The sequence below is a fragment of the Haliotis rubra genome, unplaced genomic scaffold (genome assembly GCF_003918875.1).
Source record: "Haliotis rubra isolate DU_JTF1 unplaced genomic scaffold, ASM391887v1 Scf676, whole genome shotgun sequence".
Taxonomy (NCBI): Eukaryota; Metazoa; Mollusca; class Gastropoda; order Lepetellida; family Haliotidae; genus Haliotis; species Haliotis rubra.
Genome location: NW_025767386.1, coordinates 281,245 through 333,966, shown reverse-complemented (window position 1 = coordinate 333,966; position 52,722 = coordinate 281,245). Strand labels below are relative to the sequence as shown.

The window sequence follows — 52,722 nt, the reverse complement described above, 5'->3', positions numbered from 1 at the left end:
GGGAAATAACTCGTGCCTCGCATTCCTCTATCTCTCGCACGAAAGAGTCTCGATCTAAGCTTGGATCGGATCGTAAGATCGGGACCGGCTACGATCGGCCTAAGATCGGTTAGTGGAACGGGTGTAACTTTTAGCTAAGGCGATTGTAAAATTGGCATAACTTGCTAAGATTGAGTGAGTGAGTGAGTGAGTTTAGTTTTACGCCGCACTCAGCAATATTCCAGCTATATGGCTGCGGTCTGTAAATACTCGAGTCTGGACCAGACCATCCAGTGATCAACAGCATGAGCAACGATCTACGCAATTGGGAACCGATGACATGTGTCAACCAAGTCAGGGAAACTGATCTACCGATCCCGTGAGTCGCCTCTTACGACAAGATAGTCGCCTTTTTATGGCAAGCACATGGGTTGCTGAAGACCTATTCTACCCCGGATCTTCACGGGTCTGCTAAGATTGATCTTAGATAAGATCGGTTAGTGGAACGGCACCCTGGTCTCGCTAGTAACAACTTACAATATGCATGTATGGTTTGTTAGTGCTGATTCTAACCCGGGAGTGAGTGAGTGAGTTTAGGTTTACGCCGCACTCGGCAATATTCCAGCTATATGGCGCCGGTCTGTAAATAGTCGAGTCTGGCCAGACAATCCAGTGATCAACAGCATGATCTGCATGCTAGATCAACATCGATCTGCACAATTGGGAACCGATGACATGTGTCAACTTAGTCAGTGAGCCTGACTACCCGATCCCGTTAGTCGCCTCTTTCGACAAGCATGGGTTACTGAAGGCACATTCTAACCCGGATCATCACGGGTATTCTAACCTGGGTGTTCACGGGGTACATACATGTAGCATCATTGTGAATGAATGTAGTTAATCACCGCACTTCGCAATAACCTAGCTTATTCACGGAGGGTCTAACAATATCTGAATGGTTTGTGTTTTACCTGGACTTAGAATCAATACCTTACCGTACAAGAATACAAGTGGGAACATTTAATCTGAACGAATGATTTCAGCGTTACCGCGGCCGATTGAGTTGGACTTTAAAGCAAATGAGTAACTTGGGTTTTACCGCCACTGAGTGAGTTGCGCTTTAAAGCAATGGAGTGATTTGCTCTACTACGTAACTGGAGTGAGGCTGCCTTTAAAACAAAATGAACGAGTTGGGATTCATCACAACGGAGCCCAGTTTTACCAGAAGTGACTGAATCAGTTTTACCTCAGCAGCCTGAGTTGAATGTAACCATGTCATTGTAAGTGGGACCTAAGACATACAAGTTACTCCTCAGTGTGTGTAACTACTCTGACTGTGTGCACGTACAGTGACAGATACACCCAGCAGCAGGATGACGTGGTGAGTCAGCCACACGGAGAGACACATGATGCGCACAATGACTGCTCAATGTTTTAGAGCTGCATGGTAATCGTGACATCAGATCTTCCACAGACTGTTAATGCTTAGGTCTGGGAAATTGTGATGTCTAGCTGACACTGGCGTTTGTGATAATGGAGCTGCTGAGAAAGGTTTACACAGTAACGTGGAAGTAAAACTGTATGTGTAGGAATGACTATACATTTTAACACAGTGATTGTGTACAATCAACACATTTAGACAGCCAATATGTACAGTCAACACATTTAGACAGACAATATGTACAGTCAACACATTTAGACACCCAGTATGTACAGTCAACACATTCAGACACCCAGTATGTACAGTCAACACATTTAGACAGTCAGTATGTACAGTCAACTGACTGACTGAGTTTAGTTTTACGCTGCTTTTAGCAATATTCTAGCAATATCACGGCGGGGGACAGCAGAAATGGGCTTAACACATTGTGCCCATGTGGGGAATCGAACCCGGGCCTTCGGCGTGACGAGCCAACGCTTTAACCACTAGGCTACCCCACCGCCCCCTGTACAGTCAACACATTTAGACACCGAGTATGTACAGTCAACACATTTAGACAACCAGTATGTACAGTCAACATATTTAGACACCAAGTATGTACAGTCAACATATTCAGACACATGCCTCTTCCGAAATCACTGGAAACATGGACACACAAGACATTTTATGGGCGTCATAAACAGCATAAACAGAGAAATTATGTTATCGACATCCACCATCTACTGGAAACATATTATTCTAGGATACCCAGCGCGTACAACGGCAATGACACCACAATCTTTCCGTAGCTATCACACACATTTCACATCACTATCACTCAACACGTAACATCTCCATCAAAAACATCTCACACACACACACACACACACACACACACACACACACACACACACACACACACTCTCTCTCTCTCTCTCTCTCTCTCTCACACACACACACACCAGGGTACTGTGCCCCATCCACTGAGCCCCTCAACACTCATGCTCAAATAGTAATTGCCCCGCAATGTTACTCATCCCCTCAACCCGTGATTTGAAACAAGTCATCACATCAGCGCCACATGACATCTCTCTCCTGAACACGACGCGCCCGGGCACACTTAACGCAAGGAAATCCCTCCCTATACGCCACAACCAAGCACTCAAATACACCAGCACCCGTAAACGTCACACAGACCCATAAATGGAGCCCTTGGACATCACGCCCCTCTTAACATCACACACACCCGTATACATCACAAGCCATCCACGCCACACCCGCCCAAACACACCACGCCCTGCAACATCACACCCGCCACTTCAACATTCTCACCCCACAAAACATACGATCAGCTAGATTTGATTTTGTGAAACAGTAATGACTTGCGTTAACGTTTATATGCGAATATGTGAACCTGTCACGTGTCATATCATATGTACGAATGACTTGTATTTATTTATTGTAATATGGTGTTGTGACTGGGTCATCTCCCCACTCCATTATGTGGGAGTTAGATGTCCGCAAGGCTGCAATCTCTTTGACGTCAGCGACAACCTTCACCTCATACACCAGGTAAGCATGTGGCAACACCTTCCACTTCAATTGCGCAATATCGTTGCTGGAGTACAATACAAATGATTGCTGTAGTACAATACAAGTGATTACTTTAGTTCATAAACTGAGCCCTATGACGATATGAGGTTTCACAATCCATCTTGGCTTAAGACACTGACCTGCGTGTTTTGTATGCGCGGTAGATGATACATTGGCATGCATGTCATGTGAGTGAGTGAGTGAATGAATATACAGTTTTACGACGACCTTAGCAATATTCCAGCAATATCACAGCGAGGGACACCAGAAATGGGCTTCTCTCTTTGTACCCGTGTGGGGAATCGAACCTGGGTCTTCGATGTGACGAGAGAACGCTATAACCACTAGGCTAACCCATGGCTATGGACGCACATATGATCCATTGCTCTATATGTACATAGTCCTTGTTTTGTATGCAAAAGGTCCCTTAGTTTTTATGCTATATGCGTGATATGACCCATTTTCTTGTTTAGTGAGCACGACATTTCATCGATTGTATCCGCTTGATATGATCCATTTATTTGATTGTTTTGTTAGCAAGTGATTAGATGCAGTGGCATATGTATATCGTATGCATTTAATTGGATCTGCGGGCTTGTGTCTTTGGTTTCATTTAATTGGTTTGTATCACTGTATGCTCGGCGGGATCGGGTGATCAGGCTCGCTGACTTGGTTGTCACATGTCATAGTATTTCAATTGCGTGGATCGATGCTCATGATGTTGATCACTGGGTTGTCTGGTCCAGACTCGAATATTTACATACCGCCGCCATAAACTGTAATATTGCCGAGTGCGGAGTAAAACTGAACTCACTCTTTGGTATGCGTGTTGTATAGGCGCGTGATTTGAAGAGTGTTTTGTAAGCACGTGAGTTGACCCTTTGACATGCGTTTTACATATAAAGGTCAGTTGATCCATGATGGACCGACCTGTCTGTTGTGTGTGCACCTGCATGATGTGACATGATCCATTACATTATGTGTTTTCAATGCGCTATACAATGCATTTAACAAAGTGTGATTTGTGCGAAAATGACAAGATCATTTAACAAGTGTGATTTTTTTGGACGTGATATGATCCATTAACAAGTGGGATTTGTGTGAAGATGATATGATCTATCAACTTGTTTGTATTGTCTACATGTAATGTTAGCCACTGACCTCGGTGTGTAGTTTCCACGAGACGAGACACGATGACCTGTCTGTTTTGCTTCTCTATACCAGGATGTAAACATGATATCATGCCCTATTGCACCTTGTACATTAACCTTTCGTCACTATGGTTACACGTGTTTAATTGCTGATGCTACCGGAGGGGCAGGAGATGCATGATTTCCATTTTCCGGAATATCTTGTGTCATTACTGTTTTTTTATTTTCCCTTTTCACCGAACGAATCGTCAAGACTGGGAATAAATCTGCACAATAAAAAACGAAACGAACCGAAACGAACGGAAATGAAACGAAACGAAACGAAGCGAAATGAAACTGACCTGACCTGACCTGACCTGACCTGACCTGACCTGAACAGAACTCAGTGAGTGAGTATGGTTTTATTGCAATATTTCAGCAATATCACGGCGGGGTGCCCATAAATGGGTTTCATACATGTGTAGAATTGAACCCATGTAATCGATGTACCCATGTCAGGAATGAAACCCCTGTCTTCATCATGACGAGCGGACGCTTTACCCATTAGGCTACCCCACCGCCCCTAGAACAGAACCGAACTTAACAAGCATAAATATTAACCGGCGGCCAGTGATGGCGGTGGGCAGACCTGTATCCAGCCAAATGCTGCTAAAAACGCTACTCAGCTATTTGTAAAGTCTTTGCGCTTGTCAACTCTTAAGACTTCTATTCCATTCTCCGCACAGGTACAATGCGTGAAACCCATTTCTGATGTCCACCGCCGTGATATTGCTGGGATTTTGCTAAAAGCAACTAAAACAATACTCACTCACTCACTCAAGTCAAGCTGGGTCACACCGACCGGAATTTGATTTCGCTCTGTGCTCTGAAGGTAGAGATAATACCCGAGGTGTTGTGATACGGTATATATTATCAATACGCCCGCGAATATAAGCGTGTTATCAAGCATGTGACAGGGGATGGGCAATGGTGTATGTGTGGGTTGATATTCAGTTGATTTTAAACCGACGTGTAAATTGTGGAGAAGTATTACAACTAGTCGGCCTGGGAGTATGTGTGGTGAGTTGTTTTTACCTGTAACGTTTTCTATAGAAGGGTCTCGGTTACGCCTACCACCACGTAAGTACGCTGATATAGATCTTATGCACTCACGATTGTTATCCGTTATTAACCGATCAACGGTGCACCGCCTCCCGTGAAAATTAGCGAGAGCATATGGCTAAGCGCACTTGAGCAGAGATATCTTTGGATACGAAGCGCTATATAAATGTCCAATTTATTATTATTACATATTTGCTAAGTCTGGATGACACCCCAATTACCATGGACATCCTCGTTTTCTGAGTGCTGGCCATTGTGTCTTACTTTGGTAGTGGGGGTTCGAATCAGGGATGTGACGCAACCAAGAAATATGTTCTAGAATCTGTACTATCACGTAAAAATGTAATCCCAAATATAACATATGTTGGATCGTCCTTATCATTGGTATTGTTTCTGTAATCTTCGTAATTATCGGAATTTCCACCAATACCACCACCACATGTGTCGTTAAGTCAAAACGCGACGGTTGAAGCAGCCCTGAGGGTAAACTTGGCTCGCAAAATGAAAACGTGGGTTCGAGTCGAGGCTATGCTTTGAACACTCCCCAGATAAGACTGGACATGTATGATTCTGTGACCACTCGTTACATCAAACATGTACATGCCGGATCCGCTGATGACTCTCCTGATAAGAAACTGGTATGTGTAACCCTGTCCTCTGCATATCAAACACGGCCATGTCTAATGATAACATATCCCCTGGCAATATCACGCATATGTTTGACGCACCGCAACTATAAAGGCCAAACACGATATCACACTCCGGCGCAGTGATGACTTAGCATAACATCACTGCCACAGGCTAATTTGCATATCACGTGACCGGACTTTTCTCTTGTTTGTAAACAAACGCGCATATTCATAATAAGCGGAGACTGGCCTCTTCACAACGTTTTACATTGTTACATATATATTCTTCCACAACTGCGACAGTAATGTTTATGACAGTACATATTTAGATATCAAACTGGCTGCATCGTTTTCTCTCTGTTGGCTTCGATGACTGCACGTGGAGCCGTACAACTATGTAAACAAAGGATCGCTACGCAAATCGAAATAGTGTTACATGTTTTAGGATTATTTTCTCAGTGAAACTAAACCATTCTAACAAAGATGATAAATTAGATGCGCAGACTCGTCAAAAATAAAATAGTTAAGGAATATGTAGATAATATTGACTGGACGGTGCAAGATGTGACGAAACGTCACATCTTTCTGGCCTGTGGCAGATGTACTATGCTGGCTTTCCGCATGGAACTCTGGGTAGGAGAGTGACACGATATGTCTGATGCAGTGTCAACTACGAGGGCTGTTCAACAAGTTATGGCAACACTGTATCTCTGTATATCAAATATAACCTCTGCACATTTAGCATCTATGGGAAGCCTCAGATGAGATCTAATCAACTTACGTTTGTGACGTCATATCCAATATGAAAAGTGGTTATGACGTCACAATGTGATGATGTCATAACTCTGATTAAAAAAGATGAAGTTCAGTAAGAACCTTCGCTTCTATGTTTTCATGAGATCACAGTTTTCTAATGATGCGACCAAAATCCATGTAGATTTGGTTAATGTGTGTATGGACTAAGCTCCATCATATAGGACAGTTGCTTGGTGGTTGAGTGAATTCAATCATGGGAAGACCTTACTTTATGATGAACACCGCTCAGGACGTCCAATATCAGTTATGAACGAGGAGGTAATGACAAGTGTCCTGAAATACATTGGTGAAGATCCACATGCAATTGTGCGTGAAATTTAGTTCATCATTGGACATATCACTTGGCAGCACCCACTCAATCTTTCATGACCACTTGAAGTTAAGGAAGATTTGTGCTCGTTGGGTACCTCATGTGATGACCCCTGAACAGAAACAACGAAGGCTTCAAATGGACCATTGGACCAAATGGACATCGTCACTGGTGACGAGACTTGGATTTACTTTTATGGTATCCCCAACAAGTGTTCTAACATGATGTGGATGGGTAAGGAAAATCAGCGTCCAGTGGTGGTCAAGCCAGGATTTCAGAGCAGGGAGAGACTTTTTTCTATTTTTTTCAACTATGAAGGGCCAGGAATTGTTGATATTGTTGACGAGTACTGTTACTGGCACCTACTACTGCAACACTGTCCTCCCCTGGCTTCATATGGTTCATGCAGTGTGTGATGTGTGAGGTGGGCGATGTGAAATAGGGTTTAACGCCTAATATGACGATGTGCATGCGTGTGTATGTGTATGTGCGGCTGCTTGTACTAGCCCAGACTGAAGCTGGTGTTATAGTGCTAGCCCACTGAGATACCATGCCACAGTGAAGCATGAGTATCCCACTCAGACACATTATACTGACTCCGAGCCGACCAGTCCTTGTTGTACCCATTAATGCCGAGCGCCAGTCAGGGTCCAACAAGTACCATATTTTAACGTCTTTTGGTATGACGCGGTCGGGGATCGAACCCGCGACCTTCCGCTCCCCGGGCGGAGGCTCTAACCACTACACCACGGAGGCGGTCTGTGTGATGTAGGAAAGCATGATATATGTCACATTCAATGGCGACTCTCCAGATCAAACATCGACATGAACGAGTCAGTGTCGGTTTTTAATGTCGAGCAAGGATATGTCCGATTCAGTGTCGGTTCTCAACATAAAGCATAGATATGTCCGATTCAGTGTCGGTTCTCAATGTCGAGCATGGATATGTCCGATTCAGTGTCGGTTCTCAACATAAAGCATTGATATGTCAGATTCATCGTTGGCCCTCAATGCCGAGCATGGATATGTCCGATTCAGTGTCGGTTCTCAATGCCGAGCATGGATATGTCAGATTCAGTGTCGGTTCTCAATGTCGAGCATGGATATGTCCGATTCAGTGTCGGTTCTCAATGTCGAGCATGGATATGTCCGATTCAGTTTCGGTTCTCAATATCGAACATGGATATGTCCGATTCAGTGTCGGTTCTCAATATCGAGCATTGATATGTCCGATTCAGTTTCGGTTCTCAATATCGAACATGGATATGTCCGATTCAGTGTCGGTTCTCAATATCGAGCATTGATATGTCCGATTCATCGTTGGCTCTCAATATCGAGTATGGATATGTCCGATTCATCGTTGGCTCTCCAGGTAAAACACAGATTTGTTTCATTCACTGGCTACTCTCCCGTTTTAACAATTGATTTATGCACGCTTCAGTTTCCACTTTCCAGATAAGAAAATGGGCATATGTGGCCAGTCTTCAGATAAATGAAGGGTATATTGGCGACTTGTTTTGTTGTCTCGTGAGGTATAATCTAAGAAACTTTACACAAGCTTGTTTAACTTTCATATCACATGAACTGTCAACATCGTTCGTTAAACACGGTTAAGTCAGACGAATTGATCGTTTTAGGAAAACATTTGGGTGTTAGCATGCAGGGGAGATTTGACACATTAAAGACACGGTAATTTCTTTAACGCTACTTTTCCAAAAAAAAGGGAAGCGCATCGTACATTCTGTATTTCTCTCTTGTTTGAGTGGCATTTTAGAAGTTGAGACGTACAATATATAACAAGTTTTATGGATAACAACTTCTTTATTTTCGTGAGTGCGACGTTTCGATACAGATTCTTGTACCGTTGTAGATTATACCTCACGAGAAACTCTTGCGACAACGGTACAAGAATCTGTATCGAAACGTCGTTGTTATCCATAAAACTTGTTATATATTGTGTATTTCTCTCGCCTTACCCCACCCTGAAGCCACCAGTAACTACGGCTACCTGCCCCACACGACTGCTACAGCAACTTCACCGGTGACTGTATTGACGAGGCTGACACATTTTTCAATACCCAAACTGTATTTACCCGACGTTGAGTGGTTAAGGTGGTTGCTCCTCACTCCGAAAGCCCGGGTTCGCTTCTGGGTTCCCCGCTGCGGCGTCTTTTGAATATTGATGAACGCGGCGTAAAATTGTATTCACACAATTACTACAGGATGGACGGAGCATCTTCCTGTTTCACATAGTTACTACACATTTCACATAGTTACTTCCTGTTTCACATAGTTACTACACATGTCACATAGTTACTACACATGTCACATAGTTACTTCATGTTTCACATAGTTACTTCACATTTCACATAGTTACTTCATGTTTCACATAGTTACTACACATTTCACATAGTTACTTCATGTTTCACATTGTTACTACACATTTCACATAGTTACTTCATGTTTCACATAGTTACTTCACATTTCACTTAGTTACTTCATGTTTCACATGGTTACTTCACATTTCACATAGTTACTTCATGTTTCACATAGTTACTTCATGTTTCACATAGTTACTTCACATTTCTCGTTTTGGAGGTGAGGTGAAATGGCGTTTAACGTCGTACTTAAGAATATTTCGCTCATATGACGACGTCCATGCGTGTGTATGTGTATGTGCGGCTGCCTGTACTAGCCCAGACTTAAGCTGGTTTTATAATTCTAGCCCACTGAGATCCGAGCCGACCAGGCCTTGTTGTACCCATTAATGCCGAGCGCCAGGCTGGGACCAACAAGTACCATAATTTAACGTCTTTTGGTATTACGCGGCCGGGGATCGAACCCGCGACCTTCCGCTCTCCGGACGGATTCTCGTCTTGGACATTTGCCAAGAATTAAACCAGGTAACGTTGGCTTCTCTTATAAGTTATATTTCATAATGTGAGCAACGGACACAGGTATCTTTCGTTATATGTAATATATGTCATTAACTGTTAATTGTGAGATAAGATGAAATGTGCGGCAATTTCGCACATAAAATAATTTTGCTCCCAGTGCAACGTGCATACTCGTGGGTGTGTGTTTTTAATTCTATTCCTGATTAATGTCGGTTATTTCGTTGTCGTTTTTAATGCGCCAGGCTAATAATACACCATGCCCGAACTTAACACGGATATATCACTCGGACAAGGCTTCCTAGCAACTGGTGAACGAGGACGTCTTTTATCGCATTATAGTATAGCACCAGGTAAGGTAACAATAATTACCTTCTCTTAATGTCAGCGATATGACGTGGCATGGGATCAAACCACCGATCCTCCACTGTGGGCGGACCCTCTGTCCGTTAGACGATGGTGACGAAATAGTGAAGTGATAGGGAAAACTGATAGCTCGCATGATAAACGATAGCAGGTGGACTGGTCTCTAGCTCGGGAAGGCTTATCTAGCTTGGGAACGTCTCTATCACGTTTCACGGAGACCGCACTGTTGCGACACTGTGCAAGATGTTTACTGGAGAGCGCTTTCAAAGCGAGTATATTGAAAGAAATGTTGCAGATGTAGTAATTAAAGAGCTATGACCTACTAACTAATTTTGTAAAATGTGTAACCTCATTCACCTCCCCAAACTCTCACCTGTTCTGAAAATATCTAAAACATACACCTTATACATTTACTTACTCACCTCACTCATGCACGCACGCTCGCTCGCTCGCTCGCACGCATGCACTCACTACTGATAATATCACTACAACTACAACTACCATTACAACTACCACAATTACAACTACTACTACAACTACTACTACTACTGCTACTACTACAACTACTTCTACTACTACAACTACTACTACAACTACTACCACTACAACTACTACTACTATTACTACTACAACTACTACTACAACAACCACTACTACTACTACAACTACTACTACTACTACTACAACTACTACTACTACTACCACTACTACTACTACTACAACAACTACTACTACTACTACTACTACTACAACTACTGCTACTATTACTACTAACAGCACCAGCAACATAAAAATGACGACGATGCAAACTAACTAGAACATAAATAGCAAGGACACAGGACCCCGTCACCTGCCTCGGGTTACAACAAGCAAGCAATACGCGATGTAGCTTCCCTTACAGCGATGATATAAGATAACACATAAACACACCTTATCTGCTAAATAGTCGAGTATGTCTACTATCAAACAATAGAGGTAGGTAGGTACATTGTCTGTCACGCAACCGCTACAACCACACCAGCACTAGACTGTATAAGACCCTGTTTCAAATGAAATTCTCTCTTGGTCTTGCCCACAATCAAACCTCTAGGGCATTTAAATATAGGTTACACATAATCACATTACGTCATGTGTTGTCAGGTTGCATATTTCAGTATGGGTGGAATGTTTAACGTATCCATGCACGAGGTTTCTCAAAATACTCCACCACGTGACTAAGCGTGTTACTTGTTTCAGTTGCGTTTATCAGTCACCCGGAAGGCGACATATTGAGTCAAACAGTAGATGATCGTTTCTGTCTCGCGTTCTGATCACACGGTTGTAGCATACAGGTGAGGCTCTGTTTGAGACAGGTAAGACTTGATTACATGACGGCCAAGGGCGACATTCTCATACTCAGTCGTTGTCATAGTGATCGGACTGTTTGGTCCTGCACGGAGCATCGCCATCACATGTAATTGACTTACATGACTGAAATGACGTATTGAGATATTTCGTTAACGAGTGGGTATAGTTTTAAGCCGCGATATACCTGCATCATCACGCTATGGCCTCTACACATTGTATCCCTAGATGGATTCGCACTCGGGCATTTCGGCGTGTTGCGCCAAGCCTTTAAATGCTACCTCATCATCCCGTGCTGCACAATGAGGTGAGGTGAGGTGAAATTGGATTTAACTTCGTGCTTGAGAATATTTCGCTCATATGACGATGTGCCTACGTGTGTGTGTGTATGTGTGGCTGCTTGTACTAGCCCAGACTTAAGCTGGTTTTATAGTGCTAGCCTACAGAGATACCATGCCGCAGTGAAGCATGGATACCCTACTCAGACACATTATACTGACTCCAAGCCGACCAGTCCTTATTGTACCCATTAATGTCGAGCGCCAGGCAGGGACCAACAAGTACCATATTTTAACGTGTTTTGGTATGACGCGGTCAGGGATCGAACCCGCGACTTTCCGCTCTCCGGGCGGACGCTCTAACCACTACACCACGGAGGCGGTTTGCTGTACAATGAACAAGTCTTTAAAGGCAAATACGTAAGGTATGGAGGCTAAACAAAGGGACGTGAGAAGTTATTCAGTGAGTGAGTTTAGTTTTACGCCGCACCCAACAGTATTCCAGCTATGTGGCAGCTGTCTGTAGATAATCGAGTCTGGACCAAACAATCCAGTGATCAACAGCATGACATTGATCTATGCAAATGGGATACGATGATATTGTCAACCAAGTAAGCGATCCTGACCACCCGACCTCGTTAGTTAGATCTTAAAACAAGCTGAATTCCCTCAATGGTAGTCACCTGAGTGAGTGAGTGAGTTTATATTTAACGTCACATTGGCAATATCTCAGTCATATCGTGATATGTGTAATCCCCACTATAATACATGATACGTTTGATCGCTTTCGATAAGGCCTCTTTTCTACATCGTTGAAATAATGCCGATTCGATGGTAAATTGTAGCCCACTCACTCTAAAAGGCCTCGTGTATTCATCCTTAATTTTATATTTCAGAGTTTAAAAAAGTTAGAAGTAATATCTTCCGAAGCGTATGTGTATTATGCTGTAGCTTGCGTAGATGTCTGCCTATTTACACAAGATAATGAAATTTTTAAAACCTAATGCACATTTGTAAACAGGTGATACAAAAAATACTAAACTCGCCACCTTTTTAAAACAATTTTATGCAATCCATGGTGAGTTCTGGTTTTACACTGGAGCTCGCGTGGTGCTCCGAATAAGTAACCCACTTGTGAGCGTCGTGATAGCTCGACCATACACTGAGATCTGAAAAACGTGGACGGTGGACATCATAAGTGGACTTAACAGACATTACCAATGTTGGAAGTCAAACCTAGTTGGGCAAACTAGGTATGCACACCGACCTGAAAGACAGCATGTTTGGACGATGCTATGTTCTTTTGGAATCTGTAACAGTATTAGTTGACAAATGCTTAGCAGATAATATTGATATTGAGCTGAAGTTAGCCTCAAATAATTTTTGTTGATCTTTGATTCGAACCTCTTAGTTAGGTTACACTTGTAGCATTTAACAACCAAATATAGAAAAAAACAATGTTAATCGTGGAATATAGGTTACACTTGTAGCATTTAACAACCAAATATAGAAAAAAACAATGTTAATCGTGGAATATAGGTTACACTTGTAGTATTTAACAACCAAATATAGAAAACAAACAATGTTAATCGTGGAATATAGGTTACACTTGTAGCATTTAACAACCAAATATAGAAAAAAACAATGTTAATCGTGGAATATAGGTTACATTTGTAGCATTTAACAACCAAATATAGATAAACAACCAATTTTAATCGTGGAATATAGGTTACACTTGTAGCATTTAACAACCAAATATAGAAACAAAACAATGTTAATCGTGGAATATAGGTTACACTTGTAGCATTTAACAACCAAATATAGAAAAACAATGTTAATCGTGGAATATAGGTTACACTTGTAGCATTTAACAACCAAATATAGAAACAAACAATGTTAATCGTGGAATATAGGTTACACTTGTAGCATTTAACAACCAAATATAGAATAAAAACAATGTTAATCGTGGAATATAGGTTACATTTGTAGCATTTAACAACCAAATATAGATAAACAACCAATTTTAATCGTGGAATATAAGTTACACTTGTAGCATTTAACAACCAAATGTAGAAAAAAACCAATGTTAATCGTGGAATATAGGTTACATTTGTAGCATTTAACAACCAAATATAGATAAACAACCAATTTTAATCGTGGAACATAGGTTACACTTGTAGCATTTAACAACCAAATATAGAAAAAAAACAATGTTAATCGTTGAATATAGGTTACATTTGTAGCATTTAACAACCAAATATAGAAACAAACAATGTTAATCGTGGAATATAGGTTACACTTGTAGCATTTAACAACCAAATATAGAAAAAAAACCAATGTTAATCGTGGAATATAGGTTACATTTGTAGCATTTAACAACCAAATATAGATAAACAACCAATTTTAATCGTGGAATATAAGTTACACTTGTAGCATTTAACAACCAAATGTAGAAAAAAACCAATGTTAATCGTGGAATATAGGTTACATTTGTAGCATTTAACAACCAAATATAGATAAACAACCAATTTTAATCGTGGAACATAGGTTACACTTGTAGCATTTAACAACCAAATATAGAAAAAAACAATGTTAATCGTTGAATATAGGTTACATTTGTAGCATTTAACAACCAAATATAGAAACAAACAATGTTAATCGTGGAATATAGGTTACACTTGTAGCATTTAACAACCAAATATAGAAAAAAACAATGTTAATCGTGGAATATAGGTTACATTTGTAGCATATAACAACCAAATATAGATAAACAACCAATTTTAATCGTGGAATATAAGTTACACTTGTAGCATTTAACAACCAAATGTAGAAAAAAACCAATGTTAATCGTGGAATATAGGTTACATTTGTAGCATTTAACAACCAAATATAGATAAACAACCAATTTTAATCGTGGAACATAGGTTACACTTGTAGCATTTAACAACCAAATATAGAAAAAAACAATGTTAATCGTGGAATATAGGTTACATTTGTAGCATTTAACAACCAAATATAGAAAAAAACAATGTTAATCGCGGAATATAGGTTACACTTGTAGCATTTAACAACCAAATATAGAAACAAACAATGTTAATCGTGGAATATAGGTTACACTTGTAGCATTTAACAACCAAATATAGAAAAAAACAATGTTAATCGTGGAATATAGGTTACATTTGTAGCATTTAACAACCAAATATAGATAAACACCCAATTTAATCGTGGAATATAAGTTACACTTGTAGCATTTAACAACCAAATGTAGAAAAAAACCAATGTTAATCGTGGAATATAGGTTACATTTGTAGCATTTAACAACCAAATATAGATAAACAACCAATTTTAATCGTGGAACATAGGTTACACTTGTAGCATTTAACAACCAAATATAGAAAAAAACAATGTTAATCGTGGAATATAGGTTACATTTGTAGCATTTAACAACCAAATATAGAAACAAACAATGTTAATCGTGGAATATAGGTTACACTTGTAGCATTTAACAACCAAATATAGATAAACAACCAATTTTAATCGTGGAATATAAGTTACACTTGTAGCATTTAACAACCAAATGTAGAAAAAAAACAATGTTAATCGTGGAATATAGGTTACATTTGTAGCATTTAACAACCAAATATAGATAAACAACCAATTTTAATCGTGGAACATAGGTTACACTTGTAGCATTTAACAACCAAATATAGAAAAAAACAATGTTAATCGTGGAATATAGGTTACATTTGTAGCATTTAACAACCAAATATAGAAACAAACAATGTTAATCGTGGAATATAGGTTACATTTGTAGCATTTAACAACCAAATATAGATAAACAACCAATTTCAATCGTGGAATATAAGTTACACTTGTAGCATTTAACAACCAAATGTAGAAAAAAACCAATGTTAATCGTGGAATATAGGTTACATTTGTAGCATTTAACAACCAAATATAGAAACAAACAATGTTAATCGTGGAATATAGGTTACATTTGTAGCATTTAACAACCAAATATAGAAACAAACAATGTTAATCGTGGAATATAGGTTACAGTTGTAGCATTTAACAACCAAATATAGATAAACAACCAATTTTAATCGTGGAATATAAGTTACACTTGTAGCATTTAACAACCAAATGTAGAAAAAAACCAATGTTAATCGTGGAATATAGGTTACATTTGTAGCATTTAACAACCAAATATAGATAAACAACCAATTTTAATCGTGGAACATAGGTTACACTTGTAGCATTTAACAACCAAATATAGAAAAAAAACAATGTTAATCGTGGAATATAGGTTACACTTGTAGCATTTAACAACTAAATATAGAAAAAACCAATGTTAATCGCGGAATATAGGTTACACTTGTAGCATTTAACAACCAAATATAGAAAAAGACAATGTTAATCGTTGAATATAGGTTACAGTATGTGCAGATAAACAATACTGTATTCCTTTCTTCAGGATGAAAACTTCACCACCAAAACAAGAAAGCAGAACTAAATCCGAAGGTCAGCAGAATGGACAAGAAAGGCTTTGATGAAGACCGTTACAGACACGAGTCTACCATGGGTACAATGCAAGATGAGGATGGCGCCACACAGCGGATGCAAGATGATCCTGGAGATGATGACAAGGACGACGTCTTCTCCCGACCACAAGGAGATACATCCTCTAGTTACCCGAGTCAGCATGGAGGCTCCGTCGGTTCTGTTGCTTCAGAGACGTCAGTACCGGACGCTGCAAATGACGTTAACATTGACTTGACCGTGAACAAGAAATGGAAAGTGGACGAGAAGCTTGATGCAAAGATGCTTGCGTCTAGCAGACCAACAATACTGGTGCCCATCGCTAAGTGGATATGTACAATTCTCCTGGGACTAGGTGTGCTGGGGTGTGTCGGAGCTAGCAAGTGGTCAGTCATCGGTCTAGCAGCTAATATGAACACAACTAGTACCGCCCAAAAAACAATTAAAAGAAACAGCCATATTTTTGTGATGATATCTCTTATAATGCTGGTGCCATACTGTATCAACTTTCTCAGAGCTGCGTTCCTGGCATCGTGTCGGAAGGACATGCTGTGGCCAAACAGAACGGCTGTGATAACAGTGAGTATTAGAACACGTCATCATTAATAAAGAGTGATTCAGTCAGAAATGTTCCACTTCAATCAGCGCCTGCTAAAAGTGAGCCACAACAAGAGCGCGGGGGGACACAAGAAATGGGCTGTTCCATGTGAGGAATCGAACAAGGGTCTTCTTTGTGACGTGTGAATGCTTCAACTAATCGGTTACCGTGAATAAATGTCATAATTCTACACTTGTCGGAAGAGGCGACTAACGGGATCGGGTGGCCAGGCTCGGTAAGTTGGTTGACACATGCCATCGGTTCCCAATTGCGCAGATCGATGCTCATGCTGTTGATCACTGGATTGTCTGGTACAGACTCGATTATTTACAGACCGCCGCCATATAGCTGGAATATTGCTAAGTGCGGCGTAAAACTAAACTCACTCACTATGACAGTTGGCATATACAAATAGTAAATGCCTTTGACGTTGCAATATTAAATCGACATAAACGGACACTTGCTGATATATAGCAGGTACAAACAATTTCTTTCTACAACTGAACACCAACAGGTTTGGAGTATCGGAACGTGCTGTGTATCTGTATTTATTTCTTCTTTCAGGGAGTTATAGTTGCTGTGCTGGAATCATTTGGAGTGTGTTTGTTTGCTTTGAAGATTTTGATCAACTTTGACGGGTTTGTGGTGATACTCCTCATGAACACAGTGTTTGTCGTGCCATTCATAGTCACCACAGTGTTTAACATCAAGCAGAGAACAGACCGTAAAGGGGGTAAGCTGCTGATGTTGACCTCCGCGGTGGCATCTGTGCTTCAGGTTGCTGGTGTTGCGTTAGTTGTTTACCTTGTTTTACAACAAAAGACTGGTGAAGTATGGCATGTGCCAGTTGCCCTCGTCTGTGTCACTGTAGCCTGGGTTCCTCAACTACAAGAACTGACCGTTAAACACAGACAGGAAAGTGAAGTAGACGACACCGTCATCGACTTTGGAAGCCACTGGGCTACTGCTAGTACTGCTTACGATACGTGTGAAAGAAATTCCCAGTCCAGCAGTACTCCGACAACCCCGAGCCCAATTGAGGATCCGAATGTTGAAGGAACCCGTGACCCGAAGCCGAATGTCTCTAATGTCCTTAGTACAAAGTGGAAGATGGCTGTCATATCCAACTTCGTGAAAGTCGTGGGTGTGGTGCTTTTCAGCTACTTGTTGTTCTATGTTGATTGTAGCTTTAATAGCAAGGTGACATGCAGAAACCTGACCAATGCCTTCCCTCAGTCATGGAACCTTGAAGAAGATTCTGACAGTTTCCACTATTTCTTGGTAAACTTGCTCACAACATTTGGGAGGGTATGCTCTTTCAATCTTTGCATGCCAAATTGCTAGCCAAAAAATGGGCTTTTGCTCTCCCCATGTGTTTTACTGGGCCTATCCTCCTAGTTTTGATGTTGGAGAAAGACTGGTGTATTGTTGTGTTTGCCTACTCCCCGGGGATGTGTGTGGCCGCGAATGGGCATCTGTGGGCTGTTGTTTCGTCCATAGTGTGTTTTGTCCTAGCTCATCTCCTGGGTGCAACATTGCCGATTTTCAGAAGTAAGTCCAGTGCCCTACAGAGCGAATCGTCGGTAAGTATTGTGTTAAAGAAGATAATAATGATAATATGGTGTTGAACAAACCTATGAATAAGAACTTGTTTTATTACCCACGAGGGTGAACATAGCGGGGTTCATATTTCATACGATGACCTAGGGCAAAATATCACTTTGTCATGGTGACGTGACGTCATGGACAAATCTGTGACGTCGTGTTTCATCCATGACGTTGCATTCTACATGCGGCGACAACCGGTAGCCAGCCTATGTTTGAAAGTAGATTTGGGTTTATTTTCCTCAATTTGACGACTTCGGTAATAAATAGAGCATTATATTCGTGCCAATATCATACTATGTTTACATAGTATGACATGGGCACTCATATTTCGTGAGTGCGACGTTTCGCTACAGACCCTTCTACCATAATAAACAGTTTCTGTATCGACAATTCGCACTCAGCAAACAAGGGAAGTTGTTATCCATACGGTTTGTTCAATATTGTACGTCCCAACTTCTAAAATGCCACTCAAAGAAGAAGGATATCAGTATGTTAATTATTTTGAGTAGACATGTTCTGTTTAGTTTGTTTGTGTTTAAACGCGGCACCAAGACATATTCGAACTATGTGACGGCGGTCTGTACATAATTGAGACTGGACCACCCAGTGATCAACATCATGAGCAGCGTTCCACTCATTTGGGATACGATGACATGTGTCAGCCCAGTCAGCCAGCTTGACCAACCGATCACGTTAAAACTAAACCGGATACATAAGATACACCCGATCATAAGTGTTAACCATATCAGTGCACATTGTGAAATGATGTTGTTTTAAGACGTTGGCGAACAGGTCATTTTTATTTTACCCATTCTTTCCTCTTAAAGGGCAACGATGTGGTTGTTGTCTCATGCAAGTTGCAAGCATCAGTTCTCGTCTCAAAGTACACCCGCTCTACACTTTCTGTTCAAAATAGTCAAAATAATCCATTTTACATTTGCGTTTATGCCTTAAACTGAGATAATAGTTTGACAGAAAGTGAAACATGTACAATGTCATAAACATTGGAACGATATTGTTACATATGTTATATATATTTGGGATTGCACTTTCTAAATTAAGTACAAATTCTAGCCCCATCCGGGATTCGAATCCATACTCGTAGAGTCAGGCGCCTAATCGCCAGCACACAAAGTCAGCAATCGAACCCACTCTGCCATCGCGGCTGAAATGATATTGTTTTCAGATCGAGCACACATATTTCTATTTATCGAATTAACATTTTCAGATATTCTGGCTGCCATCCTACAATGGAGTTCTGCTGGAGCAGTGGTTGATCCTCAACAAGCAGACAGGATCACGTGACCCACTAGGACCTGCGTGTCGTCCAACCGACTCGAGGAGTCGAGTGTACATATGTACCACCATGTACAGAGAGGTAGATGCGTTGTGAATTTATCGTTGATGTTTGTAGATAAATGTTTGTTTTGTTTGTTGTATTATGCCGCACTCAGCTACATTCCAGCTACAAGACAGCAGTCTGTAAACAATCGAGTCTGGACCAGACAATCCAGTGATCAACAACATGACTGGTTGGTTGGGTGTTCCGATGTTTATCGCCGAACTAATTTGACTTCATGCGGTCTGTAAACAATCTAGTCTGGACCAGACAATTCAGTGATCAACAACATGACTGGTTGGTTGGGTGTTTTGTTGTTTATCGCCGAACTAAGCAATATTCCACCTATTTGACTTCATGCAGTCTGTAAATGGTCGAGCCTGAACCTACGCAAATCGATCTACTCAGTTGGGATACGATGATATGTGTTAACCAAGTCAGCGAGCCTGGCCACTCGATCCCTATAATCGCCTCTTATGACAAGCATGGGTTGCTATGTGAGTCAATGGGTTACATATTGTATTAGTAGAAGATACCGGTGTTAAGCGAGCTTGAAGTAAAAGAGGCGTTAGATGTTAACCTTTTCGGTGAAATCCTTCAGAAGACAAGTTCAGAACGATTCAGGAGTTTGAACCACAAACATTAGGGACGCATCCCTTCACAGGCATTAGTCACACTGGTACACGGTACTGTTTCCTTTTACGGTCGGTGAAATTATTTCAACTCAATTGTTCTTTAATGATTGTATTTAATCATTGAGGCCACCGTATCAAAATTGATGGATGCTCAAGTTGTTGATCACTAAATCTTCTGTTCCAGATTCGATCATTTACAGACCGCTGCCACTTGAGTGATTATTTTACCGTAATGTTAATGACGGCATAGGAAAAACAGACTCTAAACAGAATAAAGACAACATATGTCCCAACAATCGTTTTGTTTGTATGTTGTTTAACTCACTCACACATATCTACAACTGTTCTCGTTGTCGGTTTCCATTCTGTAGTTGCAATTTTCCCCTACCTTTCCAGAATGAAGTGGAGATGCGCCAACTTCTACAGTCCATCAATAAAATAAACTTGGCGCGAACTGATAACGAGAAGTTCTTCGAGTCTCACGTGATCTTCGACGGCGGAATTCGGAACAAAAATATCTCTGAGTTTGCCTTACAACTCCTGACATTGCTCAAGGAAACACTAGGTTCGTGTACTGTACAATTTGTTGTGTGTATATCACGGGCGTTATTACTCCATTAGCATACATTTATTACGATCTAACTTCACTAATTTCACAGTATTTAGTGCTAATGTAAGTATTGCGCTTGTTGTATTAATGAACTTGGGACAATTACTTTGTTTAGAGAATTCTGGTTTCACGACTACGGTCCATTTGATTTCATCTGAGACCGATGAACTGATCACTAACACAAAATCAAATAAATTTGCAGCCAGAACCAATTTTGTTCGCTGTCTGTAAATAATCACGTCAAAACCAGACAATCCAGTGATTGATAGCACGAGCATCGACCTGCACAGTTTGGATACGGTCACCTGCAGTACCGAGGTTGATAACCCGACCCCTTAATCGCCTTTTCCGACAAGCATGAATTGCTGAAGATCAATCTTGCTACGATGTTACTGTAATACTTAGTATACAGTGTATTCTTGTTTTATTCCCCATTAATGCATTTACAGTGAGTGAGTGAGTGAGTAGGGTCTTTTGTTTTCTTTGTAATCGCACACCTCCATACCTTCAGGTATCCTGACGGACAACTGCACGAAGGTGGAGACGCCATATGGGATGAAGTTGAGCTGGAACCTGCCACAATCGTCTTCAAATGTCAGACCAATGACGTTTAACATACATCTAAAGGATGGGCTGAAGGTCAGCGAATTGATATCACATGAATCTGAGCCGTGGACTAGTGAAAACTCAGACCTTTGTTTAATACAACGTTCTTGGTGTAAAATGTGACACGACCATTTTGGTGCCATGATATAGCTAAAGTAGGGCCAATTCACTCACATGTGTTGTGACAAACGTTCTCTGATAACAATATGTGGATGGACAATTTCAACATTAAAGCCAGAGCGACGTTTCGGTGTAGGTTCCAGCACCGTTATCAAACAAGTTATGAACGGAATAAGGATTGAGGCACACACACATAAGTGTGAGGAGGTGTTCATACCATAAGGGGACTAGTACCTACACAGAAACACCTCTCTCTCTATTTTTATATATTTTAGCTCCCCAAACCTCGAAATGTAAATCACCTTGAAAGCTCTAGGGGTCTCAAACCTCAAAATTGTAGTACCTTGAAAATTTCCCGGTATACGGTAATATTCCTTCTTATAATGGCACAGGTGGAATTGTATAAAGATGGTGTAATGACTGAAGAGGCATAAGTAAGGATTCGCATTAGTGAACATTTGTACGTAAAATATGTTATATTTAGGATTACTCGTCATTCATATATTTATTTCCGGTACTGAAAGGCCACAGGCCTGTAGTACAATACATTTATAAATCAATATTTACACACACGGATAATATACATGAAGAAGGGAAAATAATCAACTTTAGGTTACATTGTGTTCTGAGATATGTTCTGTCCTAAACAACATGGCATAGTAAACAAACATGGACAAGTTTTGAAGTATAGTATGGGTTTTGTTATTCAACAATGCTGAGAATTTATAAAGGTTTGGATGGGCACAATAATATTTCTTAATATACAACTTTCTAATGGAATTATAAGCAGGGCAAATTAAAAGAAAATGATATTCATATTCTATTTGGTTAAGATCACATACTTTGCAAGTTCTATTTTCTATTTTGACATTTTTAAATCTTCCACTTTCGATAGATAAATCATGGTGAAGAACATCTCAGTCTGCTTAACGCTATCCTATACTTTTTTACGTTTAGACATGAAAGATAAGTTTCGGAGTTTAAAGTACATTTAAACATCTTATAATACAGACATTTACTGGAAAGTGATATCTTTTCAAACCATTCTTGCAAATAGATATCTTTTAATCTTTGTGTTAGTTCTAGAATAAACTTACCCTCAGAATCAACATACTGATCGTTCCATACAAAACCAAACCCTTTAGAGAATAGAAAATGTCTAACAGCAGAAACCCAATTTGTGTGTCCATTTTTATCGAATAGCATCATCATATTGTAACATTTCTTTGGTAGCCCGTAAGAAGGCATCTTCAGTAATTTTAACCAGTATTTTATAACTCTGATATTTGTAAATAAGTGCATCGGGTATTTACCACATTCTCCATACACCATTGTATTCATCGTATTGGATTTAACACCAAGAAATCTTTTACATGCTTTCAATTTAACTCTTTCAATATCACTGTAATAATTCAAACCCCATATTTCGGCTCCATACAATAAAATTGGCTTAATTATGGCATCAAATATTTTAAAGTATGAACTTATATTTATGTCACCAAGTACATTTAATTGTTTAAAGATACCTATCATGACCTTTTGTGCTTGCAAACAATTAACATGTGTTGTCCAAGATAAACAATTACTAAAGAACATTCCCAAATATTTGTAGGAACTTGTGCATTCTAATTCTTTACCTTTATACAACCATTTCTCGTCTTTTGATAAACGTCCCCCTTTTTTAAAAACTATTACTTTAGTTTTATTTCTATTTACAGCTAATTTGTACTGGTCACAATAATTCTCAAGTTCTTGTATAAGTCTTTGTAAACCTGCAACAGTGCCTGAGAATAGCACCATATCGTCTGCAAAAAGCAGAAGAAAAATATGTACTAGGTCAAGGTGTAACTGTATTCCATACTCACAATTGTTTTCATTTTTGGTTGCTAATTCATTTATGAAAAATGAGAATAAAAATGGGCTAAGTGTGCAGCCTAGTCTTACCCCGATTTGTAGTTCAAACGAATCTGAGAATTCATTGTTATTCTTAACGAAAGCTTTAACATTTTCATATATATTATGAATCTTTTTTTTCATTTAAGGACTTAGACCATGGGTATTAAAAATAGACCATAGCTTTTGTCTATCAACTGAATCAAATGCGTTTTCGAAACCAACGAAACGTGTATAGAGTTTACCACCTTTGATGTTGAGGTATCTCTGTATAATACTTTGTAATATAAACATATTGTCAGTAGTCGTATATCCATGTCTAAAACCTGCCTGAGATTCATTTATTTTATTCAATGTCTCTCCCCAAGTTACTAATCTTCTGTTAATGATAGAAGTGAAAACCTTACTAAAAATACTCAAAGGAGTAATGCCTCTTTAGTTATTTGGGTTATCGATACTTCCTTGTTTATGGAGCGGGACAATAATGCCGATTGTCCAACAAATTGGAAAACTACCATTTTCTAATATTATATTGGATGATAATTCTAAATATGGTGCTAAAATATCTACCGAATTCTTAATTAACTCGGGTATTACGTCATCAATACCTGGTGATTTATCGGGTTTTAAGCATTTAATACTGTCCAGAATCTCGTCCCTACTAATAGGAGAGTCCAGCATATCCTCTGTTAGCGCAAAATTAGGGTCAGGAGACGTTGATGGATTTGCGTCGTCAACAAAGTTATCAGTATTATTATCCGTTTCTAAGTTGAGAAGATTTCTAAAATGTTGATGCCACTCATTCTTACTAATATTGTTTTTTTGCTACGATAGAAGTGTTCAAAGTTTTCAGTTTAAGCCAAAACATTTCTGACTCCCATATGCTATTTTCTATGTCTAACCGCTTTTCTTTAAAGTAATCAAGTCGCTTTTGTTTACATACTACATTATATTCATTTCTTATCTGACAATATTCTTCAAATGACCTCTTATCTTTCGATTTTCTAAACTTATTTAATAGCTTACAACGTTTAGTTTTAAGTTTCTCACATGCACTATCATACCATTTGTTTGATAGTTTCTTTGATGTACCAAATTTTCTTTTCATATTTTCCGCAGCTAAACAGAGAGCATTAGTGACATATTTAATGCTGTCATAAATGTTTGTGAATGTATTATCAACTGATTTATCAAGTAATGATTGAACATGATCCGAAAACAGATTCTCTCTAAATTGTTCAGCTTTATCGTTTTCCCAGAAGAACCTATAAGCATTATTTGGATGTGTGTCACACCCGTCAGAATATCTAACATGATCTGTCTTTACTGATAGTGTTATTGGTAAATGATCTGACTCGATACGAGAGTGTATGCTAAAAGCAACAATAAAGTCAAATAATATCGATGATGAGATAATGTAATCTATTAGGCTTGTTCCATTATTGCCTATATACGTAAAATCCCCAGTTTCTACTCTTTCTTAGTAAAGTACAGATTCGGCTGGTTCGAATCCCGCATGAGACTCAACCCCCTAAAAGTATTGGATTTCCTACTTTACTAAAAAAGCGTTATCCCAAATATAACATATGTTACATTTGGCCACTTTCTAAAATGGCATTGTGTAATCATAGCATTTGTACGGTTAAACTTCGTCAGCGCGGTCAGTATTTAGAGGAATTGTTTAGTATTATTACTTCTAACATATGTAATATTTGGGATTACACTTTATCATTAAAGTACAAATTCTAGTACTTTTTGAGTTGAGCCCCATCTGCGATTCGAACTCACACCCTCAGAGTCAGGCACCTAATCGCCAGCACACAAAGTCAGCCGCCTAACCCGCTCAGCTACCGGGTTAGGAGGTCTGTAAATAATCGAGTCTGGACGAGACAATCCACTTATCAACAATTGGGAACCGATGACAAGCGTTAAATAAGTCAGCGAGCCTGACCACCCGACCCCGTTAGTCGCCTTTTACGACAAGCATGGGATACTTAAGATCAATATTCTAACCCGGGCCTTCACGGGTACATCGGGTGTAGAGGGGGTCAGGGCATGATCATGGTGCAGTCATCGATATTTGCCAATATTTGTTCTCTACACCAGATGGAATCAGTCTCAGTACAAGACGTCTTGGTCTTCTGCATTGACATTTATATCTATGTTGAACGCAATGCATCTACACCTTTTTTAGAATATTTGAAATTGTTTTAAATTTTCAGCACTTACTGTTGCACTTTCAGGTTCGAAACAAGAAGCGATGGAGTCAAATCATGTACATGTCCTACGTCATCGACTTCCTGATGACCTGTAAGTGACCACCGTTATTTAAGAAGGGCTCAGCAGAAACACATATGACAAATGTAAATGCAACATGTGAAAGTTTCGGCCTTGAATTCATTTGGAACCGACGCTTTCAAATGAAATGTTCCCGTGCTTCAAATACTCAATAACACCCGGACATTGGCCAACACATGATGTTTATCGACATTGTAAGCACAAAAGTAAACCAAAAGGTCGACACACGTTTTTGTGTTTGCACTCATTGACATCGAGTACGGGTACAGCAGTGAAATGTCAGCCGATCGTTTCGGCTGTCTCCCATGGTAGCATCTGGAACAGCTAATTTGTGACGTCATTCGGACTTTACGTCACAATATGATTTGATGACGTCACCACTGCTGACAACGTAACAATACAATGGTGTATGCGATGTTTGTACGTATTAATACGCAGCGAATGGTCTTGCAATTTCCGGGAATCGAATACCATGCAATCATATTTTTCATCCAATCAGATTAAAGAACACAGTGAAGTTTGGTTTACAATGTTCTATGAATAACGTTTGTATTTACTCAGATAAGGTTTTGGGACCGATATCGTATTTCTGGTACCGACGTTAAGGTATCCGTTATGGTATTTGATACTCATACCTTTTGTTAATCGTGGAATCTCGGCTTTTAGCACAAATTTCTTATAGATATGGAAAGGTAAGGGTTATGTCCCTTATACTTAATACAAGTAACTTCTAAGTGGACATCACTGTACGTAGGAATACAATAGTAGAATGAATCCCATGATCGATGGAAACTATTGAGAAACCATTTCAGCTAGAAGTTTGGTTTATGTCACCAGCGAATGATGAAGACTGCTACATTCTTACAACTGACGCTGACGTCAAGTTCACGCCGGAATCGGTGGAGGCGCTTCTGGATCTCATGACACGTGATCGCTCCGTTGGTGCAGTATGCGCACGCACCCACCCTATGGGAAGTGGACCTCTTGTATGGTATCAAGTGTTCGAGTACGCAATAGGACACTGGTTCCAGAAGGTTTGTACCTGTTTAATTCTTACGTTTATAATAGTGGAATACAAGCTGACATCCAATCAGGAATATGAAGTGAAATCGAAATCAGATTACTTTTAAAACACATGACTGTCGTTCTGTGTGAAGAGCAATAACATCCAAAATATATGCTTCAAAGCAAAAGATTGCATGCAAAATAACTTCATTAAACATAACACATGACCTTCGTTTTATGGTGGCTTGCTTTGATGAGAAGGTCACAGTCATACTGACCTCAAAATACTTGCCTGGAACAGAACGTTACAGACATAATAAGTTCATACCTCAAATTCATTGATAATCGTTATATGTTTGCTTGAACTGACCATTCTGTTGAAACACACTGAACTTCCAGTGGTTTCTTAGATCTATTGTAGTTATCCATTTTGGTCCCTCTATATTTCTAGGCAGCAGAACATGTTCTGGGGTCGGTGCTGTGTGCTCCGGGATGTTTCAGTGTGTACCGCTGTGTCGCCCTCAAGGAGATCCTCACAGTATACTCCACCAATGTGGAACATGCGTTTGATTTCCTTATTAAAGACATGGGAGAGGATCGCTGGCTGTGTACACTCATGGTGAGCATGTGTTGTACATATACCTAGGCCTTGTACGAAACATCTTACTGACTTAAAGTTTAAATCCTTGGTGAGGAAAATTGAGTCCTATATCACCCAGGTTGATAACCGTGCAATCATCGTCATTGACAAGTCGCTTGTTAAGACAAACCAGTCGTTATGGGTAAAGTTGAATTTGAATACAATCGTCAGTTTGGGGATGCTAAAAGAGATACCCGTGGAGATCCGGGTTATACTGGGCCGCGTTTCACAAAGCTCTGGTAAGCCTAATATCTCGTAACTTCCCTCGTAGCATTCCGACCTCCTATACTGTAACACTAACTTACGATGATCGTAGCGCTAAGAGAGCTTTGTGAAACGGGGCCCAGGTCTGCAGCAATCCATGCTTGTCGAAAGAGGCAACTAAGGGGATCGGATGGTCAGGCTCGCTGACTTGGTTGGCACATGTCATCGTATCCCAATTGTGTAGATCGATCACTGTTGACCACTCCATTATTTGACAAGACGCCATATAGGTGGAACAGAATGAGTGAGGCGTTAAACAACAAACAAAAAGTCTCTTGAAATGTCCTAACTGGGAAGCACTGCCAAGTGTGGTGCGCACACACGCATCATACATCCCTGGTATGCGTATCCTGCCATCCATACATGTACTTGCCAGACAAGCCAAAATCAACCAGCCAACCAACCAACCAAAACAGATTTAGTTGTGGGAGGGCCACAAGAAACAAGTCGTAAACACAAAAATACCTCCGCATATGAAACAAATTTGAAGTTAAATTTATTTACCTAAATGTATTTTTAGTCCAAATAATTCTTTTCAACCTCCTAGACAACAAATAATAAACCTCGAACTGCAAAACAATGATAAATGCTTTTGTTTCAGCCAACAACACCCATTAAATAATGTTTAACATTTACATGTGTTATAGTCAGCTCGATCTACATATTTGCAAAAAAAACCACCTTGTCATTGTTCAATTCATGTTAAAGCGTAGAAACTGACTCGCTCATACAAGACGTCTCTATTTTAGGTTCAGAGTGGCTGGAGAATTGAGTACTGCGCAGCTTCAGAGAACTCCACGCACTGTCCTAGTGACTTTGAGGAGTTCTACAAACAGCGTCGACGTTGGATCGCCTCCACCATTGCCAACCTGATGCTGCTGATCAAACAGTGGCAGATCATTCGGCTGTTCAACCATCGCGTGTCACTGCTATTCGTCGCCTACCAGGGGGCGTTGCTCTTCTCTACTCTGATTGGTCCGAGCACGGTCATCTTGATCGTTTCCGGTAGGTCTCAACTGATGTTTATTGATACAATCTAATGAAATGTGTCAAACAAGTCAGCGAGCCTGACCACCTGATCCATATTCTAAAATTACAAAATTATGTAAATTAAACATTACTTATCAAGTTTATTATGATTAAAAGATATTTTAGTGTCTTCACTATTTTATCAATCGTCGCTTTTATTAATACTCCTGCAGTGTCACGACGGGGATACCATATACGGCTTAACACATTGTACCCATGTTGGCAAGCGAACCCGGGTCTTCGCTTTAACCTTTAGGCAACCCTAAATCAATGATGGAACTGATGTTTCAAGTACAGAAATGCAACCAAGTATATGTGTATGTGCGTGTGCGTGTGCGTGTGCGTGTGAGTGTGAGTGTGAATGTGAATGTGAGTGTGAGTGAGTGAGTGAGTTTAGTTTTACGCCGCTTTTAGCAATATTCCAGCCATATCAAGGCCGGGGACACCGGAAATGGGCTTTACACATTGCATCCATGTGGGGATTCGAGCCCAGGTCTTCGGCGTGACGAGCGAAAGCTTTAACCACTTGGCTACCCTACCGCTCCTCGTGTGCATATACATGTATATGTTGCTAATACATTTACAACAATAACTATACATTTTGATACGCACTTTACCTTTGAATGTTCGTTAAGGTTGGAAAAGATGGAAGATGGAAGTTTCAAACGATGGGGAAAAAAAGAAATGCAACCAGGTGTAATTAATGCTCTATTGGTGACGTTTGTTTTTTAGGTGGTTTGACCTATGGCTGGGGCGTCGACTCTGTGGCGTCAGTCATCATTCAGCTGCTTATATGTGTGGCCTTTGCACTCACCTGTCTCTACACATCAGACAAGACTCAGATGCTGGTATACCACTGTTATAGTTATCAGATCCATCGGTGTCGAAAGCATCTCTCTGTTTAGTCTTGTTATTGGCAAATTAACTTGGAATGGAAACAAAGTACATCTCTTTGTATAATCTTGTTATTATCAAATTAATCTGGAGTGAAAACAAAGTACATCTGTCTGTTTAATCTTTTTATTATCAGGTTAATCGCGACTGAAAACAAATGCATATGTCTGTTTAATCCTAATACTGGTCAACTATTAGTCATGGTTCGTGCATTACAGATTGCAAAGTTGCTGACTTTCTTCTACGCTGTTGTCATGACAGCTGCATTTGTGGGGACGGCCCAGCAGATTGTGGACGACCTGGAGAGACCCACTGAAAAACACGATACGAACGGCAGCACTACCGTCAACCCGGTCAGGCCATCAGGTCACAAACAGTACTGATATATATGGTTTTGATTAAAGATACACGATTAACTGTACGTTTAATCGCCGTGTACTGAGATATAATTAACACAATCAAGGAAAGTGGCAGGGATCACCCTCTTGACATGATCATTACCTCATACTGTGCACATGTCACGAAAGACTGGCCAAAGAACATGGGTTGTAAAGGAGTACATTTAGTGACACTTAAAGCAACCCGTAAAGATGCGGTTATAATTTATCGTCACCAACCCATGCTTGTCGTAAGAGGCGACTAACTGGATCAGGTGGTCAGGCTCGCTGACCTGGTTAACACATGTCATCGCATCCTAACTGCGTAGATCGATGCTTATGCTGTTGATCATTGGATTATCTGGTCCAGACTCGATTATTTACAGACCACTGCAAATATAGCTGGAATATTGCTGAGTGTCGCGTTAAACAACAAACAAACAAACAAAACAAACAAACGATTTCTGAGCTCAGAGTGAGTGAGTTTAGTTTTACGCCGCACTCAGCAATATTCCAGCTATATGGCGGCGGTCTGTAAATAATCGAGTCTCGACCAGACAATCCAGTGATCAACAGCATGAGCATCGATCTGCGCAATTGGGAACGATGACATGTCAGCGAGCCTGACCACCCGATCCCGTTAGTCGCCTCTTATGACAAGCATAGTCGCCTTTTACAAAAGCATGGGTTACTGAAGACCAATTCTAACCCGGGACCTTCACGGGTCTCTGAGGTCAGAACAGGTTGGTAACCTATTGAATATCATAACCTCTTGTGTAGCAACAAACAAGCAAACAAAACACACGAAGCAGGTATTTCCAAATATGTCATCAGAGACATGTCTTCATGGTCAAATAATGCTTTGTTCTAGACGTCAGTATCGACTTCCCCGTGTCTGTGACGACGATTTACTTCGCGACAATGGCTGGTATTTATATCCTTGCTGGTTTGCTGCATCCCAGGGAGTTCTACTGCCTCATCAACTCTCTCTGGTATCTCCTGTGTCTTCCGTCCGGGTACCTCATACTCGTGATCTACAGCTTGTGCAACATCACCGACAGGAGCTGGGGTAGGTAGCATATGTAAAGGGTGGTTGGTTGGTTGGTTTTTTGTTTAACGCCTCACTCAGCAATTTTCCAGCTGTATGGCGACAGCCAGTAAATAATCGAATCTGGACCAGAAACTCCTCTATTGTCCTCAAGGGTATTACATTGTTGGTCCAGAAGGTAAAACGTTGCTGAATGTGGGAGTTCCCACATCATCACGGCGGGGGACACCTGAAATGGGCTTCACACATTGCACCCAAATTAGGAATAAAACCCGGGTCTTCGACGTGACGAGCGAACGCTTTAACCTCTAGGCTACCTCACTGCCCCTGATGCGGAAGTAAGGTGCCTTGACTATGCCAGATACGACGAGTGTGTGTTATAATTCATCAATACTTTATACAACCTTGTAAAGGCCTGAATTACTTGGGGTTTTGATTCATAGACGCTGACCTGCGATGAGCGAATGAGTGAGTGTGTTTGTACGCCGCTTTTAGCAATATTCCCGGAACATCACGGCGGGGGACAGCAGTAATGGGCTTCACTGACCCGATATGAGATGAAGAAGTCGTATTAAAATCTTCCATGAAAATACTTGATTTTGATAGGTCTGATGTGTCGAACATATACACTGAGAAAGTGGATCGTTAAACACAAATCGATCACTAGATTTTCTCGCCTGACTCGATTAATACAGGCCTCCCCATGTTGCTGCAGTATTATTTGGTGCGTCGTAAAACAACGTTAACCACAAATCGATCACTGGATTATCTTGCCTTACTAGATTATTACAGGCCTCGCCATATTGCTGCAGTATTACTAGGCGCGTCGTAAAACAACTGTTTCCTTGTTCACAGGAACCCGCGAGGAAAAGACAGCTGAGACGTCAGTAAAAAGCGAGCCTTGGTACACCAAAGTGAGACAATTGCTGGAAAATATATTCTTGTAAGTACATAATGCAGAATGAACTAAACATGTATTGATGCAGAGCTCCATGCCCACAGGTTCATGCGGCCAGCACACTCGTCACATATTACATAATTTAATGAAGGTATTGCAGATGATTTTAACCTGTATCATTTTGGATGAATATGCATCTTGTGATAAAAATCATGAATGAAAAGGTTAACGTCCAATGAGAAAACAAAAACATACTGAAAGGTGAAAAACAATATCCACATCCTTGCCCTATATCTCCAGGTCGAAAACCTACGATAACTGGGGATGCAAACATTTTGATATCTGTACGAGTTTATAACCGTGTATGCTCACAGAAAAGAAAACAGTTTGGTCACATGACACACTAATTAGAATATCGCGGTAAAGTTGAAATGATTACTGTACCTGAGTGTGGTTCGATAAAAAGAAATCGTGCAACGACTCGTTTGGATATATATAAATTGAACTGTTAAAAAGCACCCCCAAAACAACAACAAAAACCAAAAACAAAAACACCCAAACAAACAACAAACAACCCCCAAAAAACAACAACAAAACAAACAACAAAACAAAAACAACAAAACAAAACAAAACAAAAAACAGGGGGGAAAAAGAGAAAAACAAACCGAAAATATACCCAAACAACAAACGTACCAAAAAAGCCACCAAACAAGCAAAACAACAACGGCAATGAAAATACACAAATAACAACAATACTATTCCCAACAAAACTACTTCTTTGAGTGTCATTTTGAGAAGTTAGAGAGTCAGATAAGCACAAACTTTATGGATGAACAACTTCTTTATTCAGGTAATGCGATGATACAGATTCTGGTATCGTTGTCAAGCAGGTATATAGGTATACCTGACAACAATACAATAACCTGTTTCTCCTAACTCAACAAATCTAGTTCTGCTCTCACGGACATGTTGCAAGTGAAAGCACAACTACTTGTTAGCCGGGGAAATGAATTATGCCCAAAAGCCTTCATGAACCCCCCCCCCCCCACACACACACACACACACACACAAAAAAGAAAAAGGAAAAAAAGAAGTAAAATCCATTCTTTTTCTATTCTAGAGAATTAACTCTTTGTCTTTATAATTGTAAATAAACTATAAATTTGAAAGTATTTTTCTATGCTGCAGTCTATATTGGAGTATATCGGACGGGTACATATGTGGCTGTATTTACGTTTATAGATCTGTATGTTTTGTAGTTGCTGCCCACCTCGGGACAAACCAGTTGAGCACACCCCCGACGCACCCCTCACTTATAGACGGATGTCAAGTGAAGACCTTAGAATATCAGCTTACCCCGACAGCCACGACTTTGTGTTTGATGACGGAGGAGGTACTAATCCATGTCTTTTAGCTCTTTTGTTCTCGGTGACCTGTAAACCAGAGATGCAAACCCTCCCGAATTTATCGGAATAAACCCGAAAAATGCATGTCGATTCCGCCATTCCGACAAGCCAAATTCATTCCGATTTATTTCAAAATACAACGAAGATATTGATAGTCTTACTTACTGAAGGCCTAGGATCATCTTTGACTTTAAATAATGACAATTAAATAAAAATAACACTTTATTTTACAGAACTTCTCAAATTGTTTACACAAGAAAGTAATCCGGAAGTTCAGTAGGCTGAGAAATTCCACTCACTGTTTATTTTATTCACTTAACATTCACAAACACTGCTGCCGAATACCGGTTTCAGTTGTATAAGGATCACTATGTGTAATAGCATTGAAAAGTTTCGTTCCTTGAGTGCACCAATTTATAGGGATCACTGTGAGTCTACAAGTGGATGGATGGGTTCATCAGCATTGTGGAGAGGTGTAGTGGCCGACTGGTTAAAGAATTCAGTCGTCACGCTGAAAACCCTGGTTCGATTTCCCACATGCCTGAAACCCATTTCTGGTGTTTCCCGGTGTGATATTGCTGGAGCATTGTTAAAAGCGGTGTAAAACCAAACTCACTCACTCACCCTTCAGCTTGGTTCCATTGGTTCCTCACTCGTCGTTAACCATTGTGCTACAGCTCGATGACTCTACTTCTTGAATATGAAAATTGGAGTTTTTCTGCTAGATTAACGCATCTTTTTTACCGGCTTATACTTCCAGATTCTATTGTGGACTACAGGCATCCCGAGGATGAGGACGAGGATCTGGACCACTATGTGCCTGTACCTGTGGACGAATGGCTGCCTCCTGAACTCAGGGTAAGACCAGAAACAACAACAATCGGATAGAGGGTCCGCCTCTGCAAACCCTGTCTGAGGATACAAAAAGCTGCACCACCACAGCCCCTAATCCAAACCAGTGTGATAATACATACTTTACGTTGAAGCTCCCTAATCCCAGCACTCTCGTCCCAGCCCCCGAAACCAGCGTGATAATACATACTTTACGTTGAAGCTCCCTAATCCCAGCACTCTCGTCCCAGCCCCCGAAACCAGCGAGATAATACATACTTTACGTTGAAGCTCCCTAATCCCAGCACTCTCGTCCCAGCCCCGAAACCCAGCGTGATAATACATACTTTACGTTGAAGCTCCCTAATCCCAGCACTCTCGTCCCAGCCCCCGAAACCAGCGAGATAATACATACTTTACGTTGAAGCTCCCTAATCCCAGCACTCTCGTCCCAGCCCCCGAAACCAGCGTGATAATACATACTGTAGGTTGAAGCTCCCTAATCCCAGCACTCTCGTCCCAGCCCCGAAACCAGCGTGATAATACATACTTTACGTTGAAGCTCCTAATCCCAGCACTCTCGTCCTAGCCCCGAAACCAACGTGATAATACATACTTTACGTTGAAGCTCCCTAATCCCAGCACTCGTCCCAGCCCCGAAACCAGCGTGATAATACATACTTTACGTTGAAGCTCCCTAATCCCAGCACTCTCGTCCCAGCCCCCGAAACCAGCGTGATAATACATACTGTACGTTGAAGCTCCCTAATCCCAGCACTCTCGTCTCAGCCCCCGAAACCAGCGTGATAATACATACTTTACGTTGAAGCTCCCTAATCCCAGCCCTCTCGTCCCAGCCCCCGAAACCAGCGTGATAATACATACTTTACGTTGAAGCTCCCTAATCCCAGCCCTCTCGTCCCAGCCCCGAAACCAGCGTGATAATACATACTTTACGTTGAAGCTCCATAATCCCAGCACTCTCGTCCCAGCCCCCGAAACCAGCGTGATAATACATACTTTACGTTGAAGCTCCCTAATCCCAGCACTCTCGTCCCAGCCCCCGAAACCAGCGTGATAATACATACTTTACGTTGAAGCTCCCTAATAATCCCAGCACTCTCGTCTCAGCCCCCGAAACCAGCGCGTGATAATACATACTTTACGCTGAAGCTCCCTAATCCCAGCACTCTCGTCTCAGCCCCCGAAACCAGCGTGATAATACATACTTTACGTTGAACCTCCCTAATCCCAGCACTCTCGTCCCAGCCCCCGAAACCAATGTGATAATACATATTGTACGTTGAAGCTCCCTAATTCCAGCACTCTCGTCCCAGCCCCCGAAACCAGCGTGATAATACATACTTTACGTTGAAGCTCCTAATCCCAGCACTCTCGTCCCAGCCCCGAAACCAGCGTGATAATACATACTTTACGTTGAAGCTCCTAATCCCAGCACTCGTCCCAGCCCCCGAAACCAGCGTGATAATACATACTTTACGTTGAAGCTCCCTAATCCCAGCACTCTCGTCCCAGCCCCCGAAACCAGCGTGATAATACATACTTTACGTTGAAGCTCCCTAATCCCAGCACTCTCGTCTCAGCCCCGAAACCAGCGAGATAATACATACTGTACGTTGAAGCTCCCTAATCCCAGCACTCTCGTCCCAGCCCCCGAAACCAGCGTGATAATACATACTTTACGTTGAAGCTCCCTAATCCCAGCACTCTCGTCTCAGCCCCCGAAACCAGCGAGATAATACATACTGTACGTTGAAGCTCCCTAATCCCAGCACTCTCGTCCCAGCCCCCGAAATCTAGTATGAGAACATGAACTAACATTTACATATTGGTACCATTAATTCTGCGTTTGAATATGAACACAAATTCACATATACTGGCAAACAAGGGTAAGTTAGACCGGAGCAGAGAACGCGTTTACGACAAGTAGGCCGTGCACGGCAATGAGTAAACCCATCTGGTTTGTGAATAGGAGAGCAGATGTAGGCTTGTGCACGTGCATTACATGACGATGAAACTGATTCGGCGCGTAGCTGGATACGCCTTGCACTTTGCTTCACCCATCGCACTACACTTGATCGTGGACAACCTGGGGCCCCTTCGCTAACAATGGCAAGCGCCAGTGGGCGGCACTCATGCATGCTAATACAGGTCGATTGCCAGGTCGGTGCACAACTCATCCTTGTTTGCCAGTAGGTACCCCCATCACACTCAACATGAAACCAGAACGTCTGTAATGAATTACGGTAACCTACCGCGCCAGGATGAACACTGACCACATTGATGCATGCTCCAGGGACGTTCATAAGAGGTTCTCAGGTCAGATCAAATATCATAATAGATATTACTTTTGCACAATTTCAGAGAGTGCTAAAATGTCTTGAAACCACTGACGCGGAGTCGAAGTGATTGAGTACATTTTGTTTGTGTGGGTCATTCAGGCATACGGCGCAATATTCAAAAAGCATGGGTTTGACAACACCCTCTTCATCACCGGCATGACTGAGAAGGAATTAAAGAACATCGGCATCAAGGGACAAGGGACTCTTCAGAACCTGCTTCACATGATCGAGTTGCTGCCTGACTTTGAGATTGAGTACAACGTTCCGGTAAGTAGGACTCACACATAAACAAATGCCAGTGAATGAGATGGGATTTACACCGCTGTTATCAGTCACGGCAGGGGACACCCGAATTGTGCTTGACGCATTGTGGGGAATCGAACCCGGGCTTTCGGCATGAAAAGCGAAAGCTTTAACATTTGGGCTACCTCACTGACCCTATCCAAATACCAGTGTGCGTATCTGTCAGTATTACAGGTGAAATAGACATGTGCAAATCTAAATGTTGAATGTCCTTTGGGTAACAGTTACACCATGTCTTGAAGTTCCTTTCTGCGCTCTTGAAAAGCCTTCAATATTATCATGATCCAGGGCCGAAGACAATCCAGTGATTGATATTATGAGCCAAGGTATAGGACAGTATATGAGATACAACCACAAGGTCCACTTAGCAACCGAACCCGGAATCTTTTTGAGGCCCTAGTGCACCCATGTGCACGGGATTTAACATAATCGCCTTCAACATACCTTTTTTAAGGAGTTCATCCAACTTTCTTCCAAGTTAAAACAAAGCTCCAAGAGGCGAAAGCCTAAAGCTCTCTCACTTGCTGTTCTGTGTTTGTTCTAGGGCAGCGTGAAGGAATGGCTGGAAAGTATTGGTCTCTTAGAGTACGAGCGGAACTTCAAGAAGAACCAGATCAAGAGGCCTATGGACCTGAGTGTGCTGAAGGGCTTTGGGAGGAAGGAGATTGAGAGGGAGCTGAAAATCACCAAGGCTGGTAAGATTTTACAGTTATACAAACTGTAATTTTATAGAAGCAATGACATATTTGGAACCGACTTAAGACATTGTTCGAGAACTCAGAATATATAAAAATCCTATTGGAAATACAGTTACGGTCACATACATACACACCCTAACTCACTCACTCACTCAAGCACGCACGAACACAAGCACACACACGTAGACGCACGCACACATCATTACCTAGCATGTCGGTGACATTGTCATCGTGATGGTGTCCGTGTTATGTCTTGAAGAAACACATTTATAGGTTATCAATGCACAGAGGATGCATCTGTTTAAAATGTCATTGAGTTAGAGAGTCAGCATGTTGTAGACAGTCATTATTGCATGGCCTGTTCTTCACTGCAGGTCACATCAAACGGCTCCTGTACGCCATACGGAAGTTGAGGGAACCAACTGAAGGTGAGTTTGACGCCACACTTGCTCAGTAGGTTAATGTAGGTAAGATCAGTGTTACGGGACCGATGAACCTATATTCCAGAACGTAGGGTGCCTTGAATACATTGAGTCCTAGATAAATATGTGAGGGGGCTTGTGTTCAGTGTCGTGACAGTTTCATGACAGTCTCATGACAGTCTCATGACAGGCCACATCAAGGTGTGTAAAATTGTAGTGGAATAGTCGTTTTGCTCACACATATATAGAGGATACTAAACGACCTTCTGTGTAAATACTATTTTTATTCAACGAGTTAATGATTTGGTATCAAAATCTGTCACGAGTTTAATAAAACAGAAGCGAGTTTAGTATTCTGTTTATTATTCTCCAACATTAATTGATAGAAACTGCCTACAGTGTGATGACTCTCAGCTTTCTATGGAATCCGAGAAGGGACATTGTCGCGTTGTTGCATTGTCGCGTTGTCACTCCCTCAAAAACAAGGCAAAATGAGGCAAAGTTAGCCAAAGTTAACCATTTTATGAAAATGTTGCATTGTCGCATTGTCGCGTGTCACGTTTTAGTCAGTTTAAAGGCTTTTTTTACACATCTTAGATAGGGTGACAATGTGACAACGCGACACATGAGACATATTTTGTCGCCCTTTAGAGGAATAGAAAAATATTATTCAAAACGCGGCATGCGACATCTCGACAATGCGACAAATGGCCGAAATGTCGCGTTGTCGCATTTTCGCGCTTTGGTTAATTGTGCCTCATTTTGCTTGTATTTGAGAGGGCGACAACGCGACAGTGTCCCTTCCAGGATTCCATAGCTTTCCACAAAGCAATGTCTAATACCATTGTGACAGAGGTATTAGCATTGTGACGTCATAACTGTAAATCATTATGACATCATACGTCTTGCGGTATTATACTAGTGTATTGTTGCCATGTAGATATTACACCTCAGTATCTTCCACGGGCTAGAAATAATATTAGGATATCCTGAGAGTAGCTTTTGTTGTAATTGCCTGACAAGAATTACTTATATATAGGTACCAGCGAGCAAACTTGTCCAGTGAAGACAAAGCTGTCCTGTATATTAATTTCCGTTTCTATTACCGTCGTTGCAGAGGTGTCTAAATACACTGTAGCGGGGCTGGCAAAAATATCGATAATCGAAAATATCGTCGATAGGAAAAATATGTTAATTATGGATATGAAAATAGTGTCCTCGATATTATGGTTCATACACTTTTGTGACAGAATAAAGTTTAAATCTACTCACACAATACAGAAAATTAGGTTTTTATTCATTATAAGCTCCTAAAGTATGTTTAGGACGTATGCTTGTCGTAAGAGGCCACTTATGGTGTCGGGTGGTCAAGCTCGCTGATTTGGTTGACACATGTCATCCGTTCCCAATTGCGCAGATCGATGCTCATGCTGTTGATCACTGGAATGTCTGGTCCAGACACGATTATTTACAAATCGCTGCCATATAGCTGGAATAATGCTGAGTGTGGCGTAAAACTGAACTCACTCACTCACTGCTGTGAAGGACACAGATGTCACACAAACCATGGACATGATGAGTCTGTTTCTGTACTGTTGCAGCTGAGAAGGCGGCCATAGTGATGAAAGCACGTGTGGACAGGTCTCCCAAGCACCTGCTGAAGAGGTCGAACGTTGGAGAGTATGACTTCTGGATACGGCTGATTGAGGATTCACTGAAACCAGGCAATAAGGCGTTTGGTATTGAAGGAGAGCTGAAAGGTACAAACTCCATAGCTACATTCCATGCACCTAGCTCTGATTCCAGATATGAATAGGACCCAAGAAACCTTTGAATACCATATGAGGCAAATAGTTGAATACCTTAATCGCTTCTGATCGCTACCATATTGCTGGAATATTGTTGAATAGGGGATTAACTTAAGATCGAGCTTTACATCCATTTCATTTCTTCATGACGTGACAATCTGTTGTTTAGCGCCACACTCAGAAATAGTCAAGCTATAAGACTACGGTCTATTTTAAATCGAATCTCTTACAGGTAAAAAATCGTGTCTCCTTTTCAGAACCTATTATGAGTGCGGTACATGGCTCAGCTGTTCCTTTGCTAATCTAACTTGAACGTCCCCAAAATTATTTGACTGGTTGTATCCCACGAACCAATATACTATCCTCATGAGACACCAACTCTTCGTCAGCTCTAATGCAACCTTCGCTCTCTTTCTCCTATTAACTGAATTATCTTATCTGTGTTACGCCTCGCATTGCTTGCTTACATTCAAAAGATGCTTTTGTTAAACAATGTTCCCTGCAATCAAGAGCATATAACCACCTCTCAGGATTATCTAACATTGTGCTACAAAATACGCTTCTCTTCAGACCATCCGGTTATCCAATATAAAATCAACTGGATAAGCTCATATAGTCCTACCTAATCTATCCACAGATTTCCGGTATTTCCCAAACCAGAAATTTGACCATTGAGGGGATAATTGTTTGATTCCAAAATGTGTAAAGAAGGAAAAAGACACACTGGAGATGTTCTAAATGGCCAATGAAGATCTTTGGGGGTAATCATTAATTGCCGAGTTTTTGTGTAAAGCCAAAAAGGAGCCTTACGTCGCTGCTTTAAACTATATTTATCAACTATTATTTTGTTGAAATCTAAATTCAACCGGATAAGCCCATGCAACCCCACCTGCATACCCTGCTTGGCTGTGTACGTGTTTTCATTGCTTTCAGGCGTGGTGGAGGTGGGACGCGGCGAGCATAAAACGCACATGATAAAACAATTGCTTGGTTCAATTGCTTCATTTTTCTTCATAGCGAGACTGAGCGATCTGAGGAACTCGTGGCTCATGATTCTGGCGGTCAGCAACTCGTTGTGGATAATACTCATTACAACCTTAGCTTCTAAAGGAAATCTCACTATCCTTGGAGCTAACCCACTTGGTAAGTGCGACTTAATTATCACTATACTCAAAGCAAACCCAGTTGGTAAGTAGCCGTGAAGATCCGGCTTAGAATTGTTTTTCAGTAACCCAAGCTTGTCGTAAGAGGCAACTGACGGGATCGGGTGGTCAAGCTCGCTGACTTGGTTGACACATCTCATCGTATCCCAGTTGCGTAGATCGGTGCTCATGCTGTTGATCACTGGATTGTCTGGTCAATGTTCGATTATTTACAGAACTCCGCCGTATAGCTGGAATATTGCTGAGTGCGGCGTTAAACTAAGCTCACTCACTCACATTGTAAGTGCGACTTAACCATTGTCCTTGGAGCGAACCCACTTGGTAAGTGCGACTTAACTCTGACTATCCTTTGAGCAAACCTCATTGACAAGTGTTACTTAAGTCTCCCTATATTTCGAACAAACCCACGTGGTATTTACAACTATCCCTTGAGAATACCCACTTAGTAAGTGCGACTTAATTCTCACAACGCTTTGGGCAAACCGACAACGGCAACGTACGAACACAACTTTTAATCTTTAGAGCAGACCCACTTGGTATGTACTACACAACTGTCACTATACTACAAAAACCGAAACATGGGTCTCACCAATTCAGACAATGACCTACTTTCCAGTCGATCCGAATTTACTCGTGTGAAAGCGAAAAGAGACACTACAAACAACTCTGGTTACACTGAATTCCAATTCCATGTTTGATACGAAAATGGTATTTACAAATTAATTCTACTTTTAAAGTTTAAACAAATCGTATTTCTCTATTTTATGCCGAGGTTTAGGCAGCATGTCGTTAACTAAGACGTCACAGACTGCCCCTGATTGACGAGGTCGTACAATGATTCACACTTTATCTGGCTCACTGGTTACAGTTGTTATGTGTTCTTTGTGCTCATTCAGTGTACTTTTGTAACGTACAATGTGGTTGATATAAGATGAAGTTCGTACCACACCGCCAAACCTTTCTAGTGGCCGAGCCTCGTTTTGAGATTTCCACGATTTCCGTTTGTCAGAGCTCGCTGTACGACGTGTTTGCAAGGATTAGGAGCGTAGTGTTGCAATATACAAGTGATTAGATGTATCAAATAATACTGATTAATATTTGTATATCCAGTTAAATGAGTTGGTCTAAAACTTCTGGACTGGTTATTGTACTAAGTTGCGCAATAGGACGGAACCCAGTCAGCAGGAAACCAGACTTCTGTGCAATCAATGTTTTGACTTTACCAACCCTTTTCACATCTATATATATACTCTCACTATACTATGTGCAAACCAACAAAGTATGTACAACCTAAACTCTATACGTGGTTTAAACGCCATTGGAAAGTCCAATGTGATCCTTGAGATGGTTGTTGAGTTTTTAGCTTTCTAGCAGTGTATATGAAACGATTTGTTAAGGACTGGTGTTTGTAAGTCATAGCAAACAATATTCCATTTATTTACGTGCACTCCTGTTAATGACTGAGCCAGGCAACGCATCGTGTCTCCTGGCATGACAATTATTCTGTCTGTACAATTTATGTGGAGTTAATGCCATGTAGAGTCCACAATATCACTAGTGGGCAATTGGATTTATACATCAGGTGTATTGTTGCGTATATATCTCAAGCTGAATCATCTCTGCATATGTGGGAGTTCCAGGTAATATTTGTTTTATATGGGCGATGGGGCAGCGGAACGGTTAATGCGTTCGCATTTCACGCCTAAGAACCGGGTTCGATTCCCCACATTGGTACAATGTGAGAAACCCTTTCCTGGTGTCCTCCACCGTGATAGTGCTGGAATATTGTTAAAAGTGGCGTAAAACTATACTCAGTCACTATTAGAGTTCCAGGTCTTGAACTGATTCAATTTTTTATGCTAGTTCATGCCAACAAACAATGTACTCACTGTACTATTTACTACTCACACTTTGAGAAGGATCACAAATATTCACATCTGTACTTAAACGTAGATTTATAATATGAAGTTGTTTCCATTTAAAACCGAATAGACTAAGACCGATTGTGGATAAAAGTAATGCAAGAAGCATGTTTTAGTAGGATTTGGTATCCAGGCTATTTTACATATTTAAAGGGTGCTGTTCACGAAACAATAGGATGCCAAGCTGAAAAAAAGTGTTTTTGACCATCAAATTTGAAAAACGAAATGGCCGCCCAAATCGCCCAAAATAGAGGTAGGTGTGCAAAGTATTTTCGCTTATGACTGTATCTCTATTTTTTTTTAATTTCGGAAACGTGACCATTTATGACATTTAAAGAATACTGATCATGAATAAATAGGATTCCAAGCTGAAAAATGTTTTTTGGACCTCAAATTTGATAAACAAAATGGCCACCAAAGTAATGGTATGTGTGCACAGTTTGTCATTATGTCGTGACGTCGCTTACATTGTGACGTAATGTAAAATGGTTCGATTATGAGGAGGCACACTAGAATGGCGCAGTGACGGGATAACGTCATTCAATTGTTACGTCATCAAAAAATTATACCTTTATTGTCTGATAATGTATTTTCTTTCGATTGTTCTAACCGCTAGGGATCTTAGAATAACGCTTGTAACGCGCTGAATCCATGCACAGGACATGCTCTAAGCGCACATGTCCAAGAGGAGATGAGAAAAGAGAAGGCAAGTCTGAACAGGAAGGTTTTGGGTTGTGGCTTAAACGATGACAAAGTGATTCACAGTCTTTCAGGTACTGGGGCAGAGAGTTCCAGGCTTTAGTGGCTGAATATGCAAATGTTCTCTCCCCATTGCGGGATGTTTTTACCATGGGAACTTGGAGCAGGGTTTAGGAATGGAAGCGTAGAGTTCTTGCTGGTGTGTAGGCTTTAATCAGATCAGATATGTAGGGAGGAGCCTCACGAGGCCGGAGAATGTCTCCAAAGTGGAACTCGCGGATTCCTGCCTCAGCCCTTCTATGCTGAGAACCAAGAGAAGACATTCACTCTTTGACTCGTTCAGCTTCAGCTTGTTCTGAAACATCCAAGCTTTTATATCCTCACAGCAGCCAGCTACCTGTGAAACTGCATCGTGAGCATCTGTAGCCTTGGGAGAGAAAACCTTGTTCATTTGAGTGTCGTCTGCATACTGCTGTCGGCAGACAGAGGCATGTCTATTACTGATTCCAGTTGTGGATGGTTTCTCAAACAAAATGCTACACACTGTGTTCACACTTTGAACATTATGAACACAATATACCTTGCACACAAATTCTTCAGCGGATCTGGTCTTGTCTTGGTTCAGGTTTTCGGCACCCAAATCCTTTGGGAGATGATGATAGTTGAGAAAGACCTTTCAGGCTGATCTCTTGGTATGATCACAGCCCGCAAGTGCATGAAATGGCAACAACGATGCAACAGAATGTGCTGGCAGTTTCTCGTAAACTTTACCAACTGGAAAGTACTTTTGACATGACATCTGGAATATCTTAAGTTTTGATGGTTTCAATGTGTAAAAAATCACACCAGGGGGCGGTCCACGCTGCCATCCTGCTACTTGTGTTGCACAGAACGTGTTTTTTCCATCCACGGTTTCATCCAGGATATCAATATTGTCTGATGTGAAGAAAACTAATCTGTTTGGTATGAGGTTTAGTGGTATCACAGAACCAGCATGTGATTCATTGTTTTCAACATTGACCCTGCCATGGATGTGCTAAGTCGCATGACCTGCTTGTAACTTGTCCTGCTTTGTGAAACAACTGAACAAGATCTTTGGATTTCGTTACTGGATGAAGTCAACATACAAATGTTTAAGGAACATGTAGACATTGTCCGGTATGCAAGTGATGGCACTTTGTTCATCAACCTCAAACACCAGTGTGAGATGGTGTATCTATCATAACGAAACTCAGAGGTCAACCATGCCATTGGTGGGTCTATGTTACAGTCATGAGCATTTTGGTTTTTTGACGTATTTCTTTTAAAGGAACTAAGACAGGGCATATGATATTTAGACTCGGCAGCAATTAGGCCACATACACCAGCAAGTTTACAATTCAAGTGATGATCAAATCGAGAAGCTTCCAGAACATCAGACCTGGTGTTTAATGTCATCACGTAATAGAGAATGCTGGTGTTGTTTCAAGTTAACTACTTGACAAAACATACATTTCTTCCAGTCAATAGGATTTGAACATGAGGGGTTCACTTACATTTTGTAACTGAAAATGCAGTATATTATTCATTCTATTGTTTTTATTTGCCATTTATTGAAAGTAGAAACACTATTTAAAAGATACACAATGTAACAGGAGGAAAAATTACAATAATTACACCAGCAACTTGACATGTCTTAGAAAGGCAGCCATCAAAAGTAAAGGGGCCGTTCATTATTATGAATTGTCAAATTACCACCCTTTTAAAAAACATTCCCAACAATTGCAACTGTGCTCAGTAATGTTTCATAATGTGTTGCTAACTATCTGAACTATGCAACAACTAAAGTGTTTAGTTAACAACTTTTTACTAATAATTGATAAAATACATTTAAAAAATAATTTTGGGATGATATAATTTTATAATATATATATTTTTTTAATGAAAGTCAGTTCTATATCTTGTGGTGACAACAATATTAACATTTTAATTGTACAGTGGTCATTTATATTACTTCATATACCAATCTAAGCATTCAGTATTTTGGTCCACTGAAAAGGTGATTGGCGGCCATTTTGTTTTTCAGTTTTGAGGTTCATAAACATTTTTTTCAGTGGGGAATCCTCTTTTTTTCGTGATGAGCACCCATTAAATGTCAAAATGAATCAGGTTTAAACAAATTAGAAAGCATATATACTGTCACAGGTGATGATATACCATGCAAACATACCACTGCTTGAGGTGACTATGGCGGCCAGTTTGTTTTTCAATTTTAAAAGGTTCAAAAACATTTTTCAGCTTGGAATCCTATTTTTTCATGATCAGCATTCTTTAAATGTCATATAAGGTCAAGTTTCCAAAATTTGAAAAATAGAGATACAGTCATAAGCGAAATTACTGTGCACACCTACCAATATTTTAGGCGATTTTGGCGGCCATTTTGTTTTTCAGTTTTGAGGTTCATAAACAATTTTTTCAGTGGGGAATCCTCTTTTTTTCGTGATGAGCACCCATTAAATGTCAAAATGAATCAGGTTTAAACAAATTAGAAAGCATATATACTGTCACAGGTGATGATATACCATGCAAACATACCACTGCTTGAGGTGACTATGGCGGCCAGTTTGTTTTTCAATTTTAAAAGGTTCGAAAACATTTTTCAGCTTGGAATCCTATTTATTCATGATCAGCATTCTTTAAATGTCATATAAGGTCAAGTTTCCAAAATTTAAAAATAGAGATACAGTTATAAGCGAAATTACTGTGCACACCTACCACTATTTTAGGCGATTTTGGCGGCCATTTTGTTTTTCAATTTAAGGGGTCAAAAACACTTTTTTCAGCTTGGCATCTTATTTTTTTGTGATCATCACCATTTAAATATGTAAAGTAGCCTGGATACCAAATCCTTCTAAAAAATGCCTCAACGTCTTTTATTTGAGCCTGTTTTTTCAGAATCGGGCCTAGTCTAGGATAAATAATAATATGATAACCCCTCTTTGTGCAGACAGCCCCTTTATTCTAACCTTATGCACTTGCTACATGAGTAGCCATAAAATGGTTTTCAACCATTTTGCAAATCATGGAAGGAGTCACTGACAAATAATATAAACACCACCTCCGTCAATAGCAGGTATGGGATCCACAAGATGCAATGCCATACTGAAACCTAGGATCCATGCTTACAAGAATCTTAGATATTTAAACCAAACTAGACCCCTCATAATAGCTTTCTGTTGAATCCATGATTTGATCCTTAGCAAAGTGTGAATAGTATATATTTGCACACCTACCAGGTATTTACAACCCAACTCTGATTATACAAATTATCGTGTCTCTGCAGAGACTGTGTTGGGAATATTGACCTGTAAATGATCACGATGCTGTATAAAATCTACAACGATCTGATTCCAGGGCTGAGTTTCCTGTTCATATTCGGCACTCTGCTGGCAATCCAGTTCCTGGCGATGATCATCCACCGCATCTCCACACTCGCCCACTTCCTGGCCAGGGCTCCATTCAAATACGGCGCCACAGCCGAAGACCTCGTGGTCGTTTGGGGCAACCGCCACCGGCACGACCCTGACACCTCTCGACGACTGGGAGGCCATACAGACTCTGCAACGTGACGAACACAGAATCAGGGAGGCCAAGAGGAGACAGAAGATGAAAAAGGCCCGCACCATGGCTAGCATCTCTGAAAACACTTCTCTGCTTCACGATGGTCAGCAGAACAAGGTGGGCTTGTCTGGCAAGTACATGTATGGAGATGGTCGGCAGGAAACGCATACCAGGGATTTGTCGCATGTATGATACGTGTGTGCGTACAACACTTGGCAGTGCTTCCCAGTGAGGATATTTCAAGAGAGTTTTTGTTCGTTTGTTGTTTTACGCCGCACTCAGCAATATTCCAGCTGCATGACGGCGGTCTGTACATAATCGAGTCTGGACCAGACAATCCAATGATCATCAACATGAGCACCGATCAACCCAATTGGGGCATGATGAGATTTGTCAACCATGTCAGCAAGCCTGGTTTCGATCCCGTTTGTCGCTTCTTAAAGACTAATTCACTCAGTGGTAGTCACCTGAACATAGCTGACACAATACCATATGGCATTATCAGCATACCGTTTCGGTTTTTGAACTGCAACCACTCCACAATATATGTATTCTAACCCGGATCAAGACGCTTCTCATTTCAAGAGATACAGTTCAAGTCCTGATTCTTGCCGCGAATTATTTTCACTTGATCGTTACAGAAAATTGATTCTTTCTGTTTTGGTAGAGATATGTTAATGAAAATGAAAATTGTTTTGTCGCATTTGTTTGAATGGCCCATGTGCTTCAGCTGTGAGAACAGCATTTTCTATGCAATGTAAAATTATGTGGCCCTTATAAAGACATAATGTGTTTGCAATCATCGTTATTTCACAGGGGAAGGTGTTATGGATCTCATCGTCTTTATAATAGAGAACACAAAGTGTCGGAGTATATGCTAACTCATTCACCAGGAGGCGGTTGGGTAGCCTAGGGATCAAAGCGTCCGCTCGTCACGTTGAGAACCCGGGCTCGATTCTCCACATGGGTCCAAAGTGTGTAACCCATTTCCAGTGTCTCCCGTCGTGATATTGCTGGAATATTGATGAAAACGGCGTAAAACTAAACTCACTCACTCCTTCATACAGAGCATGTATGAAGAAAGAACAAAGGACCTGACAGAACAAAGGTGGAAAGTTAAAACCACCAACAGTTAATTAAGGTGTAGCTTTGGGGGAAACCAACACTGAATCTAATAGCAATAGAGACTTGGGAAAGCCTTCATTCACCAGATGGAGTAATCTTATTCTCCTAAATTCAAAGACAGATCAGGTGTATCGTCTAATTGATCCATAAACCTGGATGAAGATGTAAAGTGTTTTCGTTCTTGTATTTTTCTCAGCTTCTTCTCACCTTCAGGTAGCCACAACTTTTGAATATGGCTGTGTGGTTGTGTCAACTCCCATAGTTGCGAAAATGGATAGAAGAGGCAGGTCAGAAGCATATGTTTTAAAGGGAAGGGTTTTCTGCTCCGTAGGGATTAAAATGGGTGTTGGCTAGTAGGCGAGTCCGTTCCATAAATAATGAAAAGGTTAAAGCGTCCGCACGTCCGGCAATAGACCTAGGTTTGATTCCCCACACGGGTACAATGTGTGAAGCCCATTTCTAGTGTCCCCTGCCGTGATATTGCTGTGATATTGCTAAAAGCGGCGGTGAGTCATACTCATACATGTTCAGGCCCAACAGTGGGCTAGGGCATCCCAGATCTGTCTTGGTGTTTCGGTGATCGTAACTGGTAACTGCCATACGTTACCATAGCCATAGCGTTAAAATCGCCTTCTGGAAAAAGGCACCGTTCCACGATCACCTGTGAACGTTCTGAGGAACAGAAACCAGGTGCTACGACCAGTGTGTAAACGGTGTTTTTTTTCTCTCTCTCTCTCTCACTCTCTCTCGCTCTCTCTCTCTCTCTCTCACACACACACACACACACAGAGAGAGAGAGAGACACACACACACACACACACACAAAAGCGGCATAAAACCCAACTAACTCGCTCACATATGGTAGATGAACGATGGTGTCCAGAGTCCCAGGGGTCTTTCGGGAATAACCATCACGATCTTACAGATTAGATAATTAGGTTCATTGTCCGAATGAAGGAATTACCCGTGTTAAATGTTAAAACTTTATGGTATAAATACAATATTAACCAATATTATCAGGAGGAATCTATCCACTTTAATTGTCGTGATTGGCTGCTAATGTGTGATAAAACAGCTGATATCAGTTTCAATATCTTTAAAAGTCTACACTAATTAATGTCGTGTTATGTTACAGATGTTATTCTCTTGAACGTGTTTTTCAGCGCTGTCACCATTTAAATATAATATAGAGTTGTATGTTCCACCGTCAACTGCCTCCTGGCATAGTTTATAATGATTACAACTAAACATAATTACTTGTCACGGAAATAGACAACAAGAATATCCACAGCATTTTTTTGTCGGTCAACCGTTGGCAAAGTCTCAGTCTCGTTACAACATTCGTTCACACTGCGAAAATATACTATTCAAGGGACGCTACTCTTATTTGGCAAATCCCCAGGAGGCGCTGTGCTTTTCCGCGCCCGACCGACGAGTAGACGACGCGACACAAGCACAAAATTGCCATAACTGAACATTGTTTTCCTCGGACACAAGGGTGAGTACAGTTTATAATTATTATAATTATTAATGACATAACATAACAACTAAAATGTATGTGAACGGAAGTGGACGATCTTTAAAGTCACTGAAGTATATACACCACAACAATAAAACGAAATGTGCAGAAAGTGAATTTTACATGTACAGGATTTCAGTATTCCAGTCTATTTAATGTATATATGGACAGATTTCATGTATGCTGTTGAACATTACGTTAACTGTAGTCTGATAAAAGTTGACATTCTATCAAGTTGTCAGTCACGTTTTCATGCAGTTTTTCAATTCCAAATATATCAAATTGATAAAATGAGTAGAGTAATTTTATAAGCAATATATTGATTTATTCTTCCTTAAAATACCTGAGAACTTTAAAGGAGAACAAATTTAATTTGTAGTTTGGTGCTAAGTTCATTCAAATGTATTTCCTACACTACCCGGAAGACAAACAACACGTGTTCATTAATGTCAAGGCTTGAAACTAGTTTTGTTGACATAAACATGGTTGCTAACGTCATGACTACAAGTCCGAAATACGTCCGACTGTTAAAATACCTTTTTGGTATTGAGATTGTCAGTATCATATTGCCAGCACAGGCTGTCATGACAGGCTGGGGAGGGAATAAGAGTTTACGCTGCTTTTAGCAATATTTCAGCAATATCACGGCAGGAAACACCAGAATTTGGCTTCACGCATTGTACCCTGGGAGTTACGAATGAAAAGCGAACCCTTTGGCACTAGCTACTCGTCATAAGAGCTAGTTGCTAAGTGCATCAAACTTCTTTCAATGTGAATTTACCGGCCACCTGAGCAATGCAAATACTGACTGTTGTATTTCTCAAAATAGAGAGTGTTTGATTTTATTGTTGAAATTTGTTAAATATACCCATTTGAAAATGACACCTTCGCCTTAAATAATTTGACAAAATGTTATAAGGTCGAATTATTAATTTATTTATTTTTTTAAATTACAATTGTTCAGAATTGGGCTTTGCAACTTTTAGCACTCTGCTTACATGTTGTCATAATAGCAATAGCATGCATACGCCTACTAATCATGGTAAGGAGGTGAGGGGCGGTGGGGTAGCCTAGTGGTTAAAGCGTTCGCTCGTCACGCCGAAGACCCGGGTTCGAATCCACACATGGGTACATTGTGTGAAGCTCATTTCTGGTGTGCCCCTCCGTGATATTGCTGGAATATTGCTAAAAGCGGCATAAAACCAAACTCACTCACTCACTGTAAGGAGGTGAACAGCTGTGAACAACAGGACGAGTTCAGTTTTCGATCAGCAGAAAATTTCGTGGTGTCGTTTGTTGCCAGAGTGGACACTATAGTTGCTTGCTATTGTTTGCATATATCATCAGTTTTTAGCAACCGTTGGAAATGAAGGGTTAAACTTGCATCAATGGTTTGTGGGGTAAAGTAGAAAAGTAACGTCATCAGTATATATATTGCATGCATTTTCAGTTTGTATTGATTAAAACAATCCACCTATGTGTCAATACTGAGAGCGACCATACTGATTGTTTCTGTTTTCCATGCAGGTGATGTAGACAGGATTGTGGTAGCATATGTACTTGACGTACAGCACTAACAGGAGTGATGGCTCCATCAACTGAGCCGTGAAGAAACATACTCGTGAAAATAAATAAATTCATCTTCAAGAATTAAAAAAAGAGACAATTTTCTGTTTTGATTCAAGGGCATCACATATAACTGTCTGTCCCACCTTCCCACAATTAACAGCCAGGGTCCCGATCCACAGGGCGTTCGTAACTTTACGACATTCGTAAGTCTGTGATTAACGATAGAGCTACGACAGTTCGTAACGTTACGACATTCGTAAGTCTGTGATTAACGATAGAGCTACGACAGGTCGTAACGTTACAAACGCTTTGTGGACGGGACCATTTAACTATACAGTATTGTTCAATAGGGGAGGGATTAAAGAGGCTAAGGAGTTTATGTTTTTTGTTTGTACTGAAAATAAATTTGGGTTGCCATTAGATTGTGTTTGGGTCTTTTTCCAGGGGCAGCGGATTAAGGAGTTGCGGACCCTCCCATGATTTGAGTTCCTGGTCCACTTCAAGTTCCGACCCGTCATTAAACAGCTGAATGGATGTCACCTTCACCAGAACATTGTGTTTATATTTCACGTTGTATCATGTTGCTCTCATGCACACGTTATATATATACGTCACGGAATGTCATCATGATACAGCAGATGTATTTTAATGACTAATTTGCTAGTCTCTCGCTTACCTTAATGTTGAATGAATGGACTATAGCCAAGATAAAATTCAAATGTCTCACATTTATAGTCATTTGTATGATGGTGCTTTTTTATCAAATTTTGTACATTTTTTAAAAATAAATTATTTAACCTCTTTATAATTGACAAAACATTTTGTAAGATTTGTTCCTTGTCCCTACATCAAGCAATCCAGCGGTGTTATGCCATGAGTAGATATACCGACGTCAAGGATTTATGCCGACGTTTTACAGGTTTTATGCCAACTTTGACGGTCCTAACAGCACTGGATCAACGTTGACAACCAACAGTGTTACCAAGGTGATCACGTAGGTGATCTGGTCCAT

At 40.6% G+C, this 52,722-nt stretch overlaps 1 protein-coding gene across 1 annotated transcript; it reads left to right on the top strand.

The window, feature by feature from the left end:
• The first annotated feature begins 5,076 nt into the window (after positions 1-5,076).
• On the top strand, positions 5,077-52,522 carry LOC124257841. The gene is given in 26 exon segments (XM_046691989.1): positions 5,077-5,202; positions 16,356-16,999; positions 17,583-18,293; positions 18,296-18,601; positions 19,855-20,004; positions 20,997-21,165; positions 21,722-21,849; positions 26,073-26,139; positions 26,965-27,161; positions 27,584-27,751; positions 28,786-29,041; positions 29,798-29,913; positions 30,178-30,325; positions 31,208-31,405; positions 32,240-32,327; positions 33,542-33,675; positions 34,449-34,546; positions 36,982-37,149; positions 37,730-37,880; positions 38,258-38,311; positions 39,907-40,065; positions 41,131-41,256; positions 47,291-47,415; positions 47,417-47,614; positions 48,836-48,909; positions 52,155-52,522. Coding segments are annotated over 25 exon segments (4,662 nt in total). The 5' UTR covers positions 5,077-5,202; positions 16,356-16,411; the 3' UTR covers positions 52,240-52,522.
• Positions 52,523-52,722: the final 200 nt, after the last annotated feature.